Genomic DNA, 71,252 nt, shown 5'->3' with positions numbered 1-71,252 from the left:
TTGTAGCGCTCATGCCTGGCCTCGTATACATTAATCTGTTCACACCTCATTTTTTTTTTCCAGAATCAGGGATAGAACTCAGGACCTTGCACTTGCCAGGCAGGCGCAGTGCCACTGAGCTAAATCCCCAGCACCTCCCACTTCATTTTGTAGAGTCATTTGGAAGAAAATCAAAGAACAGTTGTTGGTAGCTTGTAATGTATTAAAAATATTACATATTTAGTCTATCAAATACTGGGGCAGTTAAGGATTATATTAGTTTTACAGACAAATGTGATTAGGCTCCGAAGGTTCGTCCATTTTGGTAAAACAGGCTCAACAATGATTGGATGAAGATGCTGTAGGGTAAAAACTTGTCCAAGGTCCCACCTCTGAAATTAGTGCAACTCTCTCTACATCTAGTACAACAAACTGAGCTGCCTCCCAGGTTGTCTATCTGTATCTAGGCCCCCTTTCCAAGTATTAATAACAGCAATAGACTCCCTAAAAGCAGACAAATTGGCAAAGAAATTAGCACACGGCAGGTGCTCCACATGTTCAGTGAATACTAGATCTAACCCTCAAATTGAAATTCAGGTTCTGAGATGGACACAGCCCAGTAGCAGGGTATTCTGTCCTCTCCAACTTATACAATGCAGACTATCATGTGAAGCTTAGTTTTATGTATCATCTTGGGCTGGCTAAGCTGCCCAGTTGTTTGGTCAAACACCAGTCTAGATGCTGCTGTGAAGGCCTTTTTACCTTAATGTTAATGTGATTAATATTTAAATGAGTAGTCTTTGAACAAAGCAGGCTATTCTCTATACTGTGAGTAAACTTAATAATCAGTTGAAAGGCTTAAGAGAAGAAACTGAGGTCCCCCAAGGAAGAAATTTTGCCTCCAAACTGCCTTCAAGCTCAAGACTACAACTTTGACTCTTCCCTGGGTCTCCAGACTGCTGACCTGCCTCACTAATCTCATATATATATCTGTAACTACATGGTTGTGGGGGCTGTTAAATCTATGTGTGTTTATACATAAAGACATACATATGTGTATACATACACATTCATTCTATTGGTTCTGTTACACACACACACACACACACACACACACACTACTGGGTCAGTTTCTCTGGAGAATCCTGGCTAATACACCTAGCATAACTCTCAGGCTGACAACTAGCCAGTGTTTTTATAGACAGCCATAGGATGGTGTCCTCAACCGTCTGGACCAAAGGCAAGTGTGAGATGCTTCACAAACATCTTCATTCTTCTGCAATCTGACTGAGCACAGTTGTTTCTACTCTATCTGCTAACTTCACAGGGCTCTGAACCACAAGGCAGAAAAGCCCAGGGTTTATTAGTACATATATCAATGTAATTTAAACTGCATGCAATTCCCTAGAAAGTCATAGCTTGTCCAAAAATGAAAGGTGGCCTCTACTATTAAAAGCAGATTTTAGATAACAAAACCCATGCTGTAGGAAATACTTTGCTATTTTTCAGTACTGTCATTTTGTACCAGCTCCCACCCTTACTGAAATGCACGCATTCCTTTTAGTCCTTTTCTGATTTTTATTTCTTCATTATCAACTCCAAGGGAACCTTCTGTTGATCCTTAAAGGAGCTGCCAAACTCGAATGAATTTTCGTCTTAAAATTCTAAACCTCTTACGTTCCTCCAAAAATTATCCATAGCTGACTGGAAGATTGATCACTCTTTCATAATAAGGGTAAAGGTTACAACTTTCAAAGAATGAATTCCATTTTCCAATAAAATCTAGCAAGAAATTCCAATGATATTCAATTGCTCTAGCATGTGTTTTGTCACTGCTTACATTAAAATTTTGGTTAAAATCTGAAAACAATTTAGCATGTTATCTCTCAATCTATTCTCCACAGAAAAATACAAGTCAGATCACAGTAGAATCTCCTACTTAAAATACTCCAAAGTTGGGGCCAGGGATTTAGCTCAGTGGTTTCGCCGCCTGCTGTGCAAGTGCAAGGACCCGAGTTCAATCCCCGGTACCAAAAAAAAAAAAAAAAAAAGAATACTCCAATGTTTAGCATGCCCTGTGGAATAAAATCAGAGCTTCTTAAAATGCTGCATAAAAATCAGAGACTCTGATGTCCATGAGACTTGGGAGTAAGTTAATGACTGCATAGGAGGGGGAGAGGTCTGGGACACAGGGCAATGCATGTATCACTGACTGACACTGCACTGGAATTAGATGATGATAGTACCAGTCACTGCAATTTTTCTAGAGAGCTTGGGAATCACAATTTTTTCCAAATAAAAGATCCTACATTTTAAATATTTATACCTTATTTCTTAAAAGATCCTCAACAACCCAAAGAAATCTCAGCTAATTTCCAAATTCATCCTATGAGGTCCTGATTACAATGCTGGATTCTGACCTCCATCTACTTACAAGTCTTCCTTTCTTATTTTGCCCCCTTGAACACATACCCCGTGATCTAATATCTTCTGATATGGTTCCTCTGTAAATTACCATGTTGGTTCCCATTGCGGTGGTTCAGTCAGGTTTTTCCTAGACCTGCCTTTGGTCACATGTTCCGAAGACCTTCCTTGCCCGCTTTTCTTTTCTGTGAACACATAATCCTATTACACAACTCAGCTCAAGGACCTTTTTTCAAGCTATACATCACACTATAAGACCAAACTTACCATATTGTCCCCTTCAAACCCCAACCTCTATGTAACCTGTAATGATTATATTTAACTTATATTTTATATTACACCTACAAGATCTTGCTCTTATTTACTTGACTCCTCCTAAACAATTCTAAGCTCCCCTAAGGCAGAAATACCTTATCAATATTGATTCTCACCATTTAATGTAGTCCCTGGTACACCACCACCACCACCACCATCCTCCTCCTCATCATCAAATAAAGTTTTTATCTTGTTCCAAGTACTTTATGAGCATTATGTGATCTCTGACACAAACCTTGTATAATCATTCTAATTTTACAAACAAATAAACTGAAGCATAGAGTATGATGAGGTTTATCACCAAATAGTCCAGAATCAGAGATCTTGGTTCTAGGTAATGTTTCTATATCATATTTTTCCTAGATGGAGTAGTGTTATTCTTTGGACATAAAATTAAATTTAAAAGTCACTCCCTAGTAGCTGACCATCACCCTTCAGTTTTTCCAATCATGTTCATTTGATATTGAAGCATATAGTGGTTAGCATAGCTACCTTCCAATCACGTTCAGTTGCTAATCGAATAGAAGGGCTCAGAGTTAGTTTTGCTAAGAAGAATTTTATAAAAATAGAGGTGTTCAAATAATCTCCCACCCAGCCTTCCTGAATCCATCTGCCCTAGATTTAGCTTTGCTGAAAAACAAGAGTGCAGCCTGACCCAGTGATAACCCCATTAAGCAGTTTCTTTTGGAGCAAACAGCAATTTAAGCAAATATGCCCTTTTGTTTTTTCTAGTACTTTTTGTTATTGTGGTGAAATCCAAGTTGGGCTTCATGTGAGAAATCAAACAGCCAAAAACAGGGAGACTTTTTGTTATACATAGAAATGCAAGGGAATGCTTGTTATTTCTGTTGAAGCAATTATTATTTATCTCCATGACCAAGGAATGGGAGATCTAAATAGAAACTAAGTGCTAGACCAGCCTCCTTGCCTTCACCCAGATGGAAGTTTCACTGGCTTGTTTGAAGTTTCGGGTCAAGGGCTGTCACTCCTGGGAACCAGTGGGTCTGCATTTTCCTTTGCACTCTGACTACAGATATTGTTCTTCTTTTTATCTGATTACAAATATCCAACTAAAGTAGCTTAATGTTTAGAAAAGGTGAAGACCTGATAATACATAAGAAACTCTAAAGTATTCTGTTGACACTTAAATAACACAGCCAAGGACAACAGGGAAATCAATTAGTACTATTAATCAGTAATCTAAGAGCATTGTGTCAGTGTGCAATTGTCTTTTTCTTGGGTAACATCTGTGAAGTAACTGGTCATTGAAAAAATCTGATAAAAGAACATTCTAAAGGTGCACAGTAGAACTCAAATGATTTCCATCAATTACAGATCACCTTTTGTAAGATTTAAACTTGACATTTGAAAACATTTTAGTTATCATTTTGCTTCAAGATGAACTATGTACCTGGGGTTAAAGCTATATCTTCCTATATCAGAGACATGAAAGTTTTAATCCTCTTTAATATTGGTTTTACTTCTTTAGTTTTGAAACAAAGAGTCCATGCATACATGCTCCCCCACCCCAAATTTTTGGCCCTTTATTCCTGATATATGAGCAGTGCTGCCATCTCCTGGTCATTGGTTTAGTTAGTGAATAAAGTACAATAGAATACATTTACTATTTTAGAATTGACCTTTAAATTATACACTCTCCACTCCTTTTTCTCTTTCTTTCCTTTCTTTTTTCTTTCTCACATAAAGCCAATATGACTAGAGCATTACACAATGTTGACCTGCAGGTTTAAAAAGAAAGTAAACTTTTACTGCCCTCTGCTGTTCAGGTTACATAGCATTTTTGAGCATTCCTTCGATCTCTTTACAAATATTTTTATTTTTAATTGACATAGTCATTGCACATATTTGTTGTGTACAGAGTGATATTTCAATACATATATGTGTAATTACAATATCAGGATAATTTATATATCCATCATTTCAGGCATTTATCATTTCTTTGGATTGGGAACATTCAAAATCCTCTCTACTTGCTATTTTGAAATAATTAATTGTTCTCAACCACAATTATCCTACTGTGTTCTAAAAAACTCTTCATATCTAACTGCATTTCTGTGCCCATTTTGCTCGTACCAAAAGTAAAATAATGAATTAATGTGCTTGTTCATTCATTTAGTCGTTCACTGGCTATTAATTCAATGAATAATGAATTCAGTTCATTCAGTTGTACCAACTCTGCAATGTCTGGCTTTAATAATAACTTGAGTGAAGGACAGTAGAAGAAAGTGAGGTGGGAAGAGAAAAGGAAAGAAGAGGAAAAAAACCCTGAAGAATTGGGAAGATAGGAGAAATAGGGGAAGAAGGAATAGGGGTAGGTACAGTGCACCTAATGTAACCCAGTCACAGTAGTACAGAAAAGACAACTTAATGTTTCCTCTTTATTTTAAGTACATTGTAAGCATGAAACTTTCAAAGAGCTAAACAAGGTTAACAAAAGTTTATTCCTTTAGGAACAAAATTTGTGGTTAATATTTTAACTTAATTGTGGCAATTATTGTCAGATGGTCTGGTACAAGATCTCTGGGAAGACCAATAAAGCTCTCAGCAACACCAGAGTCACTTCTCGTGCCTCTGCTCCATTTGGACAGCAAGGGACATTTTCACAGAGTCAGAAGCTTCTTCCGTGGTTGACAACGCTCCACGTATAGCACTTAATCCAGCCACTTGGAGTGACCTGCAGCACTGCAGAAATGCCATATCTCTGTGAAATGCTATCTCTTGGCTTTAAACTTAGCACTTAACTCTCTGCCCTCTTCCTATCCCTCTTTACAAGGAACTGTCTCTCAGAACCCTTGTCACCAAGTTTTCTTTGATTTTTACTGAGCTATAGACATGATGAAGACTCACTTCTACTAATTTGGTGAGCCGCACTTATTAATTTGTATATCTTAATATATCTTTGCATTCCAAGGATAAATCTCAGTGATCATGGTGAGTGATCTTTTTAATGTGCTGTCGAATTTTGTTTATTAGTATGTGATTCACCATATTAAGAGAGCTACAAATGAAAGCCATATGGTCATCTTAATAGATGCAGAAAAGGTGCTTGACAAAATATAACATCCTTTCACATAAAAAAGCTTTTAACTAGGGCCAGGGATTAAGCTTAGTGGTTCTGCTGCCTGCCTCGCAAGTGCAAGGTCTTGAGTTTGATCCCTGGTACCAAAAAAAAGAGAAAAAAGCTTTTAACCAATTGTGTATAGAAGGAATGCTCCTCAATACAACAAAGTTCATATTTGGTAAGCCCATGACTAACATCATACTTAGCAATGATGTTTTCCTCTAAGATCAGGAGCAAGACAAGGATACCCATTCTCACTACTTCTATTCATCATAGTACTGGAAGTCCTAGACAGAGCAATCAAGCAAATGAAAGAAATAAAAGTCATCTAAATAGGAGGAAGAAGTGAAAACAAAAAAACCTGCTAGAATTAATACACAAATTTAGTAAAGTTGTGGGATACAAATAAGAATTTTTATACAGTAACAACAAACTCAAAAATAAATTAAGAAAAGAAGCCCATTTTCAATAGCAGCAAAAAATTACTTAAAAGTAAATTTAACTAAAGAATTAAAAGTCCTGTATATTTGATGGAGTACTACTCTGCCATAAAGAAGGATGAGCTTCAGACATTTATAGCTAAATGGATGCACCTTGAGACCATACTCCTAAGTGAAATGAATCAGACACACATGTTTAAATACCACATTGTTTCTCTGGTGCAAGAAGCCTAAAGTGGAAATAAGGACTAAAATGTGTAATAGATATTGGAAAATGTTCAAATGGGAAGGGGAACAAGGGAGAAGGGAGTAAGAAAGGAAGGAAGAGACAAAAAAAAAAGTGCAAATAGAAGGAAAAATGGAAACAAAGTTTTGTAAACAGGGAGGGGAGAAGGATCAAGGGGGGGAATGGGATAAAATATAATTAAAAAGACCTGTATATTGAAAACTATCGAACATTGATGAAAGGAATTGAAAATGACAAAAATAAATGGAGAGATATCTATATAAATGAATAAAAGAATTACTGTCATTAAAATGTCCATATTACTCAAGGCATTCTACAAATTCAATGTAATCTCTATCAAAATTTTGGAAACAGAAAAAAAAATTGTAATCTCTAAAATTTATATGGAACCATGAAAGATCCCAATAGTTCCCCCTCAAAAAAAAAAAAAACTTTCAATAAGAACCAATGAAACAGGTTAGAAAGCTCAGAAACAAACTCACACATTTACAATCAATTGAATTTTGAGAAAGGTGTAAACACACATAATGAAGGACAATCATTTCAATAAATGGAGTTGAAAAAATTAGATAACCACGACAGAAGAATTAAATTAGACCCTTGTGCCCAGGATTTTGCTCAGTGGTGCCACCACCTGCCTCGCAAGTGCAAGATCCCCAGTTCAATCCCTCATGCCAAAATAAAATAAGTAAATAAATAAATTAGACCCTTATCTCATACCACATACAAAACTAAACTCAAAATGGATTCAATACAAATACAAGACCTGAAACTATCAAGCTTCTAGAAGAAGGCATAGAGGGAAAATTCTATTGTTGGTATACATAATGATTTCTTGGATATGACCCCAAAAACGTAGGCAACAAAAACAAAAATAAACAGAGGGGATTGTATCAAACTAAAGAGCTTCTATACAGTAAAGAAAAAAATGTCAGAGCGAAGAGACGGTCCACAGATTGGGGAGAAAATATTTGCAAACCATACATCTGATATAAGATTAATATCCAAGATAAATAAAGAACTCAAAATACTCAATAGCATAAAATAAATAATCCAATTAACACGTAGAGAAAAGACCTAAAAGATATTTCTCAAGATGACATACAAATGGGAAACAGATATGTGAAAAATGTTCAGCACTGCCAATCACCAAGGAAATGCAAATTAAAACCACAATGAAATATCACCTGATACCTATTAAACAGACTAACATTAAAAGATGAAAGAGAACAAATAATAAGAATATGGAGAAAAGAAGTTCTTGCATACCATGAGTAGAAACATACAGCCATGTTGTTTTGTTTTGTTTTGTTTTTGGTACCAGGGATAGAACTCAGGTCCTTTTGCTTGCATAACAGGTGGTGGTACCACTGAGCTAAATCTCGGCCCTATACAGCCATTTGGAAAATAATATGGAGTTTTCTCAAAAACACCCAAAATTACAAATATAATATGATCTCAAAACACCACTTTTGGTGTATATTCAAAGGAAATGAAATTAGTATGTTGAAGAAATATATGCATTCCTGGGTTCATTGCAGCTTTATTCATAATAGTCAAGATATGGAAGAAGCCTAAATTAATGCCATCAACAGATGAATGGATAAAGAAAACATATTATTTATATGCCATGGAATATATTCAGCCTTGTGACAGTTAAGATGGATTTTCAACTTGATTGACTGGAGGGATACCTAGGGAATTAGTAAAGCATACTTCTGGGTGTGTCTGGGTGGGTTATGACCTTAGGTACTATATGTGTCCCCTGGTCACTTTCTCACTTGCTCTTTTCCTGCTCTGGTTCTTGGCTGCCATGCAGTAAGCAGCTTTGCTCTACCATACCTTTGTCATGTTTTTGCCTTGGAACCAGCTAACCAAGGACTGAATCCTCTGAAACCATGAACCACACTTCTCCTCCTTTAAGTTACAGTATCAGGTATTTTGTCTCAGTGATGGGAAAGATGACTAAAAAGCCTAAAGAAATAGAGAAGGAAATTCTGTTATTTGTAACAACATGGATGAACCTGGAGAACATTATACTATATCAAATAACACAGGTGCAGAAAGATGAATACTGCATGATCTCATATATGTGTGGAATCTGAAAACATCAAACTCATGAAAGTAGAGAGCAAAATGACAGCTACTAGAGACTGGGGGTGAAGATACAGAGTTGAAAAGGGAAAAGAGAGATACTGGCCAAAGGATACAATGTTTCAATTAGAAGAAATAAGCTTTAGTGATCACAGTATGTTGACTATAGCTAATAATATAATATTTTGTATACAGTAAGTCCCCGATTTATGAACATTTGAGTTGCAAACTTTTACAGATATGAATGGACCTTGCATTATGAACATTCATAGATGTGAACAAATCATGGAAGTAGATCACTTATCTCCTGGACATTGTCACAGTTGTGGTGCTATGTGCTTACTGTACAGTGCAAATAGTATACAGTAGTATGACACTCAATCAGAGCCCAGGATGTCCAGAAGCAAAAGGAAAAGCAGTGGTAATGTGGAGGGGTCTGCTAGAAAATGCAAAGCAATATACATTGTACATTTGTGTCAAAGATGTGTAAGACCCACACTGTTGGACTTATGAACAAATCCAACTTAGGAATATTCTCCTGGAACAGAACTCATTCGTAAGTCGAGGACTTAACTGTATTTCAAAACTGCTAAAAGAATGTATTATAGACATTCTCACACCAACGGGATAAGTGTGTGAAGTGATGAATATGCAAATTAACTTGATTTAATCATTGTACAATATATGTGCATATTTATACCATAACATCAAATTGTACCCATAAATATGTGTAACTATTATTTGTCAACTAAAAATAAACAGATACATCAAGAATAAAGACTCTTCTCTTCAATTTTTCTGCAGTGCTTTATAAGTATATTTTCCAGTGCACTTTGAAATGCTTAACTACTAACAAGTTTCTCTACAACCTCTGTCATCCTTCTCACCTCATCTTTTTAAAAAATCTAATCTATTATTTTCCTTTACAGCTCTCTCTTGAGTGGTTCACATTCCTTTCACCTCTTACTATGGAACTGTGATGAAGGATGTCTTTCTCCTGGTTTCTCCCTGCCAACTGAAGGTAGATGTGTTTCCATGACCTCTATAATAACTAAAACTATTGTGAGGGTTTTATCATTTGGCTCTGTCACTTTCTGAACTGCCTTGTGACTTAAATTTACTAGTCCTTCCCAAGAATTGGATCCTGACTCGTGGTCTTTTTCTCTTTTTCCCAAGCCCTACCAGCCATAGTCCTAGGATATGCTGCATGAATGTAGACAATACACACACACACAAACATCTCCTCCCCATCTGATTATCTAACTCAGCCATTCATTTCTTATATCTTGCCGTGAACTTTGTAACTTAACTATACTTCTAAAACCTTGACACTCCATTGCCTACTTCAAGGACCTCCTCGCCTTCCATCTTTCACACTCCCTGTCCTACCTTTGCGGCTCTTACACTTTTCTGAACCTCCAATTCCTCAACTCTTCACTTTCACCTATCATCCAGTTCCCTCTGGATTCTTTATTCCATACAAGGATAGATTCCCATGGTTGATAATATGAACTCATACTTCTCCAACATCCTCAATTCTTTGATAATCTATCTGATCAGACAATAAGGGCTTGTCAGAAAAAAGTATACACCTCTGAAGAATGGTATCACTTCAAATTCATGAGCCTAATCTGACATGTCCCTCTGCCAGGTCAAACATTTGCTTCTTTTCCTCAACTTATTGTGCAATGCATAACTCCTACCTTGTTGAGAGAGAAAATTGGGCCGCCACGAGTGGACTCTACTAGGTCCATAACACCTACGCTTACATTATCTACAACCTACATTCTCACCTATTTTCTTCAAAGCCCATGTCTCTGCCTTGATAAAGGACAACAATCTCTACCAGTGCTTTCTCATCCCATTCCTCTGGGGTTCTCTATTCTTACCCTATTAGCCATACCACCCTTTGGTATCTTCCATTTGTTCATCTTTATGGATTTATTTCCACCTGTGTACAAACGTGTTGAAAACTTTCCTATCATTTACAAAAGGGAAAACCCCACTCTATTGACTTCCTATCTTTTTCTAATCATCTCCCAGTATCTCCTCCCTTTTTATGCAAACTATGAAGGCAGTATTTATTGTCTCTTTTCCTCATCCCCAAATTGTTTGTCACACTCTGCAATTTACCAGAGTTCTTGTTCTTGATTATATAGTCAACATGAGTTTTATTTTGGCTTTTTAAAAACTCCAGGGCCAAACAGAGATAAAGTTTCTGTGTGTATGAAGTATTTAAAAGTTATATGGTTTTAAAATGGATCTATATTAGGAATAAACCAGAACTCTCCCAGTCAAACCTGACTGATGGTCATTCCATACTTACCCTACTATAGGGTTCATTTATAATTTGAGTGAACAGAACTTCCTGGGTCAAGCCTTTATGATCTCTGAGTGATTATACAAGTCAGAGATTTGAGGCCAGGACACAGAACATAAGATCTTCCCGCTCCCTGAGTGATTCTCTCTGTGTCACAAACTTCTGAGCTCTCTTTAGATTTGCTGCTTCTACCAGGGACCTCAAGTTTATACATAGTGATTTTGTGATTTATACCTCTCATCTTCAAGATATACTCTTCCCTAATTCTTTCTTATGCTCTTTTATTAGCTGATTTGGGTAGATAGAATTCATCACTACTATCAGGTTGGATTCCTTTTAGTGTTTCCAGTGGGCCAAAACTCTAGTCATTTTAATGTCATCTCATTGGCTCTGTCATTTTCTTCATCTTTTTTATTCTTGCTCAGAACAACACATTTTTTAATGCTAAGAATAAATTGTAATAATCAAATATAATCACTTTGTTCTAATCCTTACAGACCACATGGTTAATTACCTAATGACAGTCTCTATCACTTTAATCCCCTTCAGTTTACACACACACACACACACACACACACGCACGCACACACACACACTCCTGACCTCCCTAATTTCTTGGCTCATTCCTTAAAACTCAGCTCAGGAATTATTTTCTCCAAGAAGACCTGGAGAGGTACCCTGCTCTGTGCTTTCACAATGTCTACACTTACCCTTATCATATTATTTCATAATATCTGACTTCTCATTCTGACTCTTCTCACCAAATTAGGGAGTTGTCATTCTCTCTTTAGCACTTATATTAAGGCCCTGCACATGTTGGGAGGATAATATAGCAAGAGCTCAGACTTTACAGTTAAGATATATTTAGGACTCAATTCCAATTACGCTATATAAATTTGAAAAAAACTTTGTCAGCCTCATGTCCTACATGTGATAATAGTAACTGATAATAATGGCTACCCTTCAGTTCTCTCAAAATCATATCCTACCTAGAGTTTTATTACCTTAGTTTAAGCTTTAAGGTTTTCTGGAACATGTACCATACAATTTAACAAGGACAATTGGTTGAATTAAATCCTGATATGGAAGAGAAGGGGAAGTCTGAGGGAAGTTTTTGGAAGAGGCAAATAGTAGAAAAGAGGAGGTAAAGATTTTCAAATTCTTTCTCTTCATCTATAAAATGGAGATTATAACAGCATCTGTGTCAACAGCTGTGAGGATTAGATGAAGTATACACAGCGCTCAATGAATATTAGCTGTTTTTATTGTTCATTTGAAGATGCTCAGCAGACATACATGACCCTTTTATCAACTCATTTTTAGAATTTTATTTCCAGATAGGACATGGGTTTTTTAGGAAAAAAAAGCAATGCTATTAGAGTTATTTCCTATATTTTAATTTTTATACCCTGCACACAGGTGTACCTTAAGTTCTAAAAGTGGAACGAAAAGGGTGGAATGAACAAAGTGTGTTCTCACACTTATAAATATGCCCAATGAAACCCACTAGTCACTATAACTACTATGCATTAATAAAAATTAAAAGAACAGGGCCAGGGATTTAGCTCAGTGATTCTGCCACCTGCCTTGCAAGTGCAAGGTCCTGAGTTCGATCCCCGGTACCAAAAGAAAAAAGAAAAAATTAAAATAAATTAAAAGTGGAGTGGAGATCAGATGCCAGACTAGCCTTGTAATATGGGTCTTTCTCATCATAGTATACAGCCTGAACTGTTAAAGTGAGCAGATTATGTTGCATTTGTGATATTAAAAATATATCTAAGGACCTATAAATTCTTGGCTCTTTTTGACACAGAGCACAGAAGATGAGAGACACGGCTCTTTAAAGCAAGATTAAACATACTTTCTCCTTTACTAGGGAGATGTGTAGTTCAAGGCTTTATCTTGCATAGTGCTTATCCTACAATATAAATAATAAAACCTACCTTATAGGACGTGAGGATTCTGGGATTCTAGGATGGATGGCCACTCTGGAAACTAGAATATATTTTCACATGCAGCCTTATTCTAGAGGAAGGAGAGTACTGACAAGATTTTACTTCAATAAACTTAAATTACATACAACTTTGTCATCTCTAGTAGTATTCCCAATATGATGGCATAGATACAGTTTGAAGTGAGCTTTGAAGAAGAGTTAAGGTGACTTGGACAAGAGCCATTTCTAGCTGGGGTCAAAGGACATAGAATAGAAAGAAGAGATGATGATAACTAAAGAAGTGGAACTTGATTCAATTGCATCAAGAAAATTAAATAGAGGAAATTCCGACTATATGTCACTCACCAGCTTCAAAGCAGATCACTAAAAAAAAAAAAGTCCTTTCCACTTTTTTAAAAGTCATTATAAGAAACTATCAGCTAAAAGGCCCTGGAAATATTTTTTAAGGAAGTTTGTGCATCATTTGTAACTCTCTCTATAAAGTACCCTGCAATAAATATATTTTTAAGTTAGATTTAAATAATATTTTTCTTCGCCTGTGACTAACTGCTGTGCTTCTTCACTCTCATAATTGGAGAACAGAGCATTTTTTTTCTTTCTTTTCTTATTTCCTCAAGATTTTTGTGTAATAATCAATTACTGACCAGTAAATAAGATTGTACTTTATATTGTACGATGTCAGAGAGGAGACATACAGCTATAGTTTTTCATTAGTAACATACTTTAAGTCGTTCAATTTTTTACTACAATTAGGTGTGTTAAAAGAACTTTGATTGTAGGTCAATCTGTCATTTATTTACTTAATAATATTAAATAGAATGCTACCCTAAGCCTGGCCTGGTACATATTTGTAAAACTTTTGCTTCTTGTCTTAATAAATGCTAGCCATACTTCCTTTTAAGTACATTTTTCCCCCTTCCTAGGCTGGAGACTTGCCTTTGAAAAAATTTCTTTGACAATTTTATTAAGGTATTGTGATTCTTTGTGATTATTTCATTTTTCCAATGACCATGTTGTACCACAATGACATTAGAGGCCTGGATTTGCACCAATTTGGACAGCTTTGAAGCTTGGCCTGGCTAAGAATTTGAAGGGGCAATATTTTTAAAAAATTTATTATCGTCATTGTTAATATTGGTTTTCTTATTGTCCTCTTAAGATATTCTGTTGACAATGTTCTGCTACATCCAGAGTAGTAACTTACTAATAGAACTTCAGCTTTTTCACTAAACTTCCTATGACAGATTCTAATCCACTGATAAAATGGTGGCCAATATTTCCCTACCCATTTTACCTATGATACAAGAATACTGTAAAAAGATCTGAGTCCAAGGGAATTAGAAGCTTACAAGGACACTCTACAGTTATTTAGATTTTTTAATTTGGCCCAAATATCTACAACCCAGAAGAGTTTTGAGAGCTGCTTCAGCCATGACAACTTGCCAGCTTTAATCCCTCCAGAGCAGTCAGTGTCCTTACACAGTGGTCAGGGGCAGAGATGTAATGATTCATTGGCAAAGCTGGCACGGTTGGCTGAAGTGACACATTTCATGCATTTTTGTGAATACTTCACTCTTGAATATGTGATAGTCCTGGAATGGTTTGGAAAAGTTTTCAAAAAGCATGTCATTTAGTCATGTTTAAAGACATAACCTATTCTATCTTCTCCGGCTGCAAGGAAATTGTGAGATACCATTGCTTAAGACCTGTTATAGACACTAATGACACCATCTCTGTACTTTGTCAGCTAGCACCTGGAAATTAGAGAGGCATCCAAAAAACAGGAAGCCACTGAAATATTTGTACAGCTTCATAAACAGAATCATTATAAGATGTCCTGGCTACTTCTTTAGAATTACCTTCAGAAAAATAACCTTGTAGGTTTGTAGAGGAGAATTTATAGGACATGAGCCAAAGGGTAGGCAAAGATATAACCTTCAGAGATACACCCTTGAAACTCTCTTGTCTCACTGAGTACTGTCTGCACCAATCACAAAGGGAGAGCACCAAATATTTGAAATTTTGTCCTCCTTTCCTAAGATTGTTAGAAAAAAGATCAAAAATGTGAAAATACGACACATATATCTTTAAAAATTGCCACACAAAAGCACTAACAAGTCTTTCCAAGGATCATCTGATTCACCCACTCTGAATGGCAATGCCTTGAGGCCTTAACCATACCCAGGGCTCCACCTGGTTTTTATACAGCTGCAAGCTAAGAATAGTTTTTATAATCTTTACTGATTGGGGGAAAATCAGATGATTAGAGTAGAACAACAAGCAGAAAAGACGCTAGAGAAATATTTTCTTTTCATCCATGACCCTCAGCCTCCTCCCTTTCAAAGAGCACCTGATCTACTTTCCTTCTTTTGCCATTTCATTTTATAACCTAAAAAAATGGATGATTGTAGCAGAAGAAAACTACATTGTGAGAAAATTTACATTTTGAGAGAATACTGATATAGGGGAAGAGATATAACTCCCAAACCTGCTAGATATACAAAATGAGAGTTCATGTTCTCTAAAATTGAAGAGTGAATTCTAGGAACAACGGAGGTTAAGAGTAAGAAGAATTTATTGAGAGAAAGATAGCTTTTGTCTAATAGAGACAGAAGGGGGACCAGAAAGTGGTTACCTACCCATACTGCTTCTCAAAGGTGTTTTATTAAACAAAGCCACAAGGTGAGGCAGGTTCAAGGTGAGACAAAACTACAGTCAACTAATAAAATTACAAGTATAGTCACTTAGGTAATATTGATCCAATGGGAAATCACCAGGTGGGACAAAACTATGATCAGCCAATAAGATTACAACAAGTATAGTCACTTAGGTAATACTGATTAAAAGGCAATCAAATGGGGAAGGTAGCAAGCATACATGGAAGGAACAAGGACTTCCTTGAAGGCATGGGCTAGTGAGGTTTTGGTCCAGGCCCAAGGTGACTGATATCTATTTAAAATATCAATCACTGCTATTCATCTCTAGGGGAAGTATGTGAGTGTAGTACTTTTTCTCTTTGTATAATGCTGTCCTTCAGTCAATGTATCTGGATTGTCTTTCATATTGACTCCTGGAGGTCCATCCTTGTCTAACTGCCTACAAGATACCTACTTAACTTAGCTTTCTACAGTAACACTATATAACAGATTAAATAGACAGCACTCAGGCTAATGTAAGTAATATTTTGAACAAATTGTAATTATGACTTGTTTCTGTGTCTGCTGCTTGTCTTAGTCACTTTCTTGTCATGGAGATACCGTATCTGACACCCACAACCTAAATGGAGATTTATTTTGTCTCACAGTTACAGTGTTGTTGGCTGGATCCCAGGCTGGACAGCATGGCAGAAGAAAAAGCTGCTTACCTCCTGGCAGCTGGGAATCAGAGAGAGTCAAGAGAGAAGCCAGGAAGGGAGATGTACCCATCCAGGTCACACCCACAAGAAACCCCCTCTTCCAACCTCACCTCCTAGCAGCAAATGAGCTATAATGCCCTCATAATCCAATCACTTCCTCAAAGCCCCACCTATGATCTCATGAGATTTTGGGGGGTCATTAGATCTAAACCAAAACATTCTGCCCATGTTCCCCAAAAGACCCATGCAAATCACTTTATGCAAAATACATTTAGCCCATCTCTCAGAGTCATCAAAGTCTTAACAGTTCCAGTCTTGCTGAAAAGTCCAAGTCCAAAGACTTCTGAGACTCAAAGCAAACCCAGCTATGAGCCCCTGTAAAAATCAAAAGAAAGTTACATGCTTCCAACATAAATAGCACAGGGTAAACATTCTCATTCCAAAAGGGAGGAAGAGGTGGACAGAAAGGGGCCAAAGAAAGACCAGAACCCAGCAGAGCAAATGTTAAATCCTGTGGCTCCATGTCTCACACCCAACGCAAGCTCTGTGAATTCCAAATGGCTTGGGTGTCCACATTTCTAAGGCATTGCCAGTGGTTGTAGCTCTCAAGGCTTATCTCTTGGCCTGGCTTTGCTCACTCTTTGTGGCTTTCCCCAGATATTCCAAGTTCCAAGCTTCTCCAACTTCCTGCGGTCCCCACTACATTTTCAACTTCACTCTCACAGCTTCATGCATTGCCCTCTATGGGGCACACTGCCTGGTCTCCCAGGCTTTCTTTTGAAGCCTGGGTGGAAGCCTCCATGACCCTACTCTTCCATTTTGCACACCTGTAAAAATCAGTACTAAATGGATGACGTTAAGGTCTGCAACAAGCTTAAGCAGTAGCCAGGCCCTCTTCGGCCATGGCTGTAGAGGCCTCTGAGTGCCTGTATTGCTGAGCACTGTAAAACAAATCCCAGGTTACCAATTCCGTAAGGTCTTTTCTGAGCAAGGTGTACTGGAGCTGTCTTCTCTAAGCAAAGTCCTAGGGCCGGGGATTTAGCTCAGTGGCACCACGCCTACCTTGCAAGCACAAGGCCCTGAGTTTGATCCCAGCTACAGCAAAAGAAAAAAAAAATGTTTGCCTCTTAGTAAAGTCCTTTATTTTTGGACTCTGGAGCCTACTAAGGGTAGGATCTTGCTGACACATCCTGACCTGCCCTCAGGTCGTTTTTTACTATTGCCCTGATATAAAGTACTTGGCTTCTTTTTAATGTTAAACTTTTTCAGCAACTGAGTCCTCCTCTACTGTATCTCTGGGCACTTTCTTTCTGATGAAATTGAAAACTTTTTTAATTGGCTTTTTGCTCCTGTTTCTCACAGTTGATCTTGCTAAATCCAGCTAGCAGTAATGATGCTATAGCCTGATTGTTAGGCTGCCTTGAAATTTCCTTCACCAGATTAATTAATCCACTTCCCTTAATCTTAGGTTTCTGCAAAACCTCGGGACATGAGCAAATGTAGATAAATTTTCTGCCAGAGCATAACACATATCCTGGAGTCCAACTGCCAATAAAGTCCTTTCCAAATGAAACCTCCTAAATCTGGTCTTTACCATCTACCATCAGCATCCGGTCTTCTGAGCTCTGAATACAGCATTCTAGGGCTGCTTCTGCAGCTGGCCTTGTCAAATCTTTATAAGTTCCTCCAGCAAACCAGTTCCAAAGGCATCTAGATCACATGGTCAAGTACAGTCACAGTGACAACTCCATTTCTCCAAGACCAGAATCTGACTTAGTCACGTTCTTGTCACTAAGACGCAATGCCCAACACTCACAATTTCAAGGAGGAGATGTTTATTTTGGCTCGTGGTTACAGTCTATAAACAGTTGGCTCCAGGGCAGGAGCATGGCAGAGGGGCATGGCAGAGGAAAAGCTGCTCAATTCATAGTGGCTGGGAAGTAGATAGAGTCAAGGGAGGGCCCAGAAAGGGAGATACACTCTTCCAGGTCATGCCCACAGTTATTTGCCTCTTCCAATGTATACTGTACCTCCTAACAGCAAGTTAGCTATAATGCCCCATACTCCAATCACTTCCCAAAAGTCCCATATATAATTGCATGAGGATTTTCAGGTACATCTAGATCTAAACCATAACATTGCTATAGAAGAAAAGGGCAGTATCACTTTCCTTTTCCATCCTCTACCCCCAGAGTTAGCTGCAGCATTTCTGGATCTCAGAGGCTACCCTTAAGATTGCTTTCACACAATGTTTTGTTTTGAGTGTTCACTTCATCAAGGAAGACTATGTAGGATTATCCCAGTACGGAAGGGATGGGGCTTTGAGAGTGAGAAACTATCCCAGTGGAGGGCTGATAGGGTTGTGGGGGTGGGGGTGAGGTCCTTCCAGGGTTGAATGATGAAGACATGGGTCTTCATTCTGAATCTATGTGTACAAGATACTACATTGGGGTTGGAAGGGTTAAGGATGGGCTTTGCCTGGTACAGCCAGGGTAGGAGCAGGAAAGAGTCACATTCCTTTAAAAGCTTTCTCTCAAATTGAAGACAAGTAAAACATAACTAATCCAGTAGCATGTTTCTCTCTATTTCCCTTTTGTTTTCCCTGAGTCACATTAACCCCATCTCTGTCTGCTTCATCTCCAAGGAACTACGGGGAATCAGCAAAAGCCCAGGTTGGTTTATCTTAAGAGCAAGCCACGTCCCCGCCGGACCCTACCCTCTGGGGCTGGCAGAGAGAGGGAACCTCAGTGAACCTCCAGCCTCCCGAGAGAACCTCTGGAGCACAGCCCCAACGATTTGAGGCTGAGGCGACGCAGACACCTAATACTGAGCCAAGCAGGGGAGTACGGCTCTGCCTTAAAGGTTTGCTTTTTGTGTGTATGTAAGTTAAGTAAGCTAATGAGAGCGCAGAGCAGAGTCTGGAACAATAGAAGCACTCCATACACGGTGTCCATTATTACCTCTATCACGAGCCCGTTATAATGGAAAATGAAAAGAACCCGGGAGAACCGGAAAGGTCCACAAAGAGGGCGGGACACGGGAACCTCGATTTGAGGAGGGGGGAGGCGAGGAGAGCCCACAGGAGCAGCCAATCCAGCTGTCCCGGGGAGGAAGAGGAGGAGCCATTGCCCGGCTGGGACTCTCGCCGCTCCCCACCACGCTGCACAGCGATCCAGTCTCCGCTGCCGGGCCCCACGCGTCGCCCGCCAGCCGCCTTCCCGCGCAGACATGGCCTCGGCCGCCGCCGCGCCAGTGAAGGTGAGATATGCGGTCCCGGCGACCACAGTCCGCTCTGCCCAGCGCCCGCCTGCCGCCTCCCCAGGGTATCGCGCCTCGGGCTGTGCGCCTTGCCTTGGCGCCCGGGGCTCGGCGGGAAGGGGCTGGAGCGCGACACTCGGAACCCAGGACCCTGACCCCCGCCCACCTGTAGCCTTAGCTGCGCCGGCCCCCCTCAGGCGCGGCAGTCCCTGGGAGATGGGCAGTCGGTGGGCTGGGGTGTGCCCGCGCTGCCACCCTTCCCGAGCCCCGCTCCTCGGGGTGGTGCGCCTGGCTGGAGCTAGCGGGTGTCCCGGTCGGCCCGGTGCCTGCAGCTCCTAGGACCGTCTCTTCTTACCTTATGGGACGCGCGCTTCCGCTCTCTTGGCTCTGCCCTCTGTCTGCGGCCCACGTGGGAGAGTACGTTGTTGCTCTTTTGCAAGCTTCCGGCTTCCCCCCCCCCCCTTCCAAACTTAGATTTCTCCTTCCTGAAGTTTTGCCCTGCAGCGCAGTGCTCTGAGATTTTGTTTTAATAGGTAAAAAGAGTACAGGCGTCTTTTCCTTAGAACCTCTCCCGTTTTAGAGGCGTCTGACTTGAAACAGCCTTGTTTGCAACTTGAAAGTTAAAACTCAGTTTTCCTGTACCCTGAGTGCTCAGAGGTCTCGGCTCAAGGCCTCATTGTGGTGTGGAAGCTCTGGAAAGAGGAAGCGAGAGTTTTGAACATTGCAGCCAGCTTCCCAGGGGCCTTTAAACACTTCTCTATCTTGGAGGAGAGAAGAATTACAGTACAGTGCGTAAGGGAAAATGATGATAAAATTTAAGGCTCTTATTGGCCAAGAATACGGTTTTTTTGGTTCGCTTGTAGAAATTTCTGGCCGATGCAACAGAAGAAGGTCCGCTATCTTCTCAGCTCTCCCTGGAGCAGGCAAATCACCATGATCGGTGTGTAAGCAGCCAGGGCTACTACAGTACAGTATTAGGCCCTTGAAGCCTCATGAGCCCCTTATGGTGAGAGCAAAGGGTGAGTGTGTTGCAGTCAGGCTTAAAAGTGAAACTTCTTTTGCCATTTTGAAAGTAATTATTTATAAAAGGCCCCTCCCATAGCAGTCAGGAGAAGAAGGCAGAAGCAGTTTTCTTTTTTTGTTGTTTTTTGTTTTTGTAGTACTAGGGATTGAATCGAGGGGCTTTGCACTGAGCTACATCCTTAGCAGTCCACCTTTTTTGAAAATTTGAGGCGAGGTCTCACTAAAATGTCCAATCTGTGATCCGCCTGCCTCATTGTCTGGGATTACAGTCACGCCACCATTCCTGGCTTTAAAGGGGAAGTTTCCTTTAGGTGCCTGTCTATGAAGTGGGGATTTTACTGGAGATTGCTGGGAGGAGAATTGCGTTGTCTGTCTTGCATGTGATTGAAGCTTATTGAATGATAGTGCTTTTAAGTATGGAAGCTAAAGTTAAACTATCTTTGCTTAAACAGTCAAATTATAGTGTTAGATTTTATTAAGCCCTAGCTTTTCACCTTTCCCTTACAAGAATACATTTAAAGGGCCATTAAAAACAGGGATGTTGCCTAAAACAGTCTCACTTTAAAATCTAGTTAGCATTCGGCCTGGTACACATCTTCCTTGTAATATTAATGCATTGCATTTAAGTGCAAAATGGGCACTGATTTAAGTCCTGATGTAAATATTGAATGATATATATTTTTGGTCATGGCAGCTGCTGGATATGAAATTAAGAGATAGACAGGGTCTCCTGATTTCTGTCTTTGAGGTCAGAACAGGCAACAACTTTGTTGATGAGAATTTGTGATGGCAAAACCATATCCCCCAGACTACAAGGCAGCATCCCCTGCAGTCCCAGTGTCCACAGCAAAATAGACTGATTAAAAACCATATCCTATTCCTAGGTCTTAGAGTAGTAGAGCTGGACCACATGACAACATAAACCACTTTTTTGCAGATGTAATGCTGAGATCCTGAAAGATTAGCTAAAGTGTCCAGAATTAACACAGCAGAGCCCAGAAAATATCAGAATTGGGTCTAGAGCCTGGCATTCTGATGTGGTCTGTATGTGCTGCTTAATTGCATTAGTAAGCAGGTCTTCCAACCTTAAGGCAAGGGGAGTGCAGAGGGTGAGCCCAAAGCCACCCTCCTCCTGGAGCCCACTGGACTGGACACTCCAGGTGTGCTTCTGACTCCCATTTATGTTCATTGGCACGTCGAATGTAACGTGACCCACCATCACCATTTCATTGGTCATTTTAGAAGCCACACTTCGGGGTGGGGCCACTGCAGTTCAGCTTTAGGTGGTGAGGGGAGGAAAGAGCTGTGGAACCCAGAGATCCAGCCTCACATGCCAGCACCACCTTCTCCACAGCAGCTCACCTCCCACTCCCACCCTGCACTTCGTCAGCTTTGAGGCAGTGCTAACCACACCTACTTGGAGGGGTTGTTGCATTTAAATGCAGTAACAGGTAGAACACCCAGCCCAGTTGTACTCTTCATCCAGCCCCAGTACCTCCCTTTGTAAAAAACAAATGGTAACAGGGCTGGTGCTTAAATTCAGTCTCCTCATTTTAGGTCATTCAGGTGAAAAACACCATAGAGTTTAGGATTGACAGTGTAGTATGTAGTATGTCATTCAAATTTAGCTGTCCACTGGTAGAATCCTATTCAAATATATTTACTGAATACCTACCAGGCACTGGGGATGCATCTTTGAGTTAAGTAGATCCCTATTTTCTTCAGGATCACTGGTAGGTGTCGTATTATGTAACTCATCTATAAAGTTGAGGATTTACTGTAGACTTTGCTTGGAGGATGGAGGTGGGGACCAACCAGTATGAGAGTGCAACAGTCATGAGGGCAAGTGTAATGGTTAAGCTTAATTTGCAACTTGACTAGATTTAAAAGACTGCTGGAAAGGTGGTTGGGAGGGCACAGTGGCTAATCCACTGATGATCGTAGCTGAAAGTGCTGTTAGGTGGGGCCCGCTTGGAGGTGGGTTGTTAGAGATGTGCCTTTGAAAGGTATATCTTTTCTGCTCTTCCCCTGGGCTCTGCTTCCTGGCTCCTGAGAACTAAGCAGTTCTGCTCATTCACAGCCTTCTGCTATGAATTTTCTGTCTTGAAACCAGCCAACCATGAACTGTGAGCTTAAAAAATCCTCTTGTCCTTTAAGTTAAAAATGCCAGGTATTTTGTCCCAGAAACAGGAAAGGTGAATAATGTAGGAGGTGGTGAAGAAAGTCAGAAAAGGCTTCATGGGAGGTAGATTTTAAACTTTAATGTTCCCTCCCAGAAAAAAAAAAATTTGTATGTTGAGACCTAACCACCAGTGTTATGAATTAGGAAGTGGGGCCTTTGGGGGCAAATTAGGTCATGAGGAATGCAGATAGTGTCCTTATTTTTAAAAAAGACTCCAGAGAGCTGTCTTGTTCCCTTCTACCATGAGATAAAGCACCATCTGTGAACCAAAGAGCAGGCCCTCCCCAGACGCTGATTCTGCTTTAATCTTGGATTTCCTAACCTCAAGACTAAGAAATGTTTCTGTTGTTTGTAGCTATCCACTCTATAGTATTTTGTTACAGCAGTTTGAGCAGATTAAAGATAAGCTAATACCTGAAAAGAGGATAAAAACCATGTGAAGACATAAAGAAAGGTTGGAGTGGAGGTAGCGACAAGCAAGGTCTGAGGAAGAAGTGAGCTCCATACACTAAAATCCTAACTCACAGTGCTGATGTGTGGGGAGAATTGGGTCAGGTCAGTGCAGCTTGGTAGTGATACTGGATCATTGGGGTCATGTCCTGTGGTAGCAAAGAATAAAACTGGGGATGGAGGAGGCAAACTGTAAGCACATTTATTTGAAAGATATAAAAGCAAGTAAGTGAAGCTCCTGCTAGCTGTGAGGGCCCTGCACAGGTTACCCACAAAGGCTTTCCATCTAGGGCTTTTAAGGGCTTTAGAAGGGAGGTTGGGCCCATATGATCTCTACACTATAGGAAACTAAATACTTCTCAGAGTCTAGTATATGCAGTGGTCACACCGGGCCTATGTGCCCTCAAGACAGCAGCCTGCCTGATCATGTACTGGTCATGCTCTAGGGAGGTCCCTGATTGCCACAAACATCTGGCAGGTGTTTTTGTAAGATCCCTGGAAAGAGATGACTCAGCAGACTCCATTTTGGGCTTCCCAACTCCATTTTTGGGCCACTGTCCTTGTTTAATATAATCCTAACTCCTGTCTCAGTAGGGCCTTCAAGTAGATCATGGTAAAGAGTTTGGATTTGATTCTAAATGTTTTGAAAACTATTTTAGGGTTCTGAACAGGGAAGACCATGTGATTTACATTTCCAAGTATTTACTTGACTGCTGTGTACAGAATAGCCTGTATGGGGAAAGAGCTAGATCAGGCTAGAAGCTATGGCATAGTGCCCAAGTCTAGAGTGGTGGCTGTGGAGGCAGTGAAAATTTAGAAAAATGATGGACAAGAGAAGAAAGGATGACTTCTCTTTCTTACCAAGGGGACCCAAAAGATGGTAGTGCTAAGTGAATCATTTCTAAACAGGGGCTAAGGGTCCATCAGTGACTTTGGAGCAAGAAGGATAAAAGTAGGATTCCCTCCTCTGACACATTGCTGTTAAGGGGGTTGCTTGGTACATGAAATGCTGAGGAGCCTCTCTGCTAGAGGCATAGAGTGGATGGCAGGTTGGGGGAGCGGGGAGGAAGCCACCTAGTGTAAGAGTGATTGAGACAGTCTTAGGGTTCACTGCGGTGAGACAGTCCAAATGAGGGGTAAGAACACCTCATGTGGAGTGGCTATGGCCTGTACCCACAGGATTAACACCTCGTATTATCCAGAAGGACCTCAGGGAGACAGTGTGCCCCAGTTTCAGCCATGGGCAGGTGGCATGCTTTTCTATGCAAAAGACCAGACAGGTCTTTGATATCCAGAGGGCATTCAGTGGATACTGGTTTCCCTGGCAATTGCCCAGTTTTTTACTCTGGAAGATGAAAAAATAATTATTGTTAATCCCTATTTGCTAGGACAAGGAGGAGATATGGTCCCATTATAGGTGGGTGGTAGGCTACAAATACAGTGATAGTAAGGGAGGTACCAAGTCATACAGTCTGTTGCGGAGGACAGGCCTTTAAAACTCCCCTTTTGGCTGTCTTGAGAGAGGCCAGCAGAGGCCTTCCAAGTGAAAGTCCTTCATTGTGCTCTGAAACTGGGTGACAACACACAGGCTCCATCTGAAAACCAAATAACCAATGAGCCTTCATATTTTTGCCTAGGAACATGATGGCATTTTGGGTAGGATAATTCCTCTTTTACAGTACTTTGCTGAGCATTGCAGGACCTAGAACGCATCATTAACCCCTTCCCACAAAATGCCAGCAGCACTCCCCCGCCCCAGTCACTGTGACAACCGGAAGTGTCCTGTTTCCAGAGACCCCCACCAGGGTCACTTCACACTTGGTTGTGAAGCCCTTGGTTACATCCCCAAGACAGACGCTGCCTGGTGAGCAGACATGGGGGCAGCCAGGTTTGTGTACTGACCAACCCAGAGAAAGGAAGAAATAACAGAATTTTTTGTTGCTTTGAGGAAGTGTGTTTTTATTTTATTTTACCACAGGTGATCGGGCATACAGAAACAATAAATGATACTAAATGCAATATTTTATTTGGTGCTAATGGATTAAGCAAAAGCTGTGACCCTCATAAGATAAGGAAAATGAAGAAAGAGAAAATCTGTTCCTGCAGTAGACCGTGGACCTTTACCTGGGATTGTAATCATGGGATCTAGATGTGTCTCAGAGGCATGTAAACCTGTGCTTCCCAAAGTATGCAGTGCATCTGCCTCACCTGGCAATTTGTTAGAAATGCAGATTTCTAGGCTCTAACCAGTCTTGCTGAACAGTAAGTCTGGGGATAGGGGCTCAGCAGTCTGGGCTCTCAGAAGCCTCAGGATATTAGACACCCACCAACTTTTTAAAAATTTTTTTGGTACTGGGGATCAAACTCAGGACCTTGTACCTTCAAGGACCTTGTGCCACTGAGCTAAATCCCCAGCCCCAGACGCTCACCAACTTTTGACAGCACTGATCTCAGTTGCTTCAGGAGGGAAGAACACCTGCATTCTAAGTAGCTCTTCAGATGGTTTTACTCAGTGTGTTTGTTGGTTTCCTGAGGCTGCTGTAACAGTTACCTCAAATAGGGCCCCTTCACACAATGCAAATGTATTCTTGTGATTCTGGAGGCCAGAAGTCTAGAATGAGTCAAGGTTATCCTCAGGTGTCAGTAGGGCTGGTTCCTCTTAGAGCAACCAGGGAGAATCCATTGGCTTGCCTTTTCCAGCCTCTGGAGACACTGGCACACCTTGACTCACAGTCCCTTTTCTCTCCATTTCTATCATCATTACCTTCTCCTTCATTGGTACCAGGCATCAGCCCATTGGCCTCCCTTTTATAAGGACCCTTATGATTACATTCAGGGTCTATCCAGATAATGCAAGATAATTTCCCTGGCCTCATGATCCTTAATCTAATCATGTAAAGTAACACGTAGAAGTTCTGGACATCAGAATGTAAGTAAGATCTCTTTTGGGGACTATAATAGTTTGGATTTTAAATGTCCCTCGAAGGCCCATATATTCTTTGGTCACCAGCCTGAAGCACTAGTGGGAGGTGGTGGAGCCTTCAGTAGGTGAGACCTAGCGGAAGGAAGTTAGGTCATTGGAGACATCCCCTTGGAGGGATATTGGGACCTGGCCACTTCATGTCTTCCTTTCTGTTTCCTGGCTGCCATGAAGTGAACAGCTTTGTTCTGCCATGTGTTCCCCACCATGAAGTTCTGCCTTGCCACAGCCTCAAAGCAACAGATAGATCCCAATGACTGGACTGAAACTGAGCCAAAATAAACTTTTCCTTCTTTGTGTTAATTTTCTCAGTTATTTTGTCATAGCAACAGAAAGCTGATGAACAGAGGGGCCATGAGGCAGCCTACTACACTTAGCCCAGATTTTAGAAATTTGTGATTTAAGAATTACCTGAGGCACTTTAAAATAAATTACACCTTTCTTATTAATCAAAATCTGGGATCTGGAAATACATTGAACTTTGAGAACAGTTGGCCATTTCACAAGTGAAGTGATATCCAAAGAGTGTCTACCTATTGGACTAAGTCAAAGCTATGGATGTTCTGATCTCCTGGAGCTGTCTAGACTTCTAAAATATAATGTCACTGTATTAGGTTACTAGGGCTGCTGTAACAAGTAGCCTTGGTAACATGAGCAACAGGAACTTACTACCTCACACTTCTGGTAGCTAGAAGGCCAAGATTAAGGTGTCACTGGGGTTGGTTTCTTCTGTGGTCTTTCTCCTTGGCTTGAACATGGCCATGGTCTCCATATGTCTTCACAAAAATCTTGCTTCTGTATATCTGTGTTCCAGTCTCTTATAAGTTCATTAATTTTGCTGGATTAGAGCTCATCCCAATGACCTCATTTAGCCTTAATTAACTTTTAAAAAACCATGTTGCCAAATGCAATCACATTCAGTACAGGAGGTTAGAACTTCAACATGTGACTCTAGTAAAGAGGGAACAGCTAAGTCCATAGTCATTTCCTACAAAGGAGCCATGGCAGAAAGGTGTTATCTTGTCAGAGATGGAGCCACCAACTGTCCTTTTGGACCATATTCCAGGTTTAGAACAGGCCTCCCGGACTGAGACATTTAGCCACTGTCTCCCCGTAGAGCTGGGCTTCCAGGATTTTTCAAAGTCTTGGGAAATTTCAGAGCCAGGCTGGTCCAATAATGAAGCTTTGTTTACTGCACTTGCCAGATTTGACAGTGGCAACCAGAACTGAGAGCTTGGCTCTAACTCTGGCTCTCTTATATCATCATGAGCCTGAAGTACTCAGAACAGCCCATTTCCCTACCATGAATGAATCTCAGATGTTCTGGGTTATGGTGTTTTGAGAATGCCGTTATAGAGCACTAAGCTCCTTGAGGCAGGGTTTCAAAGTCATGGTTCCTGAGACCAAGGAAGGGTAGGTGAAGTGTCCAAGGACCAGGTACAAGGGAAAGTAGGCACAGCATAGGGGTTAGAATGTGCCCTTTCAGCTTTCAACCTTGCTAGAAGTAACCATTCTGGCCAGGTAAGCCACCATTTGAGTAAGATGCTTTCATAGCCTCAGATGAAGTCAAACATTGATTTCATTTTTTGAGATTAGCCTGGCGGTCTGTCCATGGAGAAGTGTGGGAAGAACCACCAACTGTTAAAGTCTAGCAGTGACCTCAATTGACCAGACTGTCCCCATTTAAAAATTTTAAGTTATATAATGAACTACTGGGTGTGCAGAATCAGTGCAAAAATTTGATTTCAGGTTTTGAAGCCATTTCGTAAGCAGTCTAGAATTTATAGGGACTGAGGACTGGTGCTGGCAAGGTCTTGTCTTTGTTTCCTGAGTCTGAATAAAGTTATCAATGAACAATCCTCTTCTCTGAGAAGGTTCACTCAGATATCCAGACTCTCCTTCAGTGGTTGCTGTCTGACTTGGTCAACAGCTTGATCTTGCTGTTGTTAACACAGAGACAATAAAACTTCTAATAGAGTATGATGTCGTGAAGGACTCCAGGGGATATTAGGAGATAGTATCTCATAATGGTTAAGCAAGAAAGAGCCGGACTCCTGCCCTGGCTTTGCTCTTTATGATTTGCTCTTAGACCAATTTCTTAAATTTTGTGCTTTTCTCTTTCTTCATTTGTAAAATGGGTATTATACCATAGTGCCTGTCTTCTAGGTTGTGCCCATGATGATCAAATGAAATAAGGCTTCTGTAGCACTTCACATGCTAACTGTGGCATGTGATTGCTCATACAGTCACTTTACTGCCAAGGCAAGTACTGAGTTGATTGTTGAATTTAGAGGCTCAACAAGGTGTGGGCAGAATTGGCCTATCAGTGCTTAGGTGCTTCATCATAGCTGTACTCTGCTGTACCGCCAGCAGGTGGCAACATTGACCATATCGTGGCTCTGCTGGCCTCAATTGTGGAAGTCCAGTTCCCTGGTGTGGCAGGACATTTCTCAGTCATTACACTTGCTGCTGTATCCCGTGCATGATGTGGGTTTCCACTAGGACAGCCAGTCGGATGGCTGGGTGGGCTAGCCTGCAGGTGATTCCAAGGCCGGAGCCTCCATCCTGGACTTGCTTTCAGGTCAAGTACCTACCACCTGTTTCTTGCTGAAGGCTGAAACACCGACTACCTAATGCAGGACCCTCGTACAGCCCAGGTGTATAGACTGAAGCTTGGGGCTGCTCTGGTGACAGGACACTGGATTTCAACAGAATACTGCTTAATTGCTGCTTCCATGCCAGGCAAGCTTGTCTAACCTGAGGTGGGTGGTTCCACAAGGAAACTGGATTTGTTTTACATGTACAAGCCTGGGGGTCCAGAATCTGAGAAGCTGTGGCAGAGGAACACAGTGGTCATAAGTAAAAATGCCAGTGTTTTCCTGAGTAGCTGAATCCTTGAAGAGTAAACTGAGAGTCATTTCAGAGTCACCAGTTTATTTCTTGGGCCAGGGTAAGGACATTGGCGGGACAGGCTACAGCCTTGCCATGATCTTCAGAGATAGGTACATGAAATGGAGGATGAAATAGAGAAGCCAAGCCAGAGGAGGAGCTAGGATTACATAAAACAGTGTGATTCTTTAAAAAATTTTTTCGATTGGATTAGGTGATTTAAATGTATTAACTAAGTGAATACTACTGTTGATTTAAAAACTATAATATTGGTTAATCTTCACTTATAGTTTGGTTGACAAAAATATGTAACCTGTGGGCTGAGTGTGGTAGTATAAGTCCGTAGTCTCAACACTCTAGGCAGCTGAGACAGGAAGATCACAATTTCAAGCCCAGCCTGGAATTTAGTGACTTTCCAGGACCCTGTTTCAAAGTAAAAAAATATAAATGGCTGAGGTTGTATCTCAGTGTGAAGGCCCTGGGTTCAGTCCCCTGTGTCACTGAAGGAAAAAAAAGGTAACTTGTGGTTTCAGTAATATATCACAAGGTGGCACCAAAACTAGCTTAGTCACATAAGGAAATATCCTGGTAAACCAGCAGAATTCTTCAGTAAAAGCTCAATTCCCCAGTTTTCTTGATTTGTTGGTTTCTTTCCAGAAAACAAGGACCAAGGAGAGAACGTTTTTCTTATATGTTGATATAAATCAACTTGTGTAAACTGACCTGAAAATTACTTAATTCAGATGTCTAGTTCTTAACTCTGGAATTTTTGCTCAAGAAGCTCCTTTGTTTTATGTAATTGAAATTTTACTCAAGTGACAATAGATTTAAACCTTTTCATTGAAAATCATGCTTAGGTCACTTTTCATGAATTTTCTAGTAAAATGTTATATCTTTAGCCTGTCAATCATTATTTAAATATTTTACCCTTTAGGAAGTCAGTCTAGGGTAATTCTCCTAAAGACTTTAGATACTTAAATTTTAGTTTTAACAGCTTAATTAGTATTTATTTATCTTTGTAATTGTTCTTAATTATGCTTTTTAGCCATCAAGTCAGATTAACTCTTAGAGAATAGAATGAGATTTCTTTACCTTGTCTGTATGCTCACTGAATATATATATATGAATTGTAGACATGAGTGGCAGCTTGGTTTTATAAATATATCTGATGCTAATTTCATGAAGTCTCTTCTGTCTGCATTTTTTTGCAGCTCTGTGAGTCTAGTGGCATAACAGAGAAAATTTCTCATTTTTTAAATACAGTGGTAATGAGACGATATCACCAAATGAGATACCTAAAATTTTATATTCTAGCAGGTTTTTTGAACATTCTTTTCTCCATATTCCAGTTAGCATAGAAAATAAAACTGGTCAGAAAGAACTTTCAATAACCACATTTGCCTACTTTTAAGTTTGATTTTCTAACCTAAAAATATCATTTTGTGCTTATTTATAATTCAGTCAGAAATAAAGGTCCAAAAAGTGTTCTACATTTTGGTTATTTCTAGAATATAGGAGATTTTATTTTTGTTGTTTTTTAATAGAAAGCCTTCAAATATCTGCTTTTTTTAAAGTAATTTTCAGATTTTTTTAAGTAGCGCTTAACAAGAATGGAGGAGAGTTTATAAATATAAGTGACTTTGGTTGAAATAATTACAGTGTTTTGTTTCTAATGAAAAGTGACCCATGTGATGATCTTATTTTCTCCCTTAGATTGGAATAATTGGTGGAACAGGCCTGGATGATCCAGAGATTTTAGAAGGAAGAAGTGAAAAATATGTGGATACTCCTTTTGGCAAGGTTAGTATCCAATTAGTGGAGACATGTTAGCTTTTCTCTCTTTTTTTCATTGACTTGATTTTTAGGTTAAAAAAAACTGCTTTTGCTTTGGAAGCCTGGGGCTGTTTGCTGAGGCAGAAGGGACCTGGGGCTGCCACTGAGCCCCCTCAGCAGAAGAGGTATCCATAAGGATCCACTGGCCCGCACTGTTTTGACTGCCTGGGTTTTGAATATGCCTATGTAACTTCTCAGTTTATGTTGCTAGAAACCAGACACTCATTTCAGACCTAGCAAACTGTACTTTTCAAATTTGCATTCAAATCAGCTTCTTCTTTGGGGCCTGTAGGTTCCACGGTGACTGAGGGGGCAGGCTGATGACTAATAGGATGTAATAATACAAAGTGGCATCTTCTGAGTAAGTCTGGCCCAGACGAGGTTTGTCTTGAGGATCCAGAACACAGTTGGTATTAATATAACTGTAAATAAAACTCTCCTCCTTGTCCAAGACAGGTGGCCTATCCTCCAAGCCCAGGTGTCACTGGCCAAGGCCAGTCCCACATGGCCACTTGCAAATATTGTAGATACTCTGATCTGCCTAGGAAGGTGTCTGTATCTGGCCATCCCAACCACACCCTCTTTTCCAACTCAGTTCTTAGATGAACATCCTGTCTCCCTAGTCTATCTTGGCCCACTGCTTAGCCTCAGGCTTTTGTAGTCCCCATGGTCCTCAGGGCCTCTCCCTGCATTACCTCAGATTGTCTGTTGGCTAACTTAGGTCTGGTTAAACAAGCAGACAGCTTCATTGCAGAGTCCTTTGTGCCACGACAGTGTTCTCCTAAATTTTCTGCCTTTTGCTGTCATGAACCTGCCAAATACCCCGATAAGTGTGAACGTGATTAGTGACTTATCAGAATCATCCCCTGGGATATTTGGTACAAATAGAGCTCCTGAGATGGTACCAACACAGCCCCCGCCCCCACCTCTGACAAACTACAGAGTTGCTAAGTGTGGGCCAGCAGAGAATTCAGTGAATATTTATTGATGGTTATACTGATTGATCAAATCTATACTCTTTTCTAAGGGTATCTTCACATTCCATGTTTCCATGAGTCTATTATGTTTTAACAGTTCAAATGGTAGCTTTTTAATTGTTTATGTACATGTTTTAAAATCACTTTGAGTTATAACCAGCTTTCATTGCCTGCAGCCCTCTGATGCCTTAATTTTGGGGAAGATAAAAAATGTTGATTGCGTCCTCCTTGCAAGGTAAGGTATTTCAAACTTTTTGAAGATGGCTACTAAAGGAGAATTTAAATTTAACTTAAATTCTAGAAAAAGAAATGATCCAGGTGTAAATTTTCATGTGTCATGGACTTAGAACATCTTAGTCGCCTTTATTTACCATGTGTGGCTTTGGGGTAAGGTAGACTTACTTAGGAGATCAATGATCTCTTTACTTTCCACCACCCCCTGAGAGTGGGAAGGCAGCTCAGTTAACTAAAATTGAAGCTCTGCAAGAAGAAATGATTTCCTTTGCTTATTTTTTCTTGTAATTATCAAGACAAAGAAAAACCAGTACTTCCTCCCTTACCCCTTGTGTAGTAATAGTTGTATGTTTGTAGGGAGCAGGCTTAAGGACCCTGAACTAGGTTACTTATAGTGTTAACACCCTTGTCTTCTCTATAAGGCTAGTGCTGGCCCCTGTTGTGGAGGAGGTGACATCATTTTTATCACATAGCTAAGAAATTAGTCAATTGTTTTCTACTGCCGTGTTGCATAGTACCACAAATTTAGCTGCTTAAAATAGCAGATAGTAACTCCTGGGACAGGAATCTGGTGCAGTTTGCGAGGTCATCTGCTTGGGTCTCTTAGGTCACACAATGTTTTCAAGGCCTGGTTCTCATCTGGAGCTCCAGGTGTTTGTTCAAACTCCTGGAGTTGTTAACTAAATTCAGTCTCTCAGAGTTATAGGACTGAAGCCTCCAATTGTGAGAGGCCATATGGCCTGGCTGCAGTACCTCACGCCATCACAGCTGTTGCAAAGCCAGGAGGGCCTCTAGGGCCTGCCATCGAGGTAGCACCTGGTCAATGGAGCAACTTCCAACAGCTTAGCTGTGTTCTAATGGGTGGAAATGAATCCTGGGCCCACCACACTCTGTACAGGGATTGGAAAGGGGGCCTCACAAAGGTCTGTCTGACATTTTTGAATTAGAGGTAGTTTTTTGGAATCCAACAAAACTAAATTTTAGTTTTAGTTGATCACTCAGAGTAGATTCAAGACAACCTCTTTTATTGGTCCATGGTCACTGCTAAGAGAACTGCTAAATTTTTCTAAGCTATAGGAGGAAGCATAGTAGTGTGATTTAATGGTGGGGGTTTCATACTTCCAAACTGGACTGTGTAGTAGTACTACTGTAAAATGTTTGAACCTCCAGTGCACTGGGTTCTGCACTGCTTTTGATTTTTTAATTTATTTTGAAAATCTAATCAGAGTTTTGGAGACTAGCTTCAGAAAAATTCATATATACTTTCTGACTATAAATGGTCCCCCACCTTCTGATAGATCACCCATGAACCCAGGAGAGAAACCCCACATTCTATGTGCATCTGCAATTACTTTGATGCTCCAAAAACTTCTGTGGTTGGTGATGATAACAAGGGATACTTAGTAACAAACTCTATAACAGATATTTCATTTTCTGCTTTGTAGATTTAAAAAACTAGGCTAAGAGAGCTGAGTGATTTTGGTAGTTACAGGACTAGTAAATGGTACAGATTTGACTACCAATTTCTCTTGAAAACTCAGACTTTTTTTTTCAATGTTTGGATGTATTTCTAGATTTCTAAATATGCAAGTGAGAATATGAACAATGTATATGGATATTCAAATATATATGCATACTTACAATACATTTTTAGTGTTACCACCAAAAATAAAATATATAAGGCAAAACAAAAGCAAAGGCCCAACTTTTAATCACCTTTGAACAGAGCAAGGTTTTGTGTGCTGTTACTTGCTTAAGAGCATACTTCTAAATTATCACAGCTAATAGGAAACTTGGCTCTTGACAGTACCTTTCTGTGGCAGAACATTACATGTGTTTAGTTTTTAAGCAGCCTGGAATAGTTTTAGGCCTCTTTATAAAATACTGCTTATAAGTATGTCGTGTAACACATGTGAATTTTTAAAAAATAATTTCAGAAATTGAGTTCTTTTAACTAGCTGTTTCCTGGAGGTCCTTTGGGTGGTTTTTGCAGGTGTGTGTGTGTGTCTGTCTGTCTGTCTGTCTGTCTGTCTTGGCGTGTGTGTGCACACACTTGTGTCTTACAAGTACTCTAAGAATTTTAGCCATGCACATTTGTTTGTCCAACAAATTGAAGTGCTTATGTGGCAGGTGTCCCCTTGTAGGTACCAGTGAGGAACACAGACATTGTCCTCAGAGCTAATTCTGGCTGGAAAGGTGGATGCTAAAAGAAAACACATAGTTTGAGATACTAAGAGGCTCTAAAAGGAAAAAATAAGTTCAGGGGATGGTAATATGATGTAGAAGCAGTAGTCATAGGCAGTACCTCTTGGAGAGGAGATCAGAGGCCTGAGCAGGAACAAACAAGGATGAGCAACAAGGCTAATGAGTCCTGAGTTAGGAAGGATAAAGGTATGACTTGAGGTTGCACTAGTGTGCCAAGGCCCAGATGAGGTTGGGTCTCTGGTGTGATGTTGGGTTTTTAAGTCTGGTAGGAAATCACTGGTGGTTAAACTGATTTGCTGGAACTACTATTACAGTATCACACACTGGCTGGCTTCCTGAACAGAAATTTATTTACTCACAGTTCTGGAGGCTAGAACTCTTCAACCAAGGTGTTTGGCAGAGTTGATTCCTTCTGAGGATGGGGGGAGTCTGTTCCAGGGCTCCCTCCTTGGCTTATAGATGGTTTTCTTTTCTCTGTCTCCACACCCCCTAACCTCTGTAGCATCTGTCTAAATTCCCCCTTTGCTTGAAGACACTAGTGTTAGGATATTAGAGCCCACACTATTGACCTCATTTTAACTTAATTACCTCTGTAGAGATCCTCTGCAAATTTTGAAGTCACATTTCGAAGTAGGGATGTTGGTTGAGTCTTTAACATAGGAATTTTGGTAGGACACAGTTGAGACCTCAATTGTGGTCATGAGTAAGGTGATCGATTCTTGGACAAAAGGAATGTTAATGTCATTCCTAAATGACTAGGAGCTCTCATATTTTAAAAGTTTTCATTAGCTTATTTGAGTAACCAGGCAGAAAGGGATGGAGAGTGTCAGTGGGAACACATGTCTGTGTATTTTATTTCATGGCACATGTCACACCAGATACCTCATCAGGAGGCTGTTTGTGTCCGCAAGATAGACACAGTACATCTTCCCAGAATGTGAATTCTAGGTAAGTTACCGAACACTTGGTAGGAGAATAAGTATATAAAATATAAAGCTGGCCTGCTTTTAAGATGAAATGGTTTGTGCTTATTGTAGACTGGTTATTGCCTGAATTCTCATTGTTCTATGCCAGTAGAAGTACCATAGTGGAAAAAGCTGGAAAACATCACTAAATTAGTTTTTTGTTTTTTGTTTTTTTCCTTAAATTCTTTTTTGGTACATTTTAGGTAAACAATACATTTACATTTATCATTGGGTGCTCGTACCTGTACATGATGTATCTTGGTTCTTATTTGTTCCCCATTAACCTGTAGGCCTTTCACCCCCTCCACCCTTCCCTATTTACATAGACTTTGTTTCCATTTTTTTTCTTTTCTCATAATTTTTCCTTTCCCTCCTTTGCTTCCCCCTTCCCCTCCCACCACCCCTACCCCTTTGGACCTCTTCTTCCTATTTCAAGTTATCAGTTATTCACTTTAACCATTTTAATTCTTATTTACACTTTCAGTTTCTCACACTAGAGAAACTTCAGTATTTACACATGTGTGTTCTATTTATTTCACTTATGAGTATGGCCTCAATATGCATCCATTTAGCTATAAATGTCTATAGCTTCTCATTCTTTATGGCTGAGTAAATTAGTTTTCTAACTGTATTAAAATGCCTTGGTCATTCATCTGCCATGTAATTCTCCTTCCCCTAGACATGGGAGGCAGCACACCATCATGCCTTCAAAAGTAAACTACCAGGCAAACATCTGGGCTTTGAAGGAAGAGGGCTGTACACACATCATAGTGACCACTGCCTGTGGCTCCTTGAGGGAAGAGATTCAGCCTGGTGACATCGTCATTATCGATCAGTTCATTGACAGGTGAGTAGTCATGTAAAATGCTTTAGGTTTTTACAGCTGATCATCTAAGCATGGATGGATGATATATTGAGAACCACAGGTTTCCCTGCAGGCAGGAAGGGCACAGACCTTTATTTTTTCTCATTTTGTTTAATAATAATTGTATAGGTTGATGGAGTACAATTTGATGTTGTTATATATATACATTGTACAATGATTAAAGTGATTAATCAACTAATTAACATCATCTCACTTATCGATTTTGGTGGTGAGAACATTTATTTTCTTAGCAATTTTGAAATATATACTATATTGTTATTAATTATAATCATACTGCACAGTAAATCTCAAAAACTTTAACCAACATCTCTCCAACCTCTGGTAAGCACTATTTTACATTCTACTCCTATGAGTTTGACATTTTTAGATTCCAAACATGTGTTTCTGGCTTATTTCACTTAATATACTCCCAAGTTCATTTGTTTCATCACATATTACAGTTTTTTGTGTCTAACATGTTCACAATGTGTTTGCAGTTCATATATCTCACTGCTGGGCATCTTGAACTACTGGTGGTACATGCATGACTGTCCCATGCATGACTGCACCACTTCTACCACCAGAGATACAAGCCACCTGATGGGATAGTCGTGCATGTACCACCAGTGGTTCAAGTCAGTGGAAATGGTGTTAATAGTATTCCTTTGTGTATTTGTGTCACGTTTTCTTTATCCAGTCATCTGTTGAGGGACACATAGATGATTGCACATCTTGGCTATTGTGAGTAATGCTGCTATAAATATTGGCATATTGTGTCTCTTCAGCATACTGATTTCATTTTCTTTGGATGTACACCCAGAAGTACGGTTCCTGGATCATATGGTAGTTTATATTTTTAGTTTTTGAGGAACATCTGTATAGTTTTCCATAATTACTGTACTGATTTCCATTCCCACCTTTTCTCCATATCCTTGCCAATATGTATATTTTGTCTTTTTGATAATTGCCATCCTAAAAGGTGTGAGATGATATCTCAATTTTAATTTCCATTTCCTTGATGATTAGTGATGGTGAACATTTTCTTACATGCCTATTGACCAGTTGTATATGTTCTTTTGAGGAATATCTATCAAGGGTCTTTGCCCATTTTTTAATCAGGTTGTTTTCTTGCTCTTGAGGTGTGTATGATATATTATAATACCCTTATATATTTTGAGTATTAGCTCATTATGAGATATGTGGCTTGTAGATACTTTTCCTCCAGTTTGTATGCTGTCTTTTCACAGTATGAGATTTTCAAACATACACAATTTTGTAAAGACCATAAATTAATATTTCTGTAGATATCTAGGCAGTGTTCTCCTTTTCCCTTTTGTCTCATGAAAAAATATTTGTTTTTTAAAGACACAGAGATGGTCTACAGATACATATGATAAGCCTTGTGGTCTGGTGGTCTCCTTTTTTCCTTTTTGTCCCATAGCATCTTCCCATATTCTGGATTTTACTGATGGCATCGTGAAGTGCTAGTTAGTGTCTTCCCCTGTCCTTTGTGTTGGCTATAAACTGGAAGCATTCTTAACTACTTCCTGATGGGATGAAATAATTAGGTTGAGTTATATAAAAATGCCTATTGTGTGGACATAATTGAATATCAGCAGTCTCAAGTGGTTCAGCCTAATAATGGAAGTAGTCTAAAATCAGTATATGCCACCCACCCTGCCTTTTTGCTTATCTGTTTGTTCCTGACACTGTATATTTATTATCTATCTTTCCTTCTGTAATATGTCATGTGAAGGCAAAGACCCTATCTGTTATATTTATAATTTCTCCCCAACACCCAAAAGAGTCCAAATCCATAGCTGCACAGAATTTTTGGAATGTTTGAAGGGAGGGTGTATTGGTTAGAGTTCTCTAGAGGATCAGTCAATAAGAAAAGGAAGAAATATATATATATATATATATATATAAAATTATGAAAAGGGATTATGAGATAGGCTTACAAGAGCGTCCACAGTGTCTGCATGCTGGAGAGCCAGAGGATCCACTAGCTACTCAGTTCAAGAATCTGTAATCTGCCGAATAAGAGTCATCAGTGATGCAGTGCCAATCTGAGACTGAAGATCTAGAAGCTCCCTAGAGAGTCACCAGTGTGAGTCCACGTTGAAAGGTTGAAGAAACTGGAGTATCTGCACGCAGTGGCAATAGCAGAAGACACACCTGCTCAAGAAACATGGAGCTTTTCAAATGCAGGTCAGTTCCCCCCCTTTCATTCTATGCAGGCTGTCAGCCTATTGGATGGTGCCACTCACAATCACAGTGGGTCTTCACCCTTCAGTTTGCAGCCCTATGTGCCAGTCATTCTAGAAACACCTACAGGCACCCGCAGAGGTGTGCTGTACTAATCTACCAAGTGTCCAGTCAAGTTCACAATCACAGTTACTGATCACAGAGGACTAGGCTAGAATTTGTGTTTAGGCAATATTTTGATCAAAATCTCTAAGGCCATCTAAGTCTAAATGTTTGGAAATAATGACTCGAGAAGGATTGTGATATGATTGCTTAATAAAGCAGGATATAAAACTCTGTAGTATTATAGATGATACTAAACACAAAAGGCTGAATTTGGCACTGAGCCTGGGAAAAATTTGTTACTTGGGTGATGTAACTGTATACTGTTAGATCTTCCAGATCCTTGTCACACGTAGTATTTCATAGAGTGACGCTTTTAAGACAGTTGGTGGGCCAGAAATACAGAATCTAGGAAGAGAACAAGTGTTAACCATCAGCTCAGTTTCATTCTGTCTTGGTACTTAACTATATAACCTTAAGATTTCCTGAGATGGGGGGGTGTGGGGTGTAGTGTGTCTTGTTGGTTTTGGGTTTGAGTTGTTTTTTAGGGAGGTGGAGGATTTTTTGTTTGTGTATTTGTTTTTGGTTTTATTTTTATTACTCTTATTTTGAAACAGGGTCTTACTATGTTGTCCAGGGTAGCTTGAAACTCACTATATAGTTTAGGTTGGCCTTCAACTTGGAATCCTCCTGCCTCAGCCTCCTGATTACTGGAATTACAGATATGCACCACCATGCCTAGCTCTGGTATATATTCTTATTTTATGAGCCTTGTGGAAAACCTGCCTTATTAATGCCTCCGTGGAAGTTCAAAGTCTCTATCAAGAGCCTTTGGTGGAATCTAGCATGTTAACTCCTCAGTAACTGAGTGTCATTGAGAGTGGGCAGGTTGGCTGGAGGGGTCCAGTTGTTGATACCAGGGAATATAATTTACCATGGAATCTCACTTTTATATTGATTGTATATTACAGTCATAAAAAGTCTAGATACTTTAGGTTAGCTAAAATTTTAAAGCTACTTTTACCTGTTTTTGTTTTACTTTTTTAATGTGGCCAATGGAAATTCCACAATATTTGGTTCACATCCTACTACTGTTGCCAGCATCTTCTAAGAGATAGTGCCCTGGTTAAATGTATTTGTGTTGAATCAGATACCTGATCCCTTTGTTTGCGCTTTCACCATATGGGAAGCATGAGCTTGAGGCTGTGCTGTCCTCAGCCTGAGGTTCCCAGAGTCTTGCCTACAGCCTCATCTTGCGTGACAGAACTGTGATATTCTATGCAGCCCCTCAGTGTAGACCTGTGGGTTGGGGCAAAGGAGCACTTGGTCAGGAGTTTTCATCTTGGCTGTTTACTTTGGGTGGATCATTCACCTGCTTAGGTATCAGTCCCTCCCCCAAAATGAAGGGTTGGACTCTACCATCTCTCAGGACCCTGTGCCTTGTGCTGCCCAAGGTCTGATCTACAAACACACATCGGCCTATGCCATAACCTGCCCAACACATTATCTCAGAAAATCCATTCCATCCTAAAGTATCTTAAAAGGATGAGAGATTGTTTTAATCTAAAAAATCATAATCATTCTATCATAAGTTTGTAACAGCAGAGTTAGAATGGAGTAGTAAGACTGGATTTTATAAATGGTATAACTAAAGCACACCACTTTCTCTTCTCTCAGTGCCAGCACTGGGGGAACCATGCTATGCATGCCTTAGAGATCATTAGGATTTAAAAGTGACAGGTGGCTCCAGTTTTGAAGTTCTTTAAGAAACATTAGATTTGCACTCTCATGACGATATGTACTCATGGAGTAGTGTGACAAGGCTGGAAGCTCTTATAAGAAAGTAGAGTCATTCTTTTCTGAAAATTGTCTCTTTTGCTCCATTCCAGCCAGTCAAAAGTGAGCTGTGTGGGCATGAGCAAAGGAAGGAAAACAGGGCATCACAGTGGGGTGGGGTGGGGGCAGTGGGTCCAAGTATGTTTGGGCACACGCAGCCAGTCCTTGGGCTTTTCTCAGGCATCAGGGAAATGCCTTAGGTATTTAAAGGGCAAAATAGTCATCTTTCATTTGTGATTAGGGCAGTTGTGGAAAGCAAAATATCTTGGTCTGAAACTTAAATACCAAAAGAATGAAAGTTTTGTTTTCTATTTTTGTTGTACAGTGACAGATTCCCTGACTCTCCTTGTCCTAAGCCCCAGGCTCCATATGAGACATTCTTCACAAATTAAAACTTAAAAATATGTAGGATGTTTGTCTACAGTAGGTTTTCTCAGTGTCTTGGGCTCTGGCTTTGGTGTCTTGTGTCTCCTGCTGTCCTGGGTTTCATGAATCATTTCTTCTACCTGTAAAAGGTCCATTTTGTCAGAACCCTCAAAGCCTTATGCAGTCACAGATGGCTTTTCCAGCGGGGTCTAAATCTAGAGAGTGTGGTGCAGGGATTAAAGTCATGCAACCACTAAACCAAGACACTGATTGGTTTGATACCACCCTAATCCTGGTAGTCTGGGTAAGATAAAAAGACAGAAAGACACCGTTAAGGTTCCCTTGTTGCTTTTGCTACCTTGTGGCTACCATGAACTGTTTCTCCTCTGTGAAGCCCATCTGCCATGCCATCCTGCCTTGGAGCCAGCTGATTATGGACTGAACCTCTGCAAAGTGTGGATTAATAAATCTTTTCCCCTTTAACTTTGGGTGTCCAGTATTTTGTCTTAGCAAGGAGAAAAATAACTAACACAGATTTAGGTATCAGGAGTGGAGCCATTGCTGTGACATTACCTGGCTATGTGGCTCAAGAGCCTTTGTAACTGGCTTGTGGGAAGGGGGAAAGTTAGGAAAGGTTCAAAGATGCCAGCTGAAGAAGTAGAGCAGGAACACCTTAGACTGTACTGTATGGGAGATTCTGGTTACAGCTCAGAAGATCAGAAAGCCAATAAAGATGTGGCTCAGGTTTCTGCTGGGAAGAAGGGCTGCATTGGCTACTGGACTCCGGTTGGGATTTTTAGCTCCTCCCTTAGCCTTTACATGTGCTTTTATTCCAGCATCTTCTCCTCTTCAATCTCTTTGCCACTCACTATCCGAACTGCCTTATGAGTTTCTTGCTGATTGATTCCACAGTTACTTCCTCTTCAGGTGGTAATAGTAGTTTCTACAAAGGGCTTTAAAAAGACAGTGTCTTCTCTGAGTGCAAAAGTTGTAACTTTCTACTTTCAGCCCAGTGGGATCAATGATGGGTATTTTCTGAAGCCCAAGGCTTGTCATCCCTTCTCTCTGCCTGTGGCTTGGCAAGGGCCCTGGGTAAGCCCAATCAAATTGTAGGGTGCGACTTAGAAATTTAGAAGCTTGACTGCATTTGCGTGGCTTTTGTTTTGTTTTTGCTTATCAATCTTACAGCGAAAGGTGGCTTATGACCATTCCACTTTCAAAGCGATACATTAAGTATCACATAGGAATGATTTCTACTGAGTTTTTTTTCCATTGGAGCAAAGCATGACTGTTTCCCTGCTAGCTGCCTTCAACAAAGTGTGAGCCGTTTTGTCTCTTCCTGGGTTCCTTGTGACACATGGCCCTCCATTTTCCACCCAACTATTGTTAGATACTGCTACAGTCTTTTGTCTATGTAAACTTGATGACATGGCCTGTTTTCACCACAGAGTACTGTCACTGCCAGGATATGGTCAAGGACTGAAAGCAGTTTCTACATGTGACCTTTCTCCTTTGTGCCATCAGTCTTCATTATTACAGAAACTCAATTCACTATGTTTAGTATGCAAGTTTAAAAAGAAACTAGATCTGTAAATTGTTTGGAAAGATGTTTCAATTATATTAAGCTTAAGAAAAAAGAAAAATCAGTCTAGTAGGACCTGCTTCTGTCACTTTCAAAAATATCTCAAGGTGAAACTTACAAACATAACAGTAAAGGAAGAAGATAGGATTTCTTACTTTTTCATAGTTGGCCTTTGTCAGTAATGTTTTGCAGATATTTTTTACAATGAGAAAAATACAGGCAAAAAATGAAGATGAAAGAAAGCAGCATGCAATTTCCAGTGCCATGTGGTTTCTGTAAAGTGTGGTTAACACGTTGACCTGTTGTGCCTGTGGCCCCTACTTAGGTTCTTAAAGAATGCAGCGGAAGCAGCGCCACCGGGGAAGTGAGGACATCCAAATTCTTTCTTGGCTCTGCCCCCAAATTCCTTTGTCATTTAGTATCTTTACCTCCTAAATGAGGGTTTTGGGATTGACTCTTTAGAATTCTGGAGTCTTCCCTCTGAAGATTATTTTCTGTAGCTTACTCTCTTGCTAGAAGAGTCAGAAGAGGCTTGAGTGCACTTTTGTGATGCCTCCTGACTCATCAGGAAAGTCCCAGTGGTAAGCACAGTGCTGAAGGGTCAATTATGTCTGTTTATTTTCCCTCCCTGAGACCCAGCCCTGCCTTGGGTTTCCCCCATGATGTCATCATCTAAAACAGTGGCCCCAGGTGGGGGAATGCTCTTGATATCTCTTTCCTCCCAGGCACAGGTCAGTTCTGATGATTAGTCTTGGAGATTTATGGTTAAGAATTATAGGACCCCAGGACTGAAAGAAAAAAAAAAGAATTACAGGAGGTGACTTTGCTCTTTCTTCCATTTCTATCATAAGTTGTTAACCCTTACTGTTCTCATAGCTTCCTGCCTATCTTCCTTACTCTTAGCTGAAAATGTCACCATCAACTTCATAGAGAAGATAAGCGTTAGGCATACACTCACCATTCTCTTTCATACTCCCATTCTCCTGTCTCTGCATCCGTGTTCTCATCTTGCTAAGTAGGATCGACTATTTCCCTATGTGAGGTCCACTCTTGGTTCTTCTCTGGAACCTAGTTCTGTTAACTACTCTTGCATGTCTTGTTAAGCTTTGAGTTTCTGCTGGGTGCCACAATCAGTTAATTTACATATAGTGATCATTTCCCTACTTTATAGTTGAAGGAATTTAGGCCCAGACGTTGCTAGGAAGTGGCCCATGTGGGATTTGAACTCAGGTTCTTCTCCAAAGCCTGTTCTCCCAGCTGCTCCTCATCTGTATGCTTCTAGCTTTGCTCTCCCAGTGAGATCCACCCTGGCTGTTCAATTCAGGATGAGGTCCTCACCCTCAGATACCAAGTTTTGTAACTTGGGATTAAATTCTCTCCCTTGGTGGTCTCCTTGGCCCTCTCTTCTCCCTCACACCCTGCTTCTCCACTTGGGACATTGGTAGCTCTGGAGGCACAGTCCTTCAATGGTCTTCATTGGGAGCCTCTGTCACTATTGTATCCAGTTTCCAGATCATGCCATCTGGTTTACGGTGAGTGCTTGAGCCCACTTTCTCTTTTCTGTCTCTGCAGCCTTCCTCTGTGTCAGTTCCCTACCTGATGTCCTTCCTCTTTTCAGCTTCACCATCCTCAAAGATGGTTTCCATACTTCTCCCTGGAACTGTAACAAATTCACAGACAGTCAGTCACAAGAGTGCTGGAACTGTAACATAAACAAGAGCTCTGGGAACCGCCCATCTCCTGCCCTCTAGGATTTGATGGAACGAGGGATCAGCCCTAACCCACCTAAGATTGATGAGTTAATAGCATTGCCCAGGGAGAAATAATGCCCTTACAAGCTTTTTACACAGATCTCACCCCTTCCTGTAGTTTGATGTAACTTCTTCCTAGTTTCTTTTGTCTTTGTTTTTGAAGATCTTTGACAAATGCTTCAAAATTTCTTGTCACTTTTGTAGAAATAGTTTCTTCCATGACTTACAACCCAGGATTCCTGCTCCTTTCCCTTCAGGCAGTGGAATATTGATGCTTATTACCTGGTCTTCTGAGCATGAGATCAGGTTTATCTCTAGATAATTCCAAAATGAAAGAAAATAATAAGTTCTTAAACTATGTCAGATGTTGTTATACCCTGTGAATAAGAACTTAGGTAACTTTTGTGGTTGAAAATGGTTAGGACCCATTTTAAAAGGTAATCTGACCCATTAATGAAGTTTAAATGTCCACGTCTTTCCAATTAGCCGTCCCCTTTTGCAGTTTACAATTCTAAGAATAAAAACACCAAATGATGCTTTTTTTCTAGATTTCTATACCAGATGTGTGCATATTTTTCCCCAACTGAGCAGCATAAGACAGTGGTTAAAAACCACAGGATTTGATAAAGCTACATATATTGACCAGGACCAGGTCAGTGCTTATGAAGCTGCTCAGTAACATCAGGAAATGCTTTTGTGGCCCTTACCGTGTTGCTGACTCTGCTCATTATCATAGCATCCCGTACACACTTTAAAATCCCATTTTACAGCTGAAAATACTTGGGCCCTAAGATATTATTATTACTGCTCATGTCAGAGTTAGGATGTTTTGCGTGTATTTCTGCTGAGCCTGCTTTTTAGCAAATCTTTATGAAATACAATAAAAAATAAACAGGTAAAACTCTATAACCTGTTTGTTGTTGTGTCATTGCTGGGTATAAGCATCTTTTTTTTCTTATGCCACTGTAAGCAATTGAGGGCACTTCTGAATTTGGAGCAATGGGAAGATTGTAATGATGTTCCAAATTCATAACTTCTCCATTCCTTGTGGCTAATAGAGCAGACCCACTCCACTTCTTAGTCTGTTACTGTTCTGTCAGAATTCCCACTATCTCATTTCTATCCATGCACAATATTGTTTGCCTCATCTGTACAGTGCCACTGGTAGAATCACTTCCCCAAAACTCAGTCCCTTAATTTTGCTTTGCCAGTAAATTAATTGACAAATGTTCCAGAATGCTGGGGCTTACTGTAGACACAAACCTTGCCTTACGTACTTTCTTGTTGCTGGGATAAAACATCTGACACCCAAAAGTTAAAGGAGGAAAGGTTTAATTTTAGCTCACAGTTTGTAGAGGTTTCAGTCCATAGTCAGCTGGCCCCAAGGTAGGGTGGCATGGCAGAGGAGCATTGCAGGAGGGTCATGGCTAACAAGAAACAGTCCATGGTGGGCAGGCAAAAAGCAGCAAGCAGCATTCATTCTTTCATTCCCTTTTTATTCTATCCAAGCAACAAGCCTGTTGGTTGGTGCCACTCACACCCAGGATAGGTTTTCTGTCTTCAGCAAATCCATCCATTCATCCACACCCAAAATTATGCTGATCTAATTAGATGACTAATCCAGTCATAGCACAGCCATAATCCAGTATTCCATGCCCGTGATCCAGTCATTCCCAAAAGCCCCACCTATGAGCACATAAGGCTTTGGGGGACATCGAGATACAAGCCATAACAAATCATATTCTCCAACCACCTTAGAGGTATATAGTTGCATTTGCCTCTACTGAAAGACAGGTGTTTCCCCTGAACTTGTTTGCAAACCTACATTTCCCAAAGGGAAAAAATATTAAAAGATTGCTGTCTTCTAGCTAACTCCAAAGTCTTGAAGAAACAGCCTTCCAATCAGTGTTTCTCAGAGCTTTTTCCCACTTTGTATCTGAAAGTTCTTAGTGTTTTCTCCTTGGCTGTCTTGAACTCACTTTTCTTGCCGATACACAGCATAATTTTGTGTCTTTCACTCTTGCATAGGCAATGTTTTTATTTGTATATTAACTTTTCTTAACACATATCCCTGCTTGGCAATCTCAAGCAAATTGGGGGTGATATCTTTGACTTGAGGCACATCAAAATGCATACTCTGAAATTGGCAGAAGAGGCAGTAGGCGGAAGATTTTTCATGAGTAGTAGTACTAGTGTCAAGCACTTACATTGTGTTACCTCATTCATTTCTCATGTAAACCATGAGGTGGTAAGTGGCTTTATTCCCATTTTAAATATGAGAAAGCTAATATAGAAGAGAAAGACCACAGTGACATTTTCAATGATAAAGCCAGCTTGATCAGTCAGTCCCTGGAATCTGTTTTCCAATGGAATCCTAAACTAATGAGGACGTAAAAATCAGTCTCCTCACCTTGTTAGAATGGTTTACTGGTTGAAGCAAGAGTAGAGGCAGAACTACTTCAGCTGCAGTGCTTTACAGCTGTAGAAACCATAACTGGGTTAAACTTATCTCCAGCTACCGAAGCACATATATCAGCTTCCTGTTGATAGTGTAGCCAGTTATCACAGACTTAGTGCTTTGAACAACACACAATTTCTTATCCTATAATTGTATAACTTAGAAATATAACATGGGTCTCACTGATTTAAAAAGAAAAGAAAAAATGTTGGCAAGGCCACATTTCTTTCTGGAGGCTTAGCAAAGATTGTTTCCTTGCCCTTTTCCCTCTCACATTCCTTGGGTTATGGCCCCCTGTCTGTCTTCAGAGCCAGCAGTGGCAGGATGGAATTCTTCTCTCGTCCCATCTCTCTGATGTCACCCTTCTGCCTCTCTCTTCCACATGTGAGGAATGTTGTGATGACATTACTGCCATGTGGTTAATCCACAATGATCTATTTTAAGGTTGGCTTCTTAACAACCTTAAATCTATCTGCTACCTTATTTCCTTTAGCCATGTAAGATAAAATAATCGTAGGTTCTGGAGATGAGCATATGGACAGCTGTGACTGTTAATCATGTCATGTTACCTTGATTAGATTAAATGCCAAGGAAATCAGTAAAGCGTGTTTTGGGGTGCCTCTTTGTTTCCAGAGATGATTGGCATATTTGCCAGCAGGCTGAGTAGGGAAGACCTACCCCAGTTGTGAATAGCACCAACTTGTTCTTAAATGCAGTAAAAGGGAAAGAAGATGGAAATTGCTGCACTTTGAAGAGCACCATTCTGATTGAGTGGGTGTGTCTTTTGCCACTGTAACCTGTGGACGTCAGACTATTTTCTTTACCTTCGAAGTATCAGAGCCGTTCCCACTCCACTCCTTGTGGTATTGGCCTCTACACCTCTGCCTGTGGAAACTAATCCTGTTTTGCCTGTGAAACCAGGGAGAGTCATTACCTTCCCTACTGTAGTTACCAAGCAAGACATTGCCTGTGCTTCTCAGGACCTTCAGAACCCACTTTTGCATCTAGGCCTATAACCAATCTCAAATCTCAAAGGCTTCTAAAGGTGACGTATATCATTATATTGTATACCTAAAATGCACCAATAAAGGTGAGGTATACAATGTGACCCATGAGGAGGTATGCTGCACTCCCAGAGAACTTCTTTTCTTTTTTTTAAAGAATGAAGAATATTAACTGAGGAAGAGATAGCTCCTGCCAGAGAAGGCCAGGAAGGGACACCTGGAAAGTGGGTTGCCCCCCACCCCAAGAACTTCTTGAGTTTTCTAATTCTTACAAACCGATCTGGGGAACAGGTATAAGAATCAAATTTGAGATAGGACAGTGATGGAAGGAACATAAACCTAGATCAAGGTGAATTTCTTAGTATGAGCCCATTGAGCAGAGATTTTTTTATTTAATGTCAGTTCATGGAGTTAAAAAAAAGATGCTAATAGTTTTATATATTGGTTGACTAAAATATGTACCCAAAGGTGGCCAGCTGTCAATATGCTGGAGATTACTGATATTCCTTGGTTTACTGTTGATGAATTTCAAAGGTTCAGGAAAGTGGAAATGCTGGAGTGGATTTTCCAGGTAAAACCTACTCCTCCACACTGGGAGAGGCCAGAAAACATACCCTTTGCTACTACCATAAGAAACATTTAGGGGGTGGGGGGACAACATCCTTGAATAGCTGTGTCATTTCTTTTCTCTGTATGCCAGACCTTATGGTAGGGACCATAGTCACTCAATTAGGAAACTTAAACAGGATGGATAAAATTGGGTCCTGGTTTGGAAGAGGTCAAGTGTCAGCACTCAACTGCCAAGGCAACATGGAGATACTTAACATAATATCAGAAGCAAAGCAGTGATTGGAATGACCTGGCTCCTGTAGACTTACGTTCTCAAAAATGAAATAGAGGGCCAGGGATTTAGCTCAGTGGTTCTGCCACCTGCCTGGCAAGCACAAGGTCCTGAGTTTGATCCCCAGTACCAAAAAAAAAAGAAAGAAAAGAAATAGATAGGAAACCTACTAAATTTTTACTGGATTTATATAAACAAAAATTTCAGGGGAAATGAACAAAATTCTACTTCAAATCATTGCAACAGAGAGTCATGTTTCTTAACTCATTTCCAGACTTGAGCCGATTTACAGACCCAGAACCCTTTGCATGAAAGGAAGGTCAGGTCTCCCTGAGGAAGGATCCTGCTACTTCACCAAAATGTTACACTGTTGCTCTTTGTCCCATTCTACCCTACAGACTCATATTGCCGTTTACCAGGTAGCCATACACTGGGGGAAAGGAAATGGTCAAAGATTTTTCGGACTGCTAGACCACCCTGGTTCTGAACTAATGGCTGACTCCAAGAGACCTGAAACATCATTGTAACCCTCCAGTAAGTGTAGGGGCCAATGGAAATCAAGATGATCAGTGGACTTACACCCAAGGTCCAACTAAGAGTAGGACCAGTGCATCCCTGAATCCACCCTGTAGTTCTTTCCCCAGTTCCAGAGTTCATAATTGGGATAAATAAATATACTTAGTACTTGGCAGAATCCCCACATTGGTTCTCTAACCTATACGATTAGACCTATTATGGCTGTAAAAGTCATATGGAAGCCATTGGAGTTGGCTCTACCTGGGAAAACAGTTAAAAACAATACAGAGGGATTTCAGGATTTAATGCCATGCCCTCGTCAAAGATGCAAGAGTGATGGTTCACACCACATCCCCATTTAACACTGATATTTGATCTTTGCAGAGGACAGACAGATGGATCTTGGAGAATGATGGTAGATAGCATAAATGTAACCTAGTGATGACGCCAATTATGGTAGCTGTACCAGATCACTTTCCTTGCTCCTGGTTCCTGATATGCAGCTATTAATTTGGCAAATGCCTTTTTCTCCATATATATCCTTAAGGCCATACAGAAGACATTTGCTTTCAGCTGACAGAGGCCAGCAATACATCTTCACTGCCCTACCTTGGGGGTATATCACCTCACCAATCCTGGGTCACAACTTGGTTTGCAGGGATATTTATCGCCTTTCTCTTCTAAAAGGTATCACACTAGTCCATTACACCAATAACTCTCTTAGTTAATTTCTTATCACAGATAATACCCAACACCTGTAACTTAAAGAAAGAAGTTTATTCTGGTTTACATTTCTGTGCATGTTTGGCTGGCTTGAAGGTAGAAATGGCATGGCAGGAGGGTCTGGCCATGGAATTCTACTCATGTCAGGGCAATCAGGAAGCAGAGAGAGAAGGAAGAAACCTAAGAGGGAGATACACTTTTATAGGTTACTCCTCCAGTGATCCACCTCCTAACAGCAAGTCAGCTATAGTGCAACTATGAACCAGTTACCTTCCCAAAAGCCCCATCTCTGAATACATGAGGCTTTTGGAGGACACCCCAGCTCTAAACCATATCAGTGCCTTTATGCTGGTCGGATCAAGTGAGCAGGAGATTGCAACCACTCTGGACTTGTTGGTAAAGCATTTCCATGTCACAATGGGAAAGAAATCCAGCTAAAATTCAGGGGCACTCTAACTCTGAAATTTCTTTTGTGTTGTTTTTTTTTAACTCTGAAATTTCTAAGAGTCCAAAAGTGTGCGATGCAGGCATATTCCTTCTAAGGCAGAGGATCAGTTGTTGCATTTGCCCCTTCCTACAACCATGAGAGAAGCACAATGCTTAGTGGAACTATTTGGTTTTAGAGGTAACACATTCCTCACTTGGGTGTGTTACTCTGGCCCAGTTACCAAATGATTCAGAAAGGTGCTGTTTCAGAGTGGGGCCCAGAACAAGGGAAGCCTCTTCAACAGGTCCAGGCTGCTTGGAGACTGCTCTGTCACTTGGGCCATATGATTGAGCAGATGCAGTAGTATTTGAGGTGTCGATGGTAGAGGGGATATTGTTTGACACCTTTGGTAGGCCCCTGGGGAATCAAAGTAGAGGTCATTAGGGTTTTGGAGAAAGGCTGTACCATCAAGTGCATACAACTACTCTCCCTTTTTGAGAATTAGCTCCTTGTCTGCTCCTGTGCCTTAGTGGAACCTAAAAGCAATGAGATACCAGGTTCGGATGTGGCCTGGCTGCTCATCCTGACCTGTGTCAGACCCCAAGATGAACTGAGCAGGTATAAAGGCAGATGTGCACAGCAGCAATCAAATGGAAACACTATATAAGTGATTGAGTCCAAGCAAGTTGTGAAAGCACAGGTAAATTACATGAACAAGTGGCACCAGATACTCACATTCCTACTCCTGCTATACTGTCTTCTGTACCCACAGCGTGCACTACAGCCTCATAGAGTGTACCCTATGATCAGTTGGCAGAGGAAGAGAAGACTAACCTGGCCACAACCACTGCTGAGTGTCTGATCTGCCAAGAGCAGAGACCAGCACTGTGTCCCCAGTACGGCACCATTCCCTGGGCTTATAAGCCTGCATTTGCCTCCCGTGCATGTAATGCTTCTGCCAAAACTACCATCCGTGGGCTTACAAAATGCCTCATCTACTGTCATTGTATTCCACACCGCATTGCTTCTGATTAAGGGTTGCACTTCAAAGCCAAAGAAGTATGGCCATGGGCTTATGCTCATGGAATTCACTGGTCTCACCATATTCCCACCATCCAGAAACTGGATTGATAGGATAGTGGAATCCCTTTTGAAGTTCCAAATACAGCACCAGCTAGGTAGCAATATCTTGTAGTGCTGAGGAAAAGTCCTCCAGAACTCTTTATATGCTCTGAATTAGCATTTGGTATACTTTGAATCTAAAATTAGGTATGAAGTCTAATATGTTTGGGAGATGATGTTTGGAAGGTGATTGGACCATGGGGTTACTATACGCTCATCAGTAGGTTAATACATTGATGAGTTCACTAACTGAATATTCCCTCTCTCTCTCTCTCTCTCTCTCTCTCTCTGCTTTCTTGACATCATAAAGTAGGTAGCATTTTTCCACCAGGCCCTTCTGTCCAGAGTTTGCACTTTGGAGTTGGCTGACTATGAATTGAACCTGTGAATGATTGTACCTGAACATGTGGTTCTAAAGCCTTTAGAAGAACTATTTTGTGAGAGGAGCTTGGAAAGGTTTAGAGATTCTAGCTAGAGATACCTTAGAATGCTGTAAGCAAAAATTAAATGAGGGAATCAGGCTGGAACAGAATTCTAGTAAGACTATAGGCAGTACAGTTCAGCTGCAGGATTTAATGTTTGCCCTGCTGATTTTCAGTCTTGCTATTTCTTTTTATTCCTCCCTTTTGAAATGAAAATATGTACCCTGTGCCATTGTATGTTGGAGATTTAACTTTCTTTTTTATTTTTATGACTCCTTGAGCCTCAGAGACCTTGAACTTGAACTTTTCAGCAGTGCTGGAACTGTTAAGAGTTTGGCAACTCTTAGAGCCATACTAAATACATTTTGCGTAATGAGATGAATAACTGTCTTTGAGGGCCAGGGGCAGAATGTTACAGTTTAGATCTAAAACCTCATGTGTTTCAAAGGTGATTGGACCATAACAACACTGTACTCATCAGAGGATTCATCTATTGATGAGTTCAGTAGTTGAATGTAGTTAGGAGGTGGGGCCTGTTTGGAGGTGTGTCACTGGGACATCTGAAAAGCTGTATTCTTGTCCACACCTACTCCCTCTTCTCTCTCCTTCCTCGCCACCATGAGGTAGGCAGCTTTTCTCCACCCTGGAGTTTCTTCCCTTTGAGCCTTCCCATCACAAACTGAACCTACTAAAACTGTGCTCCAAAATATAATTTAATTTGTGGGTTTGAGGTATTTCTTACTGACAGGAGGAAAGTGACTGATACAGAGTTCAATATATGGTTCTGTTTTACCTATAACCAGGATTCATAGGTCCAGGAATCAAGGGTAGAAATGGGAGTGGTACCACTCAGCATTACCCCTAGTGACCCACTAGCAAAATTTTTGCTTTCTTTTCTTGTAACCTTAAGCTCTTTTAGCCTAAAAGTCTTAGTACCAGAAGAGGAAAGGCTTCTGCCAGGAAGCACAACAATGATTCCAGTGAACTGGAAGCCAAGGCGTCCCTTTGGCCATTTTAGATCCTTCATGCCTCTGAGTCAGCAGCCTAAAAACAGAGTTAAAGTGTTGATGGGGGTGATTTTTTTTTCGGTACTGGGGATCAAACTCGGGACCTTGTGCTTTCGAGGCAGGCGCCAGAACCACTGAGCTAAATCCCAGGCCCCCCCCAACTTTCTTTATTTCTTTTTTTTTTTTTTCATGGTACAAGGGATTGAACTCAGGACCTTGTGCTTCCAAGGCAGGCGCAGTGCCACTCATCTAAATCCTTGGCCCGATGGGGTGATTAATCCAGACTACCAAGAAGAAATTGGACTTCTACTCCATAAAGAGTTTTACAGCGTGCAGGAGATCCTTTAAGATATTTCCTAGTATTACCATGCCCTCTTATTAGGGTCAGTGGGAAACTACAACATCCCATACATTTTCATATGTATGCAGGATAATTGTGTCGTGTTAAGCATAATAATGAACTTGCTTTTCTATTTGGAGATTAAGTATGGCAGTTGTCAAGTTGACATGGCTGGATTGTGACCTTTAATCATATGTTGGCTTGACTGGGTTAAGAAATATTTAGCATGTTAGTAAAGCACATTTCTGTGTGTATCTATGGGTGTTTCTAGAGATGATTGGCATGTAGGCTACCGAACTAAGGAGAGGAAGACCCACTGTGGTTATGGGTGGCAGTAGCCAATAGGCTTTTAAAGTGAATGGAATAAAACAGAAAGAAGAAACAAGTTGACATGCTTTGAAGAGCTCCATTCTGCTTGAGCAGGTTTGTCTTTTACTGCCCTTTCCTGTGGATGTTGAGTCCAGTTTCTTCGGCCCTTCAGTGCAAAATCATACCAGCAACTCTCTAGGAGGTTTCAGGCCTTTAGTCTCAAACTGGGACTGTATCCTTAATCCCTCTTGTTCTGTGGCTTCCAGCGTCTATCAGATCTGCTCCTCTAGAGAACCCTAACCAATATAACATTTTTATGGAGAGGGGCATTATTTCACCATAAAATAGAGACTTATTTCATCACAGTCCATTGGGATATAGCCACTGAGATTTTTGAAACCTGTTTCCATTTTAGAACAAGGGTGTGTGTATCTTAGTCTGTTTAGGCTGCTGTAATGGAATATCATCAACTGGATAGCTGCTAAACAAATTTCTCATAGTTTGTGAAGCTGGGAAAAAAGAAAAGTTCCCTCAGTCTTCTTTTATAAGGGTACTAATATCAATTATGAGGACTCTGACTTCACAGTCTAATCTCATTCTCCTAATATATCATTACCTTCAGGGTTAGAAATTGTGCCTAAGAATTTAGGGGACACATAAACCTTCAGAGCATAACAATAAGAGTGTTATCATACTTTATTGATGAAAAACTCGATGAGATTAATAGTTCGCCCAAGACGCACTCAGTGATAAAATTCAAATCTTTGGACAAAACTACATTTCTTTTTTTTTTTTTTTTCATGTCACTCAGAAAACTGCCCAAGGTTGAACTGTAATGGTCAATATAGAAGAGCTATATTAGCTAGAAATGGGAAATGAACTTGCAGGCTTAGGTAACAGTGTCCACTCATGAAATGTGCCTGGCTGGTTTATTCTAGCTTCTGACTAAAATGCTCTAATTTCTGTGATAAAGTCCCCCAAAGGAGGACAAATACTCTTAAAATTACATATTTCATTCAATTTCTTTTGGAGGTGTTGTCCCCTTTCCTCAGCTTGGTTGTAAATCTGTTGTTCTTGATCATAATCTCACTCAGCATTAACAGTGTCTTATCATTTTATGCTGTAGATGTTTATTGCCATTTATGGGATTTAAATTTTGATCATTAAACATTTCACTAGATGTATAGATGCTTAATGATGTGAAACAGTACAAAGAGATGGGCAGACTGTGAAGATGGATTTATTTCTTATCTCCACCTTCCCTTCCAGTACCCTGACAGGACAGCCCCAAACCATTACAAACATAGATTTGAAAGCCCTCACTTCTTCCTCTTCCAGGCTTGTGTGCTCTGAACCCTTAGCTTGGTGCTGGCTCCCATTTTGTCTCTATCCCAGATCTCAATTGTGATCTGCTAATCTGGGTTATCTGGACCTCTTGGTTCACTTAATCCTCCTAAATGGAGAATCAAAAAGATAAGCGATTTTCTATAAACCATATACCTAGAAATTAGGGACCTTTGTTTAAAGAGAAAAGTGTAAATGTTTCTCTTGAAAGAGGGAAATAAGACTCTAGTACCAAGTATCATGTGTATGTAATATAATATAAACCATAACTTAATACATGCTTGCCTTAAGGTTAAAAAGTTTCAAACAGGGAAGAGTAATAAAGGCAAATGGTAGGAAGAGACAAGGCAGGCAGAAAGATAAGATGAGGTTTGGCTACACGGACCCTGTTAGGGGGTAGCCACTGGAGGTTTCCTTGGTGGCACTTTCATAATCACACTTGCAAGTGAGAATACAGCAAATACTTGACTCCTTGAAAGTTGAAACCAAGTTGAAGCTGGAGTTAAAAGTATGGCACCATTTTGTTGGCTAGTCTGCTGGAGAAAACCTCTGTTGATACAAGCTGGAAGAGGCATTTGATCTTTTCTTTATCCCCATCTGGATTTCTTTGGGGGTTAATTTGGCCTTTCCCTTGAGACAAATGTGACAAAGGGTTGGGAAGAGCAGGAACAGGGTTCTGATTTTTCCAGAGCACCGAGACCTCATCTCCAAGAAAGGTGGCTTTGGTGCCAGCTACTGTCACTATTTAGCATATGGTGGTTGAAAAGCAACCGGTTAATTTTGGTTAGTAGGTATGTCAGCTGTATAATCGAACCAGGAAAATGATTTCTTGATATTGTCCCCCACACTCTCACCCCTGGAAAAGGACATCAGATTATGTGCTTTCTCTTGTTGGCTTTTCATTGTCCTGTCCCTCCCTACCCCTCACCTCTGTGGGAAAGTTGGAGACTGTCTTTCCTTAGTTACTCATGAGTTCTAGTTTAGAAAAAAGTAATGGACATACAAAGTAGTTTGTTCTAGAAACTTCTAACAAGAAATTTCTGGCACTGGGTTAATTTTAGCCTCTCTTTTGTGGATTCAAAAATGTTTTACCAAAAAGCTAGATAATTAATTTCAGCGGGTAGAGGAACAAGCTGCATGGCAGAGGCAGACTCCCAAATGGGACAGAACAAATAAATGGCTGCTTTCCTTAGTGGGTCAGTAGCCTGGAAAAGTATGATTGGGATTCAGTGTAGAAAATATTCTTAGAAACATGACCATTAAATGCAAAGTAATGACCTTATCTGAATTCTGAAAGTAACAAAGTAACTGTTATTTTAAAATATATATATATTTTTAAGACATCAGGGAAATTTGGATATGATCTAAATGGAACCTTGAGATTTGCAACCATGAGAAAACTAACAAAAAGCAAGATAAAATTTTGGAAGTTGGTAGATCTGAGTGATGGGTATTACCCTGTGATCTTCTGCATCTGTGATGATGAAACCTTTTCATACTGACTTCTCAAGTGTTTACCTGGCCTCCCTGAGGCAATGATCAAGTTGTGCCTACAATCCCAAGTGGTCATACTTTAATTCCGGTTGTATAGCACATTGTCACCAGCCTATAGCCAGTAAAGCCAGACACCATGTGAAGCTGCTTTATTAACAATTGCCTTCATCTTTTCTAGAGCTATTAACTCTGGAGTGTAGACCAAGATGTTAACCTAGGTACAGGTGGTTCACCAGCCCTTGGAAGATGGAGATGTAGCTGTTTTAAAAAAACAAAACAAAAAACTTTCACTTTATTTTTCTGTAGGACCACCAGCAGACCTCAGACCTTCTATGATGGAAGTCATTCCTGTGCCAGAGGAGTGTGCCATATTCCAGTGGCTGAGCCATTTTGCCCCAAAACAAGAGAGGTTTGTAGTCTTTCTGAGGTGTACCAGAAGAGTTCATAAGGGCTTGGAATGACACAAGCAGTTAGATCACTTGGCTGAGGAAGTGGACCCTCTTCCTCCATCAAGTTTGCTTTTTTATGCAAATTTTTTGAACAGTTGTTTCCCTCTGCTAATAATGCCTCTAAGTTGCAACCTACCTTTTTTGATAAGTTTCAATTTTGCTGTTAGGATCCCTTTCAAATACTTTGGTGTTGGATAGCATATTAATAAAGAGTGGACATTCTGGAGCCAGATCACTTGGGGTCAGGTCTGTTCTCTTCAATTTAATAAGTGGATATAATTGAGCAAATTATTTGCCATCTGGGCTTCACAATCTCACTGGTCAAGTGGAAGTAATGGTAGCATGCACCACCTAGCACTATGTGAGGAATTAAAGAGGTAATGCAGAGTACCTTGCATCATGCCTGTCAGTAACAGAATAATATCTGATAACTGCTTTTATGAATTAAGTTATTATTGATAATCTAAATGTGATCAAATTGGCATCTTTTGCTTTGACCTGAGTATGTCCATTACTGTGCAGCTTTTTCTCCAGCATTATATCAGAAGTACAGTGGCAGCTGCATAAGGGCCAATGATGGCACTTTATAAGGTGAAGCATCTCAGCCTGAACTCTCAGGGAATAAATAAGGTCCATCACAGCTCAAAGGTCTTACTGCTTGGTCCACATGTGCTACTTTCTTTACAATCTTAGGATTGAAAGTCAAGTACAACCCAAAAGATCAAAAGTATTCTCAGAATCAAACTTCCTAATAAATTCTTCCTTGTAAGTTAACTTACAGAATGTACCTACCTGAATATGTTAGTCATTCAGGTAATTTAATATCCACATATAGAAAGTAGACAATTTCTTTTAGCTTTCATGTCAGTCCTATAATGTTGGGAAACCAGTTTCATTATAGCAAATACCAAGGACACTTTAACCTTACTCTGGTGTCAAAGAAATAGACTCCAAATCTGGGAGTGGGGCAGGTGAGCACTGTTGTACATTGCTTCTCTATGATGACTGTGAGAGTTCATTTCTCACTTTTTTTTTTTTAAATGATGGATAAAGCTGGACATGGTGGTGCTTGCCTGTAATCCCAGCACTTGAGAGGCTAAAGCAGGAGATCACCATGAGTTCAAGGCCAGCCTAAACTATGTAACAAGATCCTGTCTCAAAAAAACTAAGGGGAGGGCTGGGGATTTAGCTCAGTAGTTCTGCTGCCTGCCTCACAAGTGCAAGGTCCTAAGTTCGATACCAGGTACAAAAAAAAAAAACTAAGGGGAAAAAAATGATAAGTGAAGTTTGTATTTGTGTATATAATGTGTGTTTCTGGATAGTTATCAGCAGAAGATAGCAAAATGATGCTAGTCTTACCTCTGAAACAAAGATCTGTCCAGTACAAAACGAAGTGGGAATAAATTTTTGTCTATTTCTGTCTGGGGGCAGCTTGGGAAGAAACAGTCTAAAGAGAGAATATAATATGCACGTTGATATGAAATCTAAGATCTGGTACCAGGCAGAAAGTTGTGACTTAGAGAACTAGGACTAGATGTGAGTAGGAAGTGCTAACAATCTATATAAAGCACATGTCACTGTAACACTAGGATGGTAGTTTCTAATAATATAATGTAGGTTCCCTTGATGCCAGAGTAATTCAAATAGTAATTAATGAGTTAAGCCAGAAATCCCCCATGTAAAGACTGAGAGAACACTAGGAAGGCAGTTGAAGAAAATGGCCAGAGTAAACTTTCAGAATGTTACTTTTTTCTTACATACTCTAATAGAGATTTTAAACTTTTATCCAAAAATGTAAAAAGTGGATGATTCTGCCACTTAGCAATTATCACTTTCAACACCAATGTAATCTTTCACATATTTATTTATTTATTTATTTATAAGGAAGGATTATCACAATGTCATTGTTAAGTGGCAAGCAAGTAATTAAAATTTTTACCATATACTACCATTTGTGTTAAAATCTATATATTAAAAGATGAATGTATAAATATTTATATACAAATAGAGTATTTCTAGAAAGCTAACCAAAAAACTTGTAAGAGTGGTTTTTCTTGGAGAAGCTTCCTAGGACAGGGTGGAAGAAATATTTCAAAATGACATCCTTTTGCACTAGTTATATGTATTGCATGTTCTGAGAATGGTGTCACTTTTAGTCATATTAAGAGATAAACTGATTTCTCACGCATTATATTTAGCCTGGTGATCTAATACTGTATTGCTTGTCCCCTTATGAGGATTATAGTGGTTTCAGTAGTACCATTATGATTACTTAAGACAAGAAAATGAACTCATCTTACCCTCAGAACTGAAGTTTGACCCTGTAGTGTGTTTTATCGGTTCTTCTGGGAGTATAAAGGGTTGGCTTTCTTGGTGAGGCCCCCAGACTCTGTCGCTGTGGCCAGTCCATATCCATAAACCTTTTCCTCCTCCACACAAGCATGGTACCCACCTCCCAGAGTGATGAGGAAGACTTACAGGTACACAGCAGTGCTGCTCTTTGCACATGACTACAACAGTGAAGTTTAGCCAAGATACACAGGTCTATTATTCTTAGATACTCAGTGAAATCTTAACGTAGAAAAATCAGAGCGGGAGAGGAGGTAGGGATTTGCATTTATAACCTATGCTCTTCAGAGAAAGTTTTGATTGAACATTATCTTATTTTCAGTAGTTATAAAATAAACATGAGGTCACATTAACTATCCACTGTCTACTGCTTGTGATGGTTCTAAATTTGGAGTTGACAAGGCCCTCAGTAAAATTGTTTTTCCCGTTACCATGGCATACTATGAGTTATTTGTAAGGAAATCAGTTAATTTGCTTATGTAGTTAAGACATGCAGATACAATTTTGGCCTAAATTAGAACCTTGTTTAGACTTTGAGTCATTCTATTTTGTTTGTCTCCTATTCCAGGACCTTTGCTAGTTATGTGTCAAATGTGTGTAGATGGTACTAGTATTAATAATCACTAGAAGACCAGTTTAGCATTTATAAAGTGTTTGCAGTGTTCCCAGCACAATTTGTACTACTCTGTACCTTAGCTCATTTAATCCTCATGATATCTATTATATCTTTGAAATATACAATACTATTTCTATTTTACAGATGAGAAAATTGAGACATACAGAGGTTAAGTGACTTTTTTTTTCCTGCGATACTGGAGATGGAACCCAAGGTCTTTGTGCTGAGCTACATCTCCAGCCCCTTTTTATTTTTTATTTTGAGACAGGGTTTCTCTAAATCGATATATCAGCCATGCTAGGCTTGAAATCCTGTCTCAGCTTTCCAGAGTGTTGGGATTACAGGTGTGTGCCACTACACTCAGCTAAGATTTAATTTTTTTTAATTAAAAAGGAATGGTAAAGCATGGACTAAGAAAAAAAATTAATAACCTCAAAATAGACTTACATTATTAATTAAAACACTGAACAAAATGATCACACATTTTAATGTTTAAAAACCTGTGCATGGCCTTGCTACTAAAGGAATATCAAGGCAAGTTTTCCTGAACAAAAAAAATATTAGCACAGCCCTATTCTCATTTCACCGTATGGCTTTGAAGTTGCAACAGGCAAGAGAAAGTTTCTTAACATGGAAAAACTTACATAAACTCTGCAGATTCAGTATAGAAGCAATGAACTCAGCTTCTCAATAGCTTGGGTTGTAGAACTCAACCCAACTCTGAGACATGCATGACAAGAGGCACCTTAGCTTAGCCTGAAGACCAAGAGCTAAGATGAAAATAGAATTCACAGGCAAGCTTAAATTAAATGAATTAAGTGTGATTGCATAGGGAAAGGTGCATTCTTGCCCTTGTAGCTGTGACTATATGTGCAAGGGACTGAGTGAGAAAACAGTCTTGTGAAACACCTTTCTGTGTTCTTTTGGGTTCCCTAAGGGTGTTATACTGAAAAATCTACTTGACATTATTAACTTGATAAATATCCAGGAAAATAAAACCTTAAATTGTATGTATGTCTGTATGTTTTGAGTTTGTGGTTCTTCCCCCTTCCAGGTCCTCATAGAGACCTCTAAGAAGCTGGGACTGCGGTGCCACTCAAAGGGGACAGTGATCACAATTGAGGGACCTCGTTTTAGCTCCCGGGCAGAAAGCCTCATGTTCCGCACCTGGGGAGCAGATGTTATCAATATGACCACAGTTCCAGAGGTGGTTCTTGCTAAGGAGGCTGGAATTTGCTATGCAGGCATCGCCATGGCAACCGATTATGATTGCTGGAAGGAGCTCGAGGAAGCAGTAGGTGGAACTCTCTTCTGAGCATATCTAGCATGGGCTTCTGGGTGGCATGTGTCATTAAGAGTGTCTTAACTATTTCATTTGTGTTTGTTTCAGAAAATACCTTTCTACAAGGTTTTTAAGTTGTCATTAAGTATTACCAAATATTTCCTATAGCTCCCATCAGAAAATAAGAATAAAGACCTTCATAGAAAAAGAAAAAAAAAAAAAAAAAAACCAAGATACTTTATCCAAGAATCAATAGAGAATGGTAATTGTAGCCATACAGATGTGTTGGGAATCACAGTGAGATTTAGGCCTTATTTTAAGGATAACAGTGTAGTTTGATGATAATTTCCTTGTTTTGTGTTATGCTACTGTTTATTATATTGTTTTCTAAGGGAAATAAAAACTATTACCTCTTCTTATAAGAAGACTACCTACCTGTTTAACCTACCATGGCAGGATGCTGTGCTGAGTATGGGAACTGTCAGAGTTAACAGAGCAGCCATGATTCCTTTAAGAGAAGCAGAGCTTGAGAAAACCAGTGTTAGAAAGCTAAGTATTATGAAGAAATAGTGTGGACAAGTTCACTAATATCAATCTAATTGGATTTAAAGTCTGAGAAGCCTTCCTGGTTTAAGTGTAATAAGAAAGAAGGGCACTATTGAGAGGAGGCAAGGGGATGAGCAGTGGGATATAGCAGGCAGTAGGGAGGTCAGTGAGGGAGGGGTTTTAGGCAGGGAAGATAGCAAAGTCCAGCTAGAATTTGAGGATACTCTTAACAGTGACATCAGACTACAAAAGCAAACACTTTTATTATGGAAAACTTTAAATATCTATGAAGCCTATCAGCCAACTTCCGTAATTATCAATCAACCTTGGCCAATCTGTGTCATATTTATGTCCCTACCCATATCTCCCTCCCCTGCCCTCATTTTTAAGTAAATCTTTTTCTAAAAGCACTCCCTGTTTTTTAGTAAAAAAAAGAACATAACCATAACATACTGTACCCAAAAACTGACAGTGGTTTCTTAATATAATCATATATCTAGACTGTTCACACTTTCCCTCTGATCTCATAATTTTTAACAGTTCAGTCAAATCAGGATCCCTTGTAGCTGGGGATTTATTTTGGCTCAATATCACCACATCTGCCTTGCAAGCACAAGGTCCTGAGTTTGACCCCCAGTACTGGGAAAAAAAAGACAATAAAGATCCCCTGTAATCCATACATTGTATGTTAATGATATGCCTCAGGTGTGTCTTTTAACCTAATATTTCCTTTCCTCTTTTTTTCATTCCTTGTCTTTTACTTGAAGAAACCAGATGATCTGTCCTGTCATTTGTCTTGTTTTAAAATAAAGAGGTTAAACCACAGTCAAAGAATTTTGAAGGAAGAAGTATAGAGGTGACTAAGCACATTTAGGCCAGGTGACATCTCCAAAGAAACCCTTACACCATGTCAGAGAGTTCTTGTTTCATCACCCAATTGCACATAAAGCAAGATGAGATATTCTTACTATCTGTGTGTCCATGTGCACTGTTTGAGGGGCATAGATAGACACGGGTTGTTTTTCATAAATGCCTGGCTTGTTCTAACTCCTCAGTGTAATGAACTATTAAGTATTAAAATTCTGAGACATAGATTTACAAATTCTGGCTTTAAGTCACACAATAATGCCTGGGTTGGCAGCTTTGTAACCAAAGTGATAGCCTAGCCTCAAGATGTTGAGAAGCTGCTTCCAGATAATAAAAACTCCAGCCCCTGCCACTCCCTGAGAGCAAATCTCATCCTACCTATGGCTTTCTGCTCTATCTAGAAACATGTGACTCTTTTGCAAAAGCAGCAATGAAGTCCTTTATTAGGCCAGATGAAGATTAGAAGGCAGTCAGTTACTTTATTCAAAACCAGAGAAACTAAACTCTGTAATGCCACAAGGAAGACACATAAGGATGATGTCAGCTCAGCAGCAATGTGTGTCATTGTGCTTTAAACTAAATATATGGCCTGGCATAGCAAGAAAGTTTGGAGTTGCCTAAACCCACTTTCACTTATAATGGCTCCGATTTACTTGTGACACTAGGCAATTGATTTATCATGTTTACTCCTCTATGGAATGAAGCCAGGGTTGGGAATGAGTGATGGGAGTTGTTTAGTTACAATTCTGACCTTTCAGCATTTTGGGGAGAATTAAACAAAATTATATACGTAGAACAACAAGTGTAGTGCTGGCTTGTAGGAGGGTGGCCATCAGATGATAGCCACAATAGAGTTGGGCAGAAGTGTCATATCAGGAAAAAGTTTGCAAAGAACATAACCTTTGAGATGTAAGCTGGGCTTTGACTAGGAGGTGAGATTTTACTGTGAGTCATGGGGTCAGTAGGAAGAGGATTTGGGGTGGAGCCCAAAGCAAGAACAAAGAAAATAGTCTGTTATCTTTTTCACAGGAAGTATATCAAAATAAGTAAAAATAGATAAATCTCTTGGATGTTTCATGTCCCTGCATGTAGTGACTCAGCATCGACTATGCTCTTACAGTGTACTTGGTAAATACCCAGCTAGCCCCTTGTTTTGTGTTCCACAGTAGTGAAAACTTCCCTCTTCTGTTGTGCTCACATTTTCCTAAACAATTCTCAATTTTTGTGGAAGGAATCTGGAATCATATTTGAAGTAGAAAGGTATAATCACTGTGCCCATGAATCTTAGATTTCTTCTTAGCATAGTAAAGCATAAGTATTCTTTCTCTGATGGACAGTTTTATAGTCACAACTTCTTTCAACTTTTTCTTATGAAGCAATTTCAGTTACATCTAAAAGTAGACAGTAGTATGAGTATCCATGAGTCCCAACACTCACCCTCAACCATTATTATATCAACTTACAGCCAGTCACATTTGATCTATACTGTCATCCATAATTTTAATCCAGAAACATTCAGGAAGTATCTAATATAATCACACTATTATTACCGTATTCTAACAAAAATTCCTTAATATACCTGGGCAAGTTTCTAGTTAAATGTCATAAATTATGTGGTTTTCTTGCAAGCTTTGTATAAGGAAACCAAAGCCCTTGTACTGTTGAGCTTCGCACAGTCTAGGTTGCTAATAGCTTCTCTTTAGAACAGTTTAACAGATTTCTCTGCCTTCTGTGTTATCTATAAATTAGTAGTTGGATCTACAGATTTGAACAAATTCAGTTACCATAAGTACTTTTTTTTTTCCATCTGGGAGCACATAGTATAATAATGACGTTTGTTTTGTTTTGGGGGTGGATTGTTTATTTTGTGAACAGCTGATCGATTAATTCATAAAAATGGCGATGCTATGATTGCATAATTTTTTTATTAGCTAGAATACTTTTCTAAAGAGAAAATACTTGATGTAGCAACAATTTTAAAATGAATTCACTGTACTGTGTACCTGGAGAGAACAGCTTCATTTCTAGACCTTGCTACCCAACCTCACTGACCCATTATTACTGCTGAGATAATTTTCTCAGACACCATACTGAAATCATTAGTGCTTCTCAGAGATACTATTGGGTTTCTCCAAGACTTCTACCCAAGACTAAAACCATCTTGATAAATTCAGTGTTTGGGCTTATGGGATTAAATTTGGAGTAAAGAGACTTTGTACGCCAGGTTTGTCTTAATCTGTTCAGGCTGCTGTAACAATAAATCTCATAAACCAGGCAGCTTCTAGACAGAAGTTTATTTTTCAGAGTTCTAGAGGCTGGGAAGTCCCAGATCTAATTCAGTGTCTGGGGAGGGCCCATTTCCTTATAGCCATCTTCTCACAGACCCTCGCATGGCAGAGGGGTGAGAGAGCTCTCTTTGACCTCTAATCCCATTCGTGGGAGCTCTGAGCCCAAACACCTGCTAGATATCCCACCTCTGAATATCTTCACATTGAGAATTAGGTTTCAACTCATGAATTTGGGAGGAGCACAGACATTCACACCACACAAGTTTGGAACTCAAGAAAATGTTCTGTAAATAGCAGTGGACTTTTAAATTCTAGTAATAGCCTGTGCTCTTATTTTTTTAGGTTTCAGTTGATCGGGTTTTAAAGACCCTGAAAGAAAATGCTAATAAAGCCAAAAGTTTACTCCTCACTACCATACCTCAGGTAGGGTCCATGGAATGGTCAGAAACCCTCCATAACCTGAAGGTAAGTGTCCTTTGCTGTGTGTGAGTAGGTATTTTAAGGACTATGGCCACCTTTTTTTCTGACTTACACTTCACCCTTGGTCCAGCACCTCATAGATTTTATACAAACCTGGATTTTTTTTTTTTCACCAAGTTTTCATGCCATTTGCTTCCATACCAAGTGCTTGTAAAATTGAGCAGTATTTTCTGCCTGGTAATGCAAGGCCATTGGAAGCTGGGGTGAGGGGAGTTTTATATCTCGTGCTCTAGATTCTTCACATTGTCCTAAAGGCAATCCCTAAGTGTCACTCAGAAGCCTGATATTTCTTCCTCTCCATATGGCTTACATTGTTGTCAAAACTATTTTCTCCTTATTAGATCCATGCAAAGTGTTGGCAAGCTTTTTAAAGCCAAAATTCTTACAGAGCAGTACTAAAATGGTGCCAAGGAATATTTGCTTAAGGTCAATGTTGCATCAGACTAACAAATAATTATAAACATAAGACAGGTTGCATGATGGTAGCTTTCCAGCTTTGTTCTTAATTCCCAGGACATAATTTAAACTGACTGCTAAGCTCAGAAGTGCATGATATTTTTTGTACATTTTGTGACTCTCTTGAGTAACTTCATTGATAAAATGTTGCCTCAAATTGTTCAATTATTGCATTTATCCTAATACCCAAAAAGGGGTATATCTTGAAGTCTCCATGGAACACATGTATACTTTTGGATCCTGGGGCATTAATTGACAGAAGATTTGAAAAGTTAATAGAAACCCTCCTTACCTGAACTATCACCTATGAACTCAGCTTGTAGTGTGGTGAAAATACTGTGGATTTGATATGTAGCATTTGCTGATTACATGTTATAAATGCTCCAACATAGCCAATTTGAAGCTACCTACATGGAGATATTCAGGAGTTGGGAAGTAGGTCTTGCAAGCTGGTGCAAGTAACTAAGGTGTCTCACCCTTTAGGACTCACAAAGTCAGGAATGTTAAAATTTATAATCCATCTTCCCTACTAGGAAGCACATTTGTTGCTTTCAACACTGTATATCTAGGAGATAAATGTTACTTAATGCAAATAATATTTAATGAATACATGATGGCCCCTTTCCCGTGTGTTTTAGCATAACTGAAATACAGGAAGCTCTTATTATTCTAATTATGAAGAAAAAGGAAACAAAAATGAATTATGTAGATTAGCAGATGTTGGTTTAAACTACAAACAGATGGCTTTTTTAGTTTCTATTTTATAAACAGTTCCATTCAGTTGAGTGTACACTAAACATAGTGTAGGACAGCACAGCTATAGCTTGTATAGCAATCCCATGTTGGTTCTTTGGAAATGTGACTCTTAATTTTGCTGCTGCAGAGCCAAATAACCAACTGCAAGGTACGATGGAGAAGGGCTTTTTATTTTTTTAAGTTTCTACTTTCACCATAGTCTCTCAAGAGTTAAAGGTAATTTTTTAAGTAAAAAATCCTTAGGTAATAGAAATCAGTGTTTCTTCTTTCGAAGCTTCTGAATTGTATATGAAATTGTGTTTTTACATATATGCATTTTTAATGGAGGCTGGTAGCCTTCATCAAATTGTCAGAGACTTAAAGAGAGAAAAGAAATTGCTACTGTAGACAAAATTGAGCATTAAGGAAGGCTATACTAATAATTCCTTTTTCTGGATAGTATTGTCTTCTAATCACTGAAATGTGTATCATTCATTCAGTTCATTTTAGAATAACTGATGTGCCTATTGTATGTCGGCTTCTAGTTTGGAAAGATATACAGACTTCGATGATAACTCTTCTACAAAATCAAAATCTGGGGTTTTCTGTTGTGTTTTGAACCTGGTTTTTAACAGGCACTCCAGGTAATTAGCATGCTCCCCTACTTACAGAGCTCATAATCTCTGCCTACTTTCTTCCCTTCAGAATATGGCTCAATTTTCTGTTTTATTACCGAGACACTAAAACAGCATGGCTGCCTAGAAGAAAAGACGACTTCCTAATTTTAAACATTTTGAGAATTATACTTAACTTAAAGGAAGTAAAAATAGGAAAGACATGCAGCTTTCATGCCCTTGCCTGCAAAAGAAGAACATGTAGTAAGAAAGACAAGACAGTGCACGTTAGAGACTCCACCTAAAAGACTTGGACTACGTGGGAACACAGAAGAAAAGCAAATGGACAGCAGATATGGGAGGAATCTTACCTTTTAGAGAAAAACTTAAGCAGATAATATTCTCTTTATTTTCCCCTCCTATTGAATTTACAACAATAAAGGCTGAGGGTAATACCCAATTTCCTACGCTGCCAGGGAATGTGAGGAAGAAATGGGACTCTGTTTCATTTGTGTGGCTATAAATTGGTACACTCTTTCTCAAGAGAAATTTGGTAAAATGCCTCAGAAGGCTTACAAATATGTATGCACTTTGTTGATCCCTCCTAGGAATTTCTTTTTAAAAATGTGCCAGAATACATACAAAGAACTATGTATAAAGAGGAGTTTTTAATAGTGTTAGTTATAATACCAAGTATTCACAGCAGTCTGAATATCTAACGATTGGAGGTAAATTATGTTTTATTTATGATTGGATTGTAAAGCAGTCAACTGAATATCATGACTTGAAATATTTAATGTCCTAAAGAAATGGCTGCTGTGTAATAAAATGTTTTTAAATGATAAAGCATTTTACAATACTAGTTTTGTTTTAAAATGCCATGTAAATGTACAAAAAAACTAGAAGGAAATATATAAAATCTTGTGTTATTATATTTGAGGAAGGGATACTGGATAATTTTTTATTTTCTTTGCATATTTCTGCACCTATGCATTTTTCTACAGTGAATATAAGCAAATAATAAAGTTGTAAAAATAAAAACTGACTTAGATAAAAGTTTTTGAAAACACTTTCGGTTAATAAAGCAAACTTCAAATAGTATTATAAGGAGGGGTGTATTTTAAGGAAGTTACATCCTTATTCTGTTAAAAAGGAGGCTCATCGGCTGCCATATAGTCAGAACAATACTTGGGTTTGCAACAGCTCCTAAGGAAAAGCCAGATGTTTAAGACTGAGCTGGTCTAAGAAGTTAAACTGTGTAGAAAACTAAATACACATATTGTACAGGTAGTGTGTCACATTTTTTTTAAGTTAATATTTGTTTCAGGGCTGGGGATTTAGCTCAGTGGTTTCGATGCCTGCTGTGTAAGCTCAAGGACCTGAGTTTGATCTCTGGTTCCAATAAAAAATAAAATAAAATAACAAATAAAAAATATTTGTTTCAATTCCTTTTGAGTTAACAAGTTATTTTACATGAGTTGGTGAATTTTGTTTTTAATGAAAAGAAAGTGAAAGCATGTTTTTACTCTTTTTTTATTGTTAATGCTTACAAGAATGTTTTCTGTCATGGGTAGATTTTTTTCCTGAGAATTTTAACTTTTCACTGTGATCTATTACAAGATACTTTGGCATTGGGATAAAGTATCATTTGTTTAAAGAGTCTGTAAAGTATGCTTGTGTCTTTGAGATTGATTTCAGGATAATAAGCTGAGTCATCTGGTTACATGTGACTGATTCTTGGATTTCCTGATGCAGGTAGCCAGTTATTAGAGATCCATGAAGAACCTGAAAATCTGAGCTAGGGTTCTCCAGCTGTGTAGCTTGATTATTTTCACTACCCTGTAATATAGACAGTACCGTACTTTCCTTTTTTCTTAAGTACCTGAGAATGCTAGGGCAAAAACGTGTGGGCATTTGTTTTTGCTGCCTTTAGAAAATAAAGCTGTCTCCAACACAGAGAGGTATTTTTCTTGATTCAGTAGCCTTTTCTAGCAACCTCATTTGCAGACTTCCCAAATGAATGGAGTAGTAGGGTCCTGTTTCATTTATTAATCATTCAGTCTATACAAAATGAGTGTAGTTTTCCTACCTTATGTTTTAGGACACTGCCCAATGCCCTCTGGAACACACCTCACTCTGATACTACACTACCTTTTTTTAAAAAACTAAGTGAGCACCATAGTCATTTTCAGCGTTTTTGTTTCCTCGGTGGATAAGGAGCATAATGGCTAGCATCAAAGCTGTAGCTCAGTGGCTTAGCCCACTAACAAATCAGTAGATTTGCATCTACTTAGAAAGAAATCTTCATTGGCATTGTAATCTGCTGAGTGTTTGGCATTGATTTTCATGATTTTGATCAGGATAGCCTGAGTAGTCCACACTCAAATGTATCAGCCAAGAAGAATGAAAAAGTTTGGATCATCAGGGTTACATTTAATGCCTGAAAATATTTTGCATATTAACCTAAGTGATAAGTTACATTTCGGGGGTTGTATTCAGTTTGCCCACAACAGTTTCAGGGAAACAATGCTGATCTAACAAGCATCCATAGAAAAACAAGGACTGGGAAAACCATGTGCCTTAGTTACATTTCCCGTTGCTGAGACAAATTACCCAACACCCGAAGTTTTTAAAGGAGGAAAGGTTTATTTTGGCTCACACAGTCTGTAGAGGTTTCAGTCCATAGTTGGCTGGCTCCAAGGTGGGACAGCATGGCAAAAGAGAGGAGAGATAGTCCACGGCAAGCAGGCAGATGAGAGCAACAAACAGTAAATCCAAGCAACTTTAGCAGCTTCTTCCTGTCCCTTTTATATTCAACCTAGGGTACCAGGCTTGGGGTTGGTCCAAACCTAAATCAGTCAGTGGAAACTGATTTAGTAATCACACACCCTTAATCTTTACTTCCTTTCTTTTCCTCTCAGCAGCATTTGGGATCCTGGGTCCCATTCTTCCTTTCTCAAGGAAGCGTCCAAGATTACCACATCTTGCTTTTTCTACTCTAGCTATTGCTGCTCCTCAGTCTTCTTTGCTGGTTTTGTCTCCTCCCCAATGTTAAGGTTTCCTATACTAGGACTCAGTCTTTGGTGATCCTTCCTCCTTCCCCCATACCTGCTTCCTCAGCACTCTCCCATCTCAATTATTGGCAATTTCCAATAATTTGGGTTCCTCAAACCAAACCTTTGAATCTTCCTTGACTCTAAAACCTTCATTATTAGGAAACAATGTTCCTCACTATAGCTACATTGTCCACCCAAAGCTCCACCACTCTCATCTCTCACCTGAACACTGACTGCAGTTACCTAACAACAGGTCTTCCTGATTCTCCTCTTACCTCCTATAATAATGCAGGAGCCAGAATAATCATTTTAAAACATGTTATTCCTCTGCTCAGACTTTTACTAAAAGCCTAATTCTCGCACTAGCCCATGGTTCTCCATGTGATTTGCGTTTGCCTATCTCTGATTTCCACTCTCAGTTCCATCTCTTTCACTCACTCTGCTCCAGTCCCACTGGCCTTGCTTTACCTAGAACATGCCAGGCCCTCTCCTGTCTTTTAGCACCAGAGTATTTTGTTTATGTTCCTTCTATCTAGAAAACACCTAGATAACCATGTGGCTCACTACATCACTTCCTTCAAATTTTTCCTCAAAAATGAGTAAATCAACCTCAATCAGCCTATTTTAAGAGGGCAGTGTCCCTCAGTTTACACCCCAGCACTCCTGAAGACTTAACCTAGCCAACTCTTTTCCTCATAGCTCTTAACTCCTTCCATCATGGTCTAGTATTTAAGGTGTGTATATTTGTATACTGTTAACACTCCACACACACACTGAAATGTCAACTATGATCACCACTAAATCATCATTCACTAATATCCCAAATGTTCAGATTAGTGCCAGATTGTTTGGTTGTTTGTGGTACTGGCAATTAAATCCAGAGCCACTCGTAAGACTGAGCTACAACCTCATTCCACTTCATTTTTATTTGGAGATAAGGTGTCACTAAATTGAACTTGTGACCGTACTGCCTCAGCCCCCTAGGAGATTTTAGTTGCATCCCACCTTGCCTGGCCAAGCCAAAACTTGTCTTGAGTGAACATTTTCCCAATGCACATGGCTTGCAAAGCCCCACATATTCTGGCATAATATGGCTTGCTCCAGCTTCATGCCTCCCACACCTTGTGGTACTCTAATCCAGTGCTGTCTGAAGAAGTGGGATGCTAGCTAATATGTAATTTTTAATTTTCTAAGAGCCACATTTAAAACTTTTTTTTAAATGGTTGAAATGAATTGTAATAATTTACTTAACCTGATAAAACCAAGTTATGGAACATGTACTCAAAGTAAAAAGCAGAATTTTATTTTTTAAATACTAAATCTTTGGGATCGAGTGTGTATTTTAACACTAACAACTTATCTCAATTCAATTGCTACATTTTCTTGAGAAATAGTTTTCCTGTACTTAATTTCATAAGAATTTACTTTGTAAAGTTAGATTTGTATACCTAAGTTATTGTAAATATATTGAAGTATATTGTGGTTTAAATCTAGAATGTCTCCCAAAAGTCTCTTGTTCAGAGGTGGGCTTTTGGAAAGTGATTAGATCATTGGGGCACTGTACTCATCAGTGGATTGATGCATTGATGAA

The 71,252-nt window shown here is 39.7% G+C and overlaps 1 protein-coding gene across 1 annotated transcript; it reads left to right on the top strand.

Moving 5' to 3' along the window:
- Positions 1–19,311: 19,311 nt before the first annotated feature.
- Mtap (methylthioadenosine phosphorylase) lies at positions 19,312–68,050 on the top strand. The gene is made up of 8 exons (XM_004838350.4): positions 19,312–19,468; positions 30,706–30,792; positions 31,979–32,037; positions 35,886–36,053; positions 56,230–56,332; positions 60,392–60,631; positions 64,663–64,785; positions 66,697–68,050. Exons 1-8 carry the CDS (start codon positions 19,439–19,441, stop codon positions 66,733–66,735), a joined length of 849 nt encoding a protein of 282 aa, XP_004838407.1. The 5' UTR covers positions 19,312–19,438; the 3' UTR covers positions 66,736–68,050.
- Positions 68,051–71,252: the final 3,202 nt, after the last annotated feature.

The sequence above is a fragment of the Heterocephalus glaber genome, unplaced genomic scaffold, assembly GCF_053883595.1.
Source record: "Heterocephalus glaber isolate CG9 unplaced genomic scaffold, H.glaber_assembly_v1.0 deba00001481, whole genome shotgun sequence".
In the NCBI taxonomy this organism is placed as follows: domain Eukaryota; kingdom Metazoa; phylum Chordata; class Mammalia; order Rodentia; family Bathyergidae; genus Heterocephalus; species Heterocephalus glaber.
Note: the sequence above shows the minus strand (reverse complement) of the source record. Positions and strands in the feature narration are given on the sequence as shown.

What these genes read in the sequence shown, in the direction of transcription:
- Mtap (XM_004838350.4), top strand. Translation starts at nt 19,439, where the DNA reads ATGGCCTCGGCCGCCGCCGCGCCAGTGAAG. An exon ending in TGGATACTCCTTTTGGCAAG is followed by an intron (nt 30,793 to 31,978) that starts GTTAGTATCCAA and finishes CATTGCCTGCAG; the next exon opens with CCCTCTGATGCCTTAATTTT. An exon ending in AAACCCTCCATAACCTGAAG is followed by an intron (nt 64,786 to 66,696) that starts GTAAGTGTCCTT and finishes TCTTCCCTTCAG; the next exon opens with AATATGGCTCAATTTTCTGT.